Raw genomic sequence first — 52,749 nt, forward strand, 5'->3', positions numbered from 1 at the left:
TTTTTTTCATCTCATTATCTCAAACACTTATCTTTTCTTCTTCTTTTTGTAGTAAAAAAAAGTAATCCTGCTATGCGTTTTCTCATCTGGAATGACAGTTTTTTACTAAGGCGGAAAAATACCACATATGTTTCTAATGGCTTTAAAAAATAAATGTTGGTAAATATATTTCAAAATCTTGAAGCACCACTATTGCTTATTATTATTTTTTTGACAAATATTAATTATATTAATTGTTAGTTTTGTCAATAAAATTGAACTTACAATCTTTTTCACTCTCTGTTTCAAAAAATAATTTTATATCTTCTAAATATTAGTGAGGAAGTTAAAAATATAACATTTCTCATTCTTTTTCAACTTTCATCACTAAATCATTCTTATAGTTTTATGACTACTCTTAATAGTGAGATTATTCATTTAATTACAAACATTTTGTGTAAAAAATTAAAATTAACTACGGTTCATTCTCAAATAATAGTAAAGTGATATACATTTACCTTCATTTAACACATATACTATAAGATAAAATCATTATAAAAGTAAATTTGTATATTTAAAAATAAAATAAAATATAAAAAAATAATATCAAATAAATGTAAAAAATTGACCTGTCAAAATATCTTTCTATTTTTGCCCTGAAACTGGTAACTGGTACCACTTCCAATTCAACTAATCTGCAGAATATGGTCAGTTTAATAAGAATAATTAAGTTTTCTGATATATCTCCTTCAGCCCATAATGCTTCTTGCCAAAAACAATTAATGTGAATTATGGTCTCTCCTCTTAATTAGAATTGACAGAAGCAAACTACAAACAATGCATTGTATTTTTCTAATTAGAATTGACAGCATCAAACTACAAACAATGCATCCTTTCCGAGTTAAGATCATGAGAGTAAGAAACTAGAAGGGGTATTCATCAAAGCTGTCGCACAATTCCAACCTATTTCATGAGATGCTTCCTGCCACAAAACTGTCAATTCTTTTAAAGGTCGGTAAGTAATATTAGAGCCGAAAGTCCGATTTAGTAATTTCGGACGAGTACAAACATTGGTCTCTGTAAAAGTCTTTCTGAATGAATGTTGTGTACTAGTAACTTGTGGTTTGAAATGTTTCTAGTCAAGTGTATAAGCAAGATATTTCTGTTTGAGGAGATTCTTCAATATAAAAAGACACATGAAAACGACTCATTTAAGGATAATTTACATATAAGTTTAAATCTAAAGATAAGAATAATGAACATCATATAAAAGAAAAACTAATAATTTTATTATTTTAATATTTTGGATTGGATGTGATAATAAATTTTTACTTGTTTTTTATTATCGAGTCTTTTTTGAGATGATTATTAAATAGTACAACATTAATAAAAAGATGAATTTAACTTACATATAAAACATTGATAATATTTTCAATTTAAAACCTTAAAATAATAAATTATGAGTTGTCTTTACATGATACTTTATTTATTTATTTTATTTAATAAGGGACTTAAATTCATAATTGTCTCTTTACTAATTTCATTCGTTAATCAAAGATGAAAATGCAAATGCTATATTATATCTGTTATTGTTGATTATTATAAGAAACATTAATATTGAATGGCCCGTTTCTTGAAAGGAGTAATTTTTACTGTCCTGTGGATGTCATTAAACAAAATCCTTTTGAGTAATTAAAATTAGAAGGATTTATGAGAAGCATTGTGTTTCACTGTACGTCGTCCTCATTGGTAGTATAATGAAAAAAAGGTTTGAAAGGTGGTGCTTCTTGAAGTACGAACGTTCATTTCATAGATTGTTTGAAAACTGGGCATTCCGAATAAATTGAAATTATTGGTGTGACACTACTGTATGCGTGATATCCTAAAGTCTCTTCAGATGTGAAAGATGCCAAAAGAACTACGTACTAATTCTACGGCATTGCTCATTTTCCCAAGAGGTCTACAAAGGAGTTTGCTTACATTATTTGTAATATAATACTGAATCACGTGAAGAATATATTCTCCAATTATTCTTTTCAAAAATATATTCTATTCAATAATATTTTTACTGGTTCAAATTTATAAAATTTAATGGCTTTCAGAACTTATTTAGTGATCTCTATACAAATTTCATATTTTTTTTATAAATTTTAAATAAAGTAATATTTTTATCATACCTCATCCTTCTTTCTAGTAATGACATAATATATTATGGGATGAACAAGTCAACGTGCAATGATTTTGAGTTATAGTATTGCGGGGGTTTCGATCAGTCGAAAATTTGGGTTCGGGTTTTTACTTTGAGTGAGGACAAAATTGGGATTTTATAATTTGTTGGGCTGCAGGAAGAAATCCCTTAAGTGGCTTTAGTTTAAATGGATCAGAGTTGGCCCATTATGGTTTTACTGACAGGCCTACTACTAAGCAACTTGGATCCAACTAATTTGTTTTTGTTAGCGCAACAAGGTTTATTTATGAATTAATTAAATTATCAAGGGATTTGATTTTGGCGTGTAATTGGCAGTAAATTTTATATACAAACTAAGCAGTAACTACACTTTCAGGATACTTTTTCAGAGGCACTTTTTTATCATCTGTCAACACATGATAAAACTCTTAAAATATATGATTAGAAATAAAATATTTTTCGCACTAATTAAATAAAGCCTACTGTTTTACAAAATAATATATTGTTAAAAGAGACAGTTTTTTATGCTATTTTACATTGAGGACATGCCTACTTCACTGATTTTGGTTGAAGACACTCACATAAGAACTATAATTATCTCTAAAGGTCTTAATCATGTTCACCAAACCTAAACACGAAATCAACGATGGATCCAGCTGTTCCCCTCTAATTTTGTACAAATAATTCGGAAAGCAAAGAAGACGGATCACATAACCTTTTTAGATTTTACAGATGGCAACACATTCATTTAACCATCAAATTCAATACTGGGTTTCTTGTAAATGAAATTACTACATTACTAATGATAGGAACTAAGTTAATGAAGTTTAATTTCATATATATTTTAGCAATTTTAATAACTCGTCGGTCAGCAACCACAATTCAGAGAAATTTGCCTCTCGTATAAGGAAAACTTTCACAAAGACAAAATATAAACAAAATTGAGGGTTGGTTTTATAATTATAACTTTGTTTATTTTCATTTATAAGTAAATTAAATCTGTATCCAAGTCTTGCTGCATGATTGAGTCCATTTGCATAATATCTTATTCATTGCTAAACTACGTAGTGTTGGATTCCAGGGATTACAAAGAAGTAATTGAAAAAGAAATGAACAGTTTATTGACTTTTGGCTAACAAGCAAGACCTATGCCTATACATGCTACAATTAATTTCAAAGATTAGTTCACATGTCACTTTCCCCGACAAAACATACATGCGTCTAAATATGGCAATATCCTATAGTTTTTATCACTATGGAATAAAGTATTAAACAAAATAACGGATCTAAATTTTTATGTTTATTAAAATGAACTTTAAACTCAAATAAAAAACTAATTCCTTCTGGAATGAAATACATTATTAAAGGGAATATAATATAATATTTCACTAAACTCTTTTTTCGTAAGAAATGAATATATTTAATAACACATTTTTATATTACTTAATTTTTTGTGTAACAACAGAAATTCCAGCCGAATGTGATTTGTTGTGTAAAGAAGCACTGATAAGTTTATTAGAGTGCATTGAATTATTATAATTTTTAATACATATTAATTTTTACATGTAAAATATTAGTTGTGATTTTTTAAATTGTCAATTACGTGTAGGGTGATAAATAAAAATAATAGGTTAAATTTTACGTATTAATTCAGATACAAAAAATCACTAAAGTATTTAGATTCATTTAAAAGTTGAATTTACTTTGATCCATTAAGTATTAATAAGGAATCATTAAAATTAAAACAAAATAATGAATCTGTAGCTATGAAGTAATAACTTTCCTTTAATTTATTTTTTATATTTTAATTATATATATATATATTTATAAATAGATAACAGAGGAATAAAATATTTTGTCACCCTTAATTGGATTGAAGTAAAAATTCCTTTCACAACCTATTACCAGACTACTTAAATAAAAACTTTTTGGTGGTACAAGTGACAAAATTTTAGGTAGGCACCTATAATTTGAACAAGTGGCGGTGGAACTCGCTCTTCATGTGTCTCATAAACTTTTTAACAACCGTGGAAGTAAATAGCGTTTTTTTAGAAAATAATATATAACAACTTAATTATGGATTAAAATTAATTATTACTATATTCTAATAATTTTGTAATTTATATATATAATATTTTAATTTTAACACGGAAGAAGAAGAAGAAAAATATCGTGTTTGCATTTATGTACCTATATATATTTCAAAATTTATTATATTTTTTTGAAAGAAATATTGTGCTACTAAATTAGTTAATTTATATTTTACTAATAGATAATAATATATAAGTTATTTTTTAATGTTTTATCTTCGTATATTTATTTAGATATTTTTTATAATATTTATAGTTTATATATATATATATATATATATATATATATATATCATGTATAAATTTTATTATAAATTTAATATAGTCTTCATATTTTATATTATTTTATTTTTTTAATAATTTTTTATGTAATAAAAAATAATTATTAGACTTAGATGCCATTATATATAATGTCTAATATTCTTTTATATGGACTATTAATTTCTAGTTAATAATTATATTTGTATATTTTGTTAAATTATGTTCATTTCAAAGGAGCAAAAGTATTTTATAGTTTGCTTAAAATTTTAAACGGGAGCTTATCTAGCTTATCGAAAATAAAATATAAAATATTTTTTAGTGCTGTCAAAATAAGTCGTAATTTGCGAGTCAACTACAGAGTTTGAGTCCGGTTGAGTTTGAAAAAAAAATGTAATTTTTTCTCAATAATATTTCTCTTTCTCTCTCCATATTAATAGAGCATTCACATAGTTCAGATCTAAACTTGTGATATATTGTAAAATTTTATTTACATTTTTCCTTAAATAAGCTTGATTCAATCTTATTTTCACTGTTCAATATATTTTTTTTTCTACAAATCACTTAATAAATGATAAAAATTTATTCTAAATTTTTAGAAAAATGTTTATATATGTGTTTTTTTACATTTAATATATATAATTTTTAACATTATATTATGTTTTAACTTACCGACATGTTTGACTCAAATAACTTGAATAAAGTATTTAATTTATTAGATAAATAATATAAAAATATTATTAAATACTTAAAATATAAAAGAAAAGTTATTTGTTAAAGATTTGATATTTATTTAGTTCTTTCGTCGTTATAAAGTTAGTATATAATAATAATAATAATATATTATTTACTATTATGTTTATTATTTTGTATTTGCATCTAACCTTTAAGTTTATAAAATAGAATGGGCTAGTTTTCAACTCAACTTACTTAGAACCCAGTTCACCGGGTTGAACCCAGCTGGATTGACTCACCAACCCACCTAATTTAATTTAATTATTTATTATTTTGTATTTCAATATTATTAATTAGCATATTTTTTATTATATTGTAGATGGTGATAAAAAAGAAAATGTTTCAAAAGAAAAAATATTATAAATTTATCTATTCAAGGCTCTAATATTATAAACGGACAAGTGATACAAAAATTATCAATATTAAAAACTTATTTGTTCACCTTTTGTATATGTTTTTGGATTAGGCTTGGGTTGTATGATCTTTTTATTTATTTATTTTGAATTGTTTTTGGAATTTAACGTCATTTTAATGTGAAATTTATTTATATTTGAATTAAAAAAATTGTAATTTTTTTTATTTAAAATTTATAATTAAATGAGTCAGTGAGTCAACTTCTTTAACCTACCAATCTGTGGTGGGTCGGGCCGGGTTCAAATTTTTTCAGCTTGCTAATAAGTGAGGCGGGTTGAGTTGGCTCACTAAGTGACCAACCCGTGGGGTGCCGGGCTGAGCCGGATTTCCTATTTTGACAACTCTATCATTTCTTCACTAAATATTTTTGAAGAATTTTCTGAAAGGTAGAATATATATTAAACGAATGCGTGTAGCCCCTATTTTTAGAAGGAAAAATTTCAGCATTAAAATATTTTCTTTGCATTAAATATTATTAAAATAGGAAAAATATAAGAATATCTCAGGAAAGGTAAATCTGGAAGGTAAAGTTCAAAGGAAAAAAAAAATTGTTGACACGACTTAAGAAATTAGTCCTAGGTATTGAATTAAATAAAAAGAATAATTTAAAAGCTATTCCAATTTAATTTAACCTCAATTTTTTAAAATTGGAATTTTGAATGAATTGGATTGATTGATAAACAACCACCGTAATACGTAATACTAATGTAAAGATGAGTAAGAGCATGTTGTGGTGTATGATTGGAGTGAATACGGGTGGTCATGATTTCATCAGCTTCTCGTGACTCCTTTTACACAACCATCCTTTCTTCAATTTTCAACTTTCACCATACAATATGTTTAACATATAATCCTCATAATTTTTTCTCATCCACAACTTCTGCCCTGTTACTCACGCCTCCACCACCCCACGTTAACTCATTTTATAAACAATAATGCTACTCAAATTTACCAAGCTTATAATTTATTAGACATCCAAAATATATACGCGGCAAATTTAAGACAACTTGTGCAAATTATAGGATCCTTATCTATGTGCTGCTCTAGATCCATCTTTCATATCAGCCTATCAGTTTAGACAAACTATTTATAGTTCACAGTCACTGCTTCAATTTCTGCACTGAAAACTCAGAATCATGTTGTTCCCAGGAGACTCCATTAAACCTGAATGGGTGGAAAATCCATTCCGGGGTACTGAATATCAAAATCACAAATTATACCTGCCACACTTTTGACTTAAATTCTGATTTAAATATTATTTTGCATATAGATAATAATAAAATAACAAAAGTTTTATGATCTTGATAGAAAAATTTCTCGGATCTCTCCCTATAAATACTTTTTCTTTGGTACCAGTTTCCACCACAAAATGTTCCACATGACTTCTTTACACTCACTCATGTTGCTCCTTCTTGGAGTGGCGCTTCTTACTACCCCAGTCGTGGCTAATTTCAACATACCCATTTATGAGCCTCCCCCAATTGGCATACCACCCATAACTGAACCTCCACCCATCTATCAACCTCCTCCAATTGAAAAACCACCCCCATTATATAACCATCCGTTCCTTCCTCCACCGTTCTTCCATCCTCCGTATGAGAAGCCACCATACCAACCTCCTCATGAAAAACCACCACCAGAGTACCAACCACCACATGAGAAGCCTCCACGAGAATCCACCACCAGTGTATCAGCCTCCTTTCGTGAAACCACCTCCAGTGTATGAACCTCCTCAAGTTAAGCCACCACCAGTGTATCAACCCCCTTATGTAAAGCCACCTCCAGTGTGTGAGCCTCCTCACGTAAAGCCACCAGTGTATCAACCTCCTTATGTAAAGCCACCACCAGTGTATAAACCTCCTCACGAAAAGCCACCACCGGTGTATCAACCTCCTCACGAGAAGCCACCGCCAGTGTATCAGCCTCCTCACGAGAAGCCACCGCCAGTGTATCAGCCTCCTTACCAAAAGCCACCACCGGTGTATCAACCTCCCTACGTGAAGCCACCTCCAGTGTATGAACCTCCTCATGTGAAACCACCAATATATCAACCTCCCTACGTGAAGCCACCACCGGTGTATCAACCTCCTCACAAAAAGCCACCACCGGTGTATCAACCTCCTCACAAAAAGCCACCACCGGTGTATCAACCTCCTCACAAAAAGCCACCACCGGTGTATCAACCTCCTTACGTAAAGCCACCACCGGTGTATCAACCTCCCTACGTGAAGCCACCACCAGTATATGAACCTCCTCACGAGAAACCACCGCCAGTATATCCACCTCCTTACGAGAAGCCACCACCAGTGTATCAACCCCCATATGAAAAACCACCACCATTGTTTGAACCTCCATATGAGAAGCCGCCACCGCTATTTCCTCCCCCTTATGCGAAACCACCACCAGTGTTGGAACCTCCATACAAGCCACCGGGTTGCAGTCCCCCACCTTATGGTCACTTTCCACCATCAAAGAAAACCTAATAACAAGTGGCGGCTGTGACGTGCTTTAGAGGGGTCTTTTGTCAGATAAAGTTTTGTTTTGTTTGGGTACTACTTTTAAGATTACAACTTCACTCCACTCCTCTGCATGCAATTGTTCTTAAAAATAAAGGCTGTATCTGCACAATAACTTCAATTTCCCTCTCAACAAACATGTTGTAAAGTCTTTTATTAGTGACTTCGTCTATGGCTCCAATTAGCTTTTCTTTCTGCTGTTAAATCGTCTGCCTTGCTTCAAAAAACTTAAACATAATTCTGTATATGAACTTCATATTCACCGCGGTCAATAATAAATATTGAAGGAACTCACATCAAGATATTCTTTACTTTTCATTTTCTTTTAATTTTATTTCATTCAAAACTACTTATACGTGATTTTTTGGATTAAAAATAAGTAGATGAATAGTTCAGAGAAAGAAAGAAAAAATTAAAGAAATTTGTTCCTCTGTGTGTATATTTATTAATAGGAAAAATTTTAATCTACACCTCTTAATTTTTATACCCATTTCCAATACTTGATAAAAAAATATTTCTTTTTCACTTTCTTAGTTAATTCATTTTAAATTATGTTATATTTTAAAATAAAATTATTATTTTATTGATGTTGAATAAATTTTGAATAGAAAATGATAAATTTATTTATCTCGTCACCCTTGTTAATAATAAGTACTCTTGTATATCTTTCACTATATAATTAATATCAAATATTTATAAATTTTACTAAAAGCTAATGTTTATTAAAGATATTATATATTATTTGATGCAATGTGATAATATGTTAGTTTTTTTATTCCTGCACAACCAGTTTGATATGGGTGGGTCATGGAAATCTATTTGATTTGAGTGTATTATTGACACGATGACTTGGCACGTGCAACTTCATCAAATGAAGTAAAGGTTCTTTTGCAAGCATGAAGGTTTTTCATCCAATTAACTATACCTCACAAACTTGGAGGAAAATTTATAAAAGTAATGTAATTTTTTTCAGTTTTATTAATCATCTTTGAAGTTGTGTTTAAATCACAGAACTTTATTTTAGAAAGGAATTACATTTAGATAACACGATTTTGGAACTTTTTTAAGTGAAGTCGCATTTCATCTGTTGTTAGAAAAATTACTACCCTAAACATAATTTTATTTGATTATTTTTATTTATAATAAAGTTGTGTATGATTTCAATTTAACAGATATTAATCTGAATTTCTATTTGACGATCACGAGTTTAACGATTTAAACAAAATCATGATCTACATACAAGATTTTAATTTAACATAATTCTGCATACATTTGGTATAAATAAAATTATGTTTGTTCAATACGATTTTTTTAAATAACATTAAAATTGTGTTGGTTGATTATAATTTGACTTAAAAGGTCTCAGTCATATTACCTAAATATAATTTCTTTAAAATAAAATCATATCAGGAAAATACAACTTATTCATATCAATAATTTTTGAAACGAATATTGATTTCGATAATTTTTTTTTTAAAAAAAGTACAAATTCTAAACATATCCTTGGAAGCATGTTGAAAGCTGGAACACAAACTATGTGCCCTGCTATCATGGCCTTATTTTTTTCACGTATATTAGGGATTTGCAAATCAAAGCTACTACATGCACGGTTTTCTTCCATGCTTTTCTCTTTTATTTTGTAAATCATGTATTCTATTAATTTTTGTCATAACTTTTCATTGCTTCTACCCATAAAAGTGCTAAAATAAATGTCTGACCCAGTTTAGGTGATTTCAACTTTTTATTACGAGACAAGTGGAAGGAGGTGTCTTCCTTAAGTTAATTTTTGGCCATAATTATTCACCATGATTGTTGAATCTCGCATTCAATTCTTTGCTTTATTTTTCGTAATTCACTTTCTATTTTGGTCTTATTTGGTAACAAAAATGAGGTGAGATGTGGGCTGTGTTTCTTTTCCGGAAGCAGTATGGTTTTGGTTTAGTATAATGTACATATCAAACTTTACAGCATCCAGTCTCATATAATGAGATCATGGGTGACATTTTTGGTTCAGTCATATATAAAAGGTCACGTGCACATCGGGAACATATTTTTTTTTTTGTTAGTTACATGTCCATGGGCTCATTTGCACTTCATGCATTCAAGTTTAGTTTTGGATAATTTTATTATGAAACATCAATTTCAAGCCATTTTGCCATAAATAAGGATGTGGGGTCCATGTTCATATTCATATTCATGCTTTTGGAATGTTTATCCCATGGTAGTGCATTCCGGCGTAGCTTCAAGGTATAATTGATGATGCGGTCCAGCCCATTCTATATCCATAAAATTGTAACATGCTTATATATCATTTTATTGCTTCTATGATCATGCACGCAGGGTTTACAAAATTCTTATAACCTTGAACTGTTTGGATAGCCAATATTAAAATATTTCCTTAAAAATATTTTTTTAATAAACATATAATTATTATAAATTTTAAGTTTCTTTTATATAATTTTGAAACTTATAATATTTTTAAATTAATGATATTTTCATCATAAAATATTAATTTTAAAAAATTATTAATTATCATATGGGAATCACTTTATAATTAAAGTTTTTGTAATAATTTTGAAGATTACTGGTTGTAATTATTTGTTTGATAATTAAAATTTTTATTTAAATAGAATCTTAATATTAAAACTTGAAAATTAGAAAATATCAATCAATTAGAAGTTTTCTTAATTATCATATATTATAATGTTTATGGTCTCGGTTGACATAATTTCAAAAGAATATTTTATAGATCATCGACGCTCTTCAACATTAAAACTAAAAAATCTTTTGGCGCGTTCCATTGAGTTCCAACTACATGAGACATTCGGTCATGGTTTTTTTTATTTATAAATGCATGAGTAAATATTTGATGAGATTTTAGTTGTGAGACTCCCACTGTTTTTGTTGTCACAATAGCTCTCCTGTCAAAATTCCGATGTAAAACATTAATTGTCAATTTTACAAAACTAATTAGTTAATTAATAACTTGGTAAGCATGTATATATAATGATTCTAGTGGTTCTCTGGTAAAAGTTTTCCAGAACGGTGTTCATCTTTAATATTATTTGTTTTCTCCCAATAATTTTCATTGATAGACCATCTCGTTTATCTTATAACCTAAAGATTATCAAGATGATACAAATAATCCATCCGGAGTACTTGTGAGCGTTAGGAGGTAAGTTGTTCAAATTTTTTGATAAATTATTTGATTGAAATCATAATTGATAAATAAGTATATTTTAATAAACTAACACTATAATAAGATTTGTTAAAATATTCTACAAGAATATTTTACCTAGTGGATTTTACTTTTAATTTGTTTAAATAGCTTGTTAATCAAGATTTGATATATGATCAATATTTCATATGTTAAAACTATTTTTAAACATGTTAAAATGTTCTAAGCTTATAGGATATATACTATTAACAATTTAATCGACTAAAATATTTGTTAAACAACTAGTTTCATGAATTAAGTAAAATTAACCGATTGTTTAATATTTTTAATGGATTAAATTTATCAAAAATTTTGTCTATAAAACAACACTCTTCTCACGTGAACAAACACGCTTTTGAAAGTAAGTTTTGTAAAATTTGTTTGAGCTGGAATGAGTGTTGTGTCATGTGAAGCGAAAAAGATCAAACTACTATCGAACAAATCTTGATAACATTTATGGATATTGAGTTCGGTAAAAATTTATTTAATAGATCTAGCAAATAAGTTTTCAGGTTTAGTTATTCTTTAACATTTTCTTGGTAGTTCTTGTTAATTCGATACAGGTGTGCAATAGAGTTTTACACGTTTGTGCAGACTTCTCATAGGTTCAATAAAATTGATTGTGATATATGATTTTGTTTAAATAACTTTGTAATATCTTGATTTAATGGAATACTTTCCTCAGGCTGCAAAGTAGAATTGGATGAAGCTCTTAAAGAGTAGTGAACAAGTATAAATCTCGTTTTTGTTGTTATTTTTTTTTTAAGTTCACATAATTTAAAACTTTGTAAAATTTAGTATATTTGGTCTTTATTTTCATGTTAACAACTTTCTTAAAATCTTAATTTGAAATTAACATGTTTTTGTATGAAACTGAATTGTCCTACAATATGGTATGCCTTTTCTCCTTTACCCTAGATATTCCCGGCTTTATTGTTTAAATTATTTCTTACTCTTTAGTTGAACCAGTTGGAAGGTTGGTATTTGTAAGTACTTGAAAGTTGAAGATATTGCATGTAATGTTAGTTCTAAGTGGGCATTCTATTCTTCTATTTTACTCGTTATCGGACCGTTATCGGACCATCCAATTTTTACTATCACACACGAGATGTTTATACCTCGGCATGAAGAGGGTGTGTTGGAAGTTCCACATCGACTAGAGATAAGGTCAAATTATAATATATAAGTGAGGTGCAAGCCTCAGCTTACAAGCTGGTTTTCTGGGGTTGAGTTAGGCTTTAAACCTACTTTCTAATATGGTATCATAGTCATGGTTAGAGCCTATTCTAGTGAGTGAGTATTCTATTCTTACGGGAATGAGCTATCTTTATATATCTTAATATATAAGTGAGGTTTCTTATTGATTACTTTTAGTAACATATGTTAATGTATTTTCAATGTTATAGTATGATCTTTACTCGCACAAGACCTCATGTAGCCCTTGAGATGTTTGGGTTGTATAATCTTTGGTTGAGATGTTCTTATCATATGATCGTTGGCCTCACATATTGAACTTCACCAAGATGATCAACTTGATCGAGATTTTCTCTGTCTACGTAACAATTAATAACTTTAGTAAGAATGTTAACATGATCTATTTATTATATTAGTTTTACTTAGTTTGATATATTGTTCAAATTATTAATTAGGTAAAACGAATTTTAATTGATTGAATAAATATATGTTTACATTTAATCTCATATACTTTGTAAATATGAAAGCAATAAAAATTATTTTTGAAAATTCCTTTTAAGAAATAAAAAGTTTTTGAGTTCAATTAAACCCTTTGGTCATATGTTGTTTGCCATAGAAATAGTCTATTCTACAAATAGTTCCCATCAGAAATATCATGATCACATCTTGATCCTCATTAAGTGTTGTTCAGATTTTCATAAATATAAAACTATTATTAATTATAAATAAGTAATAAGAATGTAACATATCTCAACTATTTCGAAATAGCTAAATTAAAAAAAAAAACTTACGGAGCATGAAATATTTTAAAACCTATTTTAGATTTTCACATGTGCACATACAATAGTGATAAGTTTAAAAGAAAAGTATAATAATGACATGAAAGTGTTCACATAAAAACATATTGTTTCAACACTTCGGAGTTTGTCATCATAGTGACTTGTGGAACTAAGACCCTATATATGACATCAATACCTTTAAAAGCATATGCCTCAACTATCATAACATTCATAGCTATTTTTTTATCAAAATACTTTGCAAAGCCGCTATATAAGGATAAATGATCTTACTTAAATTTACAGAGTAAGTTGTACCAAAGAGCTCCTTTCATACTTAAAAATTAAATAATAAATTCTATTTACAATGATATAATTCTCACATGTTTTCGTAACTAACAGATTCAACAAAAAAGGCCCTACATGACTAAAAGAATGCATTAAACAATACAACTGTTTATTTTATATGTTATGGATGGGCCTGTTGGATTAATGGATAAAAATTGGAGGGTGCAGAAAGCAACTACCTTATTGGATTTTATTTACAATGTAAGGATTGAATAAAATAAAATGTTACCTTGTATTTTGAGATAAGCATTCTAAAATGTATTTTTTGAATGTATTATGGAGTGTACTTTCTGGATTAAATTTGAAATATATTTCATAATGTATATTCCGAATTATTTTAAATACTCTCAATTTCACAAACCAAGATGTACTTTTTAATATGTTCTGAAATGTATATTTTGAAACGTATTTTTGGATAAAAAAATATTTTACAAATTACACACTCTAAAATACATTATAAAATGGACGTGCAAAGGTAATTTTTATCATTTTATATAATTTTAATGAACGTTAATTTGGGGTTTGAGTTTTATGGAGTGCATGAAGAAAAAAGGAACGTCTAGGAAGAAATAGCAAACAGCCTGAAAACTAAGGTTTGAGTTGGGTCTCTTTCCTTCCTCTTAGAGAAAAGGAAACACTGTATAATGGGTTAAACTCGGGAGGGTGATTTACAGAGGATCTTCAAAAATATCTTAAACGAAAAGAAAAATTAGGTTTTTCTACAAGAATCTTCAACATTGTAAACTGATAAAAAAAATATATATTTAAAATTTTTCCTATTACAAAAGAAAATCACTCGTACATCGATAAATATCTTTTAAAATCTCAGAGTGAAATATACAATTATAGTAAAAAATAAATAAAATTTTGAGATATCTCGTATTCTAAAATATATAAAAATTCCTACTAAAAACAGAGTCAGATTTTAAAATAAAATACTACGTTAAAAATATCTAACATATATATTTGAAGTAGAAAACAAGTATAGGATTTATTTATTTTAATTTTGTCCTGTTTAAAAGATTTAATTTTTTTACCGCATTAAATTATCCGACTTGAATACACATGATATTTATTATGCTACGGCTATAGCGTTAAAAAACTAACAACGATCAAATTGATATATGGAATGGAACACTGTAAAATAAAGTAAATGATTAAGAAGATGTATTTTAGATTAATCTTTTTTGAGTCGAAAGTGTAAAGTCAGGTTTTAAGTTTGGTGGATGGTGAAGGATAAGCTTGCAACTTCCGTAATTTGGACCCGAACGAAGTTTATAACGAAGGAAAAAGCTTTTTCTACAAAAACTACGACAAAATGTGTGGTCACATTTTGCTGAACTAATACGGGATCTCATGGTGTTTTATTTTCTTCAACACAAACGACAATTTTCATTTGACCTACCTAAAAGTTTGGTTGGGATTTAAGACCAAGAAGATAAGGTAATCATGATTGATGAAACAATTAACACTTGATTAGGAGTGAAAAATATGTATTTTATTATTGTGTAATGGGTTGTAAAACTTCACCCAAAGTCCGTATGTATTCGTGAAAGTTTCCTTGGTCGTTCAACAGGTTATAATGAGAATCATATGGGTATTTGTGTTTGTCTTTTAAACTGGTCAATTGGTGACCAGGTTCAGTTAACCCACGTCATATCAAAGTAAAATCATTTACTTTCCACTGAATTATTATATATCTAAAGCAATCCCAAACACATTACCTTCTTATTTGGACTTATTATATATACATATATTTGTAGAACTTCATAATTGACCATCAAACTTACTGGCTGTTGTCATTCATCACGTGACAATATCTTAGGTATTCATCAGTTAATGGAACTACTCTAACTACACCAACTAGTCAAATACAAATATTAATTACTAAATTTATTCAGTATCAACTTATTTTCACTCACACCTTAATAATAAATAATATCATTTGAATTATAAACATAAGCGTGATTAAACTTAAACTAACTGTTTACTTTGTAAATGATCTGTTGTCATGGATCACTCATTCATTTTGGGTAGGTGTATAAAAATTTCAACGTACCTTGTTTAGTAGTAAGATTGTGTGTAAATTCGTTAAAAATAAAATAAATAATTTTTTAATGAAATGCATTACAAGAAACACACTAATAATAATGGTTTGGCAAGTTGATTAACATGATGGATAATTTGAGATGATTTGGAAATCTTTGAAGGGATGTTAATTGCTTTCGGTAGTACTTTTTGACATATAATCCAAGTATAGTTAACAGTTAAGAAATCTAATGACGGGACCACCTATTAATTCTCTCAGTGTTGGTGGATTTTGAGGGTGAATTTTTCTAATTACGAAGATTAGACTACCAATGCAGTGCTGCTTTGATATTAATCACAATTCAGGAAGCTTGTCTTAGCAAAAATAGAAAATAAAGAAAATCCTATTTCAGATCATAGCTTCTAAAAACGAAAGTGTGGTGAAAGGAGAATACGATAATTATGTTAGCTCTGAAAGTTCTTAATTGATGTGGCTTGTTGTGTTTGGTTCACTGGATTTCCTTTCTTATATGAAGTCAATCCTCCTGTTCATGTGAATTACGAGACAAGATAAATGAAAATGTAATGATTTCATAAGATTTAATATCTCTTTATTTCCTAAACCTATTTTTTAATTTTATTTTCACTCTCTGAATAAAACTGGTTTCTCTTACTCACTGATTTTACATTTGGTAAATTTTGTTTTCAGTTATTGATATTTGTTTAGAAAAAAACAAAATTCATGTTTTTTACTTATATTTGTATTTGGTTAAATATGTTTATCTTAATAAATTTAATTAGATATAAAATACGAATTTATATATGATTCAAATTTGTATATGTTTTGATTCTTATACTTTAAAATGAATTGATATGATTTTTATATTCTTTCTATATTTTAATTAGAAAGTGTTAAATGTTGTAACTAAGTTAAAATACTAACTTAAAATATTGTCTCTCACATAAATTTTTTTAATCACAGTTGAGTTAAGGAAAATTATATCGATTTTTTTTTTAATTTAAAGATCAAGCTATATTCCGAATTTAGGACTATGAATAAATTTCAATTATACATGAAAAATATACAAATTAATAACGTATTTAACACTTTATATAATTAATTTTAAACGTCGATTACATTATATATGATATAGTGAATTTAAAACATTTTTAAACACAAATTTTTATCAATGAAAATGATTAAACTAAAATTGTTCATACCATATCAAATAGGTTTGTTTAAAAATCGAAGCCAAAAACAGTTTAAAAACTCTTCTCCTTCCACTTTTCGAAGCATCTTTTAAAGAAAAAAGTCATGATAGAGCATAAGCTCCAAAGGAGAAAATAAGTTGATGAGTGGTGATTGACCCTATCAATATCATTTGACAGATTTGGGATTGGAACATTGACATCTACAATGTTATCAATAACAAGGTTTTAAGACGAACCATAATTCTCTTAAATGGAGATGAATGGTCGTTTACTTTAGACCTCGACTATGGAATTTATGTTCTTATCACCACCAATAATCGCATCTCTTATGAGTGAAGGTCAAAGGTAGTTTAAATACTTCTCCCACTTCCGAGGTATCATTTAAACACAAAATCGCGATGAAGTACATGCTTTAAAGCAGACAATACCTTGGATGAGAGATGATTGATCCAAACAAAATCACTAAGTAGACTTGGGATTAGAACCTTAGCACCACCGTATGGTTGATAACAAGATTTTAAGATGACAGTTGCTTTTAAACTATAAAACAATGTTTTGATCCCAAATCCGCTAAGTAATATTGTTAAAATCAATCATCTATCACATGAAGTATTATCCACTTTGAAATTTGTATTCTATAATTTTGTCTTAAAGGTGTTTCGGAAAATAGAATGAAAACAAATTATTTAAACTGATTTAGATATTAACTCCTAAATTATGTAATTGTAAGAACAAAAACTTTAAAATTTGAAAAAGAAAAAAATAAGCAACTAAACGCATAAACAAACAAGTCTCTTACATAAATCAATAATTTTAAGGATTTAGCTTAGTATTATTTTATTATATTTGTGGTATCTATATAATGATAGTGTAAGATAAAAATGATTTTAGAATGAGAGTAGATACAAAAGAGTGGGTAGTTGAATGGCGTTCAGGTGGGCTTTTTGTTGAAAACTTAAAGTGTGGGATGAGGGTGTATATGAAACCTAGAGTAAAAATAGAACAGTATAAAAAGAAAACTGTCTTCTTTACCAAAAACAGAACCTTATCTTTGGCAGGAAGTAATTTCTTTTTTCCCTCCTTCCTCCTTTTCCAGCTACCTAATAAGAAGAAAACTCAACTATTTTCTACCTCTAAATAATTGCTTCTCAATCGTAAAAGTGGAACAAGGACAAGTCATCTTCAACTTCCTTCCTTTGAATACCAAATTTCCCTCGTCAAAAGGAAACATGCAAAATGATCAATGAAGATTAAGTTACATATGTTTCTTCCTGTCCAAATTCAAATTGTAATATCGGGTATATATATTTTCTCCTATTACATGTTGATGATTTGTCTCAGTAATTCATTCTTCAACCTTTGAATTCTTATATATTTAAATCACTTCCGGAAAGGGGTTAGATTTATCTTTTTAAATTTAAGTTTTCTAGGTTGAAGGATTATTTGGATTGACTTTGGGAAATTATGAATTTGAGATTAAATATATAAAATTTAGGTTTTTGGAAAATTTAGGAATTGACTATTTTGGGTTGGTTTGACAACTTGGAAAAATACTCATGTAGCATGGTTTTCGTTTGTGTATGTTTGTTTTGATCAATTTATTATATTATATGATATGGAATGGATGATTTAAAAGTAAAATGAGATTATATATAGATAGATAGATAACGAGTATTCATTTGAATTTGAGAAATAGAATTTAGAGATTTTTTATTTGGGATGGTAGAAAAGTTACACAGGATGGATTATTGTAAAAATATAAGTTATAATTGAATGTAAGGTATAGTTAACATTTGCTGGGCTTTTTGGAATGGTTTTTCTATTCTCTTAACACAGTTTTGAATTGTGAAATTTATGCATAATATACTTAATTGACCTTAACGCGGAGTGGATTTGAGACAAGATTTTCGTAGAGATTTTATCTGATTAAACAAAATTTCTCTATGGCAGATAAAAAATATTTGCAGTTGCCGAATTGGGTATTGAAAAATTGCTTTTTACTTGTCAAATTGTACTTAAGAAATTTTAATTTCACTGATCCGAGTATTAAAAGAATTAATATTTTATTGTTTGTCTATACTTTTTTAAGTGACTTTGAATTTTTAGTTTGAAATTGATTAAAAAAATATGAGTACATTTTGAATATTTTATTTAGTGTTTGTAATTGGATATTTTGGTGAAAGTTTATTTTTTTAATACTCGTATTCATTATTAGAATTTTTGTAATTATTAATAAATTTTATTAATGAAAATAAATTCCTCAATAAATTTAAATTTATTAATATTTGTTATTGATAAATTTTAAAATTTAAATTAATAACGATATTTTAGTCGATAAATTAGAATTAATGTTATTGATGAATATTTTTGTCTATAAATTTAGTATAAAACTTATAATTCTAATAACCAATGAAATTCATTGATAAATTAGGCTTGTAAATTTTTGCCAAGTTATATGGATATTTTATATATCAAGAGAAGGTGAATTAGAAGAAAAAAAAATAGAAAAGAAAAAATTAGAAGAAAGGATGAGGAGGTCGAAGCCAATGACAACAATACATTAGAATGTGACAACGAGAAGAAGGGGTTGAGGAGAGATGCAAAACAAAAAAAATGAAAAAGAAGAGAAATAAAATAAGAAAAAAAACTCAATCACAATTTTATGATAAATTTTATTGATAATTAAATTTATCGGTAATTACTGGGAAATATTTCTGAACAAATTTGTTATTATTGATAACGTCAGATTTTCCAATTTCAAAAATAATTTTATAAATAAAAGATTTAGATAGTCAATAATTTGTTGATAAATTCAAATTATTAATGATTTGTTTATTATCAACATTAAATAATAAATTTAAAACTAAAATAAAAATATTAGCAATGACTAATTTCATTGTAGGTTATTATCATTTTTAAATTTATAATAAAAAATATATAACAGCCTATTTTAACTTAATCATATATTTTCTTATTTAATAATCATCCTTTAACGAATTTTAACACTACATTTTTTTCAGTGTATTTTATTATTATTTTTTTTCTTAAACAGTCACACTCCTGTATTGGAACAATAAAAGAGTAAATGATGTTCTTTTTTTCATTTTGTTATTTTTTTCTAAATGACTTTTTCTTCTTCATACATCTTAAACATCTAGCATGTTGGTAGAATACACAAAAATTATTGGTAAACTTATTTTAAAAAATAAAGATGGTAAAATTAGTTAAGTAAGGATAATCGAGTGATAAAATATTTAACACTGTAAGGAAGAAAATATTTAAATAAAGTGTTTAATCAATTCAATACTAATTTTTGTTGTTGCAAGATAAAAATTTGACGGTGCATCCAAAAAACTATATAGTTATGCCAATTTTTTCAACCTTTTAATTTCTTTTATATAAGAGCATTTACAAAATTAAAAAAACATGCTCTCCAAACGAGGAATAAACTTTTGTTGTTCGACTTTAGAACATATTATAAAATGTTTAATTCTTATTTTGGTCTTTCTTTTAGATGTTCATAGTTGTCTCATATTTTATAAAAACAGTTCAAGTTAATTATTTTTGTTTAAGACGTTAAAAAAACTAACTATGTTATTGTCTCTTGGCCAATGTTGAGTGATGTTGAGTGACCTGTGCAGTCTTGCAATACGTGGAAATAATAAGTCCAATTGACATGACAAGGTTAAAAGTTAAAGTTAAATTTAAGCTGAGCAGGGTTAGGGTTTTGAGTTTCCAATGCTTTTCACGATGAAGAACGAAATTGTCTGGAGGTGTAGGAGACAACATGGTGGAGTGATGGTGCGATTTGGATTTTTTCATATTAGGGGTTTTCTAATTTGGGATTTTAGAGTTTTTTGATTTGGGATTTTAGGGTAGTGCTATTGTGGCTCGGTTGTTGTTCGTGAGAAAAAGATGATTGCGATTAGGGTTTCGTGTTCTCAAATTGGGGTTTTTTGGTAGTTTCTTGTAGGTTGAATCGTGCCATGAAGGTTTCTCTTGTTCTCGCAAATCTTGAGGAGAAGAGAATTCATGATGGTAGTTCCGGAACAAGGTTATTGGTGGTTGTGATTTGAGTATGGTTTGTTGTTTCAGATTCATGGTTGCACGAGAGAAAGGAACGAGGAAGCTTTCACATTGGCCGACATGGTGGTGACCCATGGGAGATGGTGGTTGTTGTATTGGTGGTGGTCCGAAGAAAGAAGAAGATGAGAATCTATTAAGAATAAATTAAAATAAAATAAAAAAATATAAAAAGTGAAATAATAACTTATAACATTGTTACGTCAGGTGACCACACAATCAATAACTGGACATATGATTCACTTTTGGTCAGAAAGACAACTACACCGTTAGTGTTTTTAACGCCGTAAGCAAAATGTATCAACTTAAACCGTTTTTACAAAATATAGAATATTATGAACATAAAAAAAAAAGTAAAATCATTTTAAACACTTTGACCAAACCAAGATCAAAATAGGTGTTAAAACTATTATAAAACATCTTCCTTTGAATATGGAATATAAAGGGTGACTTTCTTAGCGTGTAAATAATAGTTTAAGATACTAAGATATATTTAGGAGTAGAAAGAAAATTGTATAAAGCAAAGCAATGGGACGTGATTATAATAATATTGAGAGAAGTCATAAGATTGAAGAAGTTGGTCTAAGTGTCCAACCAGTTCTGTTAGACCACAATTGGAAGAAGCTTCTTTTGCTTCAAAGTTGGACTCAAACAGTTGGAGAGAAAAAAAAAACTGTTTTGCGGTTCTCTTCTCTCCAACAGATTTGACAAATTTCTAGAAACCCCCACCAACTCACACCCTATTTCCTTGCTTCTTCCTTTAGCATAAAATATTGCCTCTAAGTGCTAATCCATTTTATCTTCTTATATTTTATTCCTTTTGGAACAACAAAAGTTTTGTATTTCATCTCCACCTTAGCTATCGATGTGCTGTCTCAAAGTCTGTTTCGTAGATGCGGTTGTGGTCACAGGACAAAATTAGCCTAACCTGCTGCCAAACTAGCCTTGCCACATGTTTTCAACACAATCAAATACGAAACTTTGAAAACTAATGCATCATCTTTTCATTTACAAAAAACAACTCTCGCCCGTCTCATGCACCACGTTAATAATCCCATGTCACCTTAATGAGACTAGATCTACCTTCATTTTTCAACAGTACTTTTAAATCATTTTTCTATTATAACGTTCTATATTCTGAAAATTAGATTTTCACCCTGATAAACCCCTTTTTCTCTTGTGATGCTATTAATTATGTGACAATATATGTTTGGCAAAACTGAGAAAATTTTAAAACACACTGCAAGACAAAAGGGAAGAGGTTGGCAAAATGGATAAGAAACCGATTGTAATTTGTTTGTGTATGAGGTGCGCCCACACGTGCCGCCTTCCCCGCGCTAAACTCGACCATGCATGTTGACTTATAGTCCGATAAAGCTAAAACAACAGTCCCAGTCACCTCAATAAATATCGACAATCTGACATAAATGGTGCCCCACATAGATTAATGCATTCCTTATCGTCTAAACTTTACAAAAAAACAAGAAACTTCTCCATTTCTAGGAAAACAAAAACTAAAAAAAACCATGAAGAGAGAAAAAGATACAGATTCAGAAGATGTTGAAATCTGTCATCCAAACATGACACAGGCATCTCGGCCACACAAGAACCAAAGAACAGAGAAGAAAAAGGAATTAACGAACATAAAAAGCCTAAGTAGAAACTATGCATCATGGATATTTATAAGGTTTTAAAAAAACGTTGCGGAATTGTTGCTTGAGCCGCAGCGTGAAGGCTTTTGAGGTTTGGATTGCAGTTGAGGAAGGAATGAATCAGGAGGAGGAGGGAATACGATCAGAGGACATCAACAACTGTTCCAAGTAGTCAGGACCAAGGTCTTCAAACACGACCGCATTGTCTACGCTACTCTGTTTGTTGTTTTTCTTCACACCAATTTTCCTCCGCAACGAGTGTTTCCTCTTGAGAGCGACAACAGGGGAGCATCCTTCTTCATTGCTGTCCACCGTGTAGTTCATCTCTCTGAGCGATTCTCTAACGATATCAACGGGGAAGTTCAGAATCGCGGCGGGGCCACGCATGGAAAACGCTGCTTGGTCGTAAGCCAAAGCCGCCGCTTCCGCGCTGTCGAATGTCCCAAGCCACACCCTCATCCCGTGCCGTGTGGAGTCTCTAATCTCCGCCGCAAACTTCCCCCACGGGCGCCGCCGCACTCCGCGGTAGGACTTCTCCTTCTGCACCGCCTCACTCTCCTCAGAGCCCGCTCGGTCGGCGGCGCGCTCGACTGTGGTGGCGCCGGCGATCATGCCGTAGAGGAGCATCTCCTCCGGGTCGTTCTCGTTGAAGGGGAGGTAGCCCTCCCAGGAGAAGGCCTCCGGAGAGGAAGATTCGGAGGAGAAATCGGAAGAGGATGAATTGAAGAAGGAGGTGGAATCCATATCTATGTTCAGAAAACAAACAAGAGTGAAGAGTGAAAAGAAGAAGTAAGGTGTTGAGTTGCTCTGTTTTTCTCGTCTCTTCTGCTCCTACCACCTCATTTTATACCCGGTTTTGCCCATGGTAAAATGGTAAAAGACGCCGCTAAAGCGAATCGGACAATCAAACACTGGGTGAAAAAGGGGAAAAACGCAAAACCATGCCAAATTCATACATAATAATAGTCTCTTTAACAAGACAACTTTGTTTTCTCTCTGTTTCACGTACCTTCAATAACAATTACATGTCCTTTCCTCTTAATAAATAACACTCAGGTACCATTATTATATTTTTAAATATTACTAATTATATTATTAATGAACCACTACATCAGCCAATAAATTTCTTTAACTGATATACAGTTATAATAATCATTCATTCATTGTTATCTTCACATCTTAATGATTAATCTATGGAGTCATTTACATTCATAATACATGCTTATTGGACTCTAATGTACTTAATTAATCATTCAAATTATTTTATTCAACTGGACACATTACAAAATTAAATTTATCTTGATGTTAATATTTAACTTTTTTTATTATACTTCTTTTTTCTAGTTTATTATCGATAGTTAATTCTGTTAAATATTTTTAATTTGATAATTCAACATTTTATTTTGGTTTATGAGATATTTCAATGCACTTGTTTGACAGAATTTTCTACGGAAATCCTTTTGCAGGTATGCTAATCAATATTTGGTATGTACGGAGCTATAATTTTAATTTTAAATTACGTAAAATTAAATATTATAGTTAAGCTGTATTATACAAAAATACAAAAAAGTATGTTTATATAGTGTTGCTTTCATACGATAAAAAAAAATGAGTGGACCAACCTCGTCAAAGGACCAGGACACCTCGGTAATCTCCGGATGATGGATTCTTCGTTTATACGTATGCCACTGACAAATTAAGTAATTATAATAAATAAAAATAACCCGTTTACACTTTTGAATCTATCAAAATCCATCACTCAACTAATTAAAAAAATGTGGTATTCGCATGTAATAAAAGTGAATAACTTTATAAGGATAAAATTAGAAATCCTATAAAATGAAAAAAAAATCATTTTAAGTAATTTTAATTTTATTATGACTAATGTTTTTATGTTAAAGATTCGATCACTACATCAACTTATTTTAAAAAAAGTTGTAATTAAATAAAAATTCATACAGTTTTCTAAGTAGAAACAAGAGTGGTATGATTTAATAAAGATTGTTTAATTATGAAAAATGGTTTAATGTTATGTTAAAAATAATTTAATTGATATTTATGAGCAGAACATAAAGTTTTTGCGATGCAGCATTGTCTTTATGAAAAAAAAGTAAAAAAATGACGTAGTGGGGATGGTATAGTGTGCGAAGTGGGACCCACAGAGGGGGATTGATAAGCACACGTGGGTCAATTAAGTGGATGTGGATGGCGGCCAGTCAGAAATGCATTCTCGTGGTCGTGGCTGACCTCATATTATGACGCCATTTTCTCTATAAATAATTTATCAAACATTTTAACAATAATTATAGAATACTATTATTGTTTTGTATGCATATAATAGATTACGTTGAACGTAGACCTGTGTATTTTTTTCGCAAAAATCTAACGGTGGGAAAGTCTAACATTTAGTATTGTTTTGTTTTGTGTCAATCTTTTTTTCGCTATTCTTAAATACATGTTAGTAAACAGGAAATCACAAAGAAACATAAGTGAGAATTAAATGAGAAAAAATTAAAATCAATGAAAAAACTATTCGAATGAATAATAAAAAAATATAGATATGAAAAAAATTCAAAATAAATTAGAGAAAACGTAAGAAAATTAACGAGAAATGAAAAAGGTATTTTATATACAAAACATAAAGGATGGTTAGGAAAATATTCTATATAAATGAGTGGGGATGAATGTAAATAACGAAAATAAATTAAAGAAAACGTTCAAATATTTAACAAAAACAGTTTAAATAGATATGAACAATTTATTTAAATAAATGATGGAAAACATATGAAAAATAATGATATTTAAGAAAAAAAAATCTATGATTAAAAGAAAAGATTATCAGAACAATATTTTAAACCAGTGGAGAAGAAAATCATGTAAATAAGATAAAAGTATAAGGCACGTATTTGAATGAGCCACAGAAAACTATGGGAATCAGATGAAAATTCGTAGAAAAAATGTAAATATATGAAAAGGTTGATAAAAAAAATTACTATTAATTTTGAACAGTAAAAATGAACTTATTTATGATATCTCACTATTTTTAAAAAAATAAAATAAAAAATACCAGCAGCCAACAGACAATAAATATAGTGTTACGTTCCCATGTGGGACAATTGAATTTTTGGGCGCGGAGAATGAGAAAGCAGACATCAAATTTTTAATATACGTTTTTAAATTATTTAATTTTTAAATTAATGTAATATCTATTTACAATTATTTTATTGTAATGATGTTTGACAAGTTGATAGATTGATAAAATTATATGGATGAGAATTTTTAAAATAATTCATATAACAGTAGGATCCAAACTTCAATAATTTTGAGACTTTTCAAATTTTTAAAACACACTTATGCCGGTTGATTCTCACATTAATATATTTGTCATGAATATATAACATCTTCAATAAATACATTAGATGAAATGTAAAGTATACTCCTAAAACTTAATTATAATGTATTATCTCTTGTCGCTATAGCTATAATTTTATACTTGACAATTTGGATTTTCATCTCTTTCAATATATTTTTTTTCAGTATTTGAAGAAATTATAATGAATTTCTTTAACCTCGTTTCTGTTTTCATTTATTAAAAAAGGTAATGCTTAGGATTTCTTAATTCCTTTAAGAACTTTTTGACAATGATTTCAATGCTGTGTGTTATTATTTGGGTATATAAAGTGAAAATACTTTTAAACTATAAATAACTTGTGTCTTTAAATTGTTTTTCATAGCGTATTGTAATTCTCTAATGCTTAAGTTTAACTATGTAAGGTTTTATGATAGTAATTTTTAAACTTGTTTTTATTTTATGCATGGCTTAATTTTAATTTTGAAAAATAACTCTTCAGAATAACTTATATGTTATGGATAAATTTGTCAATAGATTCGATTAGGCATTAGAACATATATTGTAGAGATCTTTATACTTTAGTGAATGTTTAAATCATATAAATTAAAGTATTTACTAGTGAGAAGTGGAGAAAAAATTGATTGCATATTCAAAACACATGTCAAATTTTTTTACACTTCACATGTGTATATATATATATTTAAGAATGATTAAGAGTAAGAAATGAATTATATTTATGAAAGATATTCAATATTTTTTTTTTCATTTATAATATTATCTTTAATTTTGATAAATTACCTTTTTTTTTTCTGTTGTTATTTGTGTATATGACATGTTTTAGTTGTCGTCAATATATGAATATATATTTGTTTGAGTCTAAAAGCTAAATCTTGAAACGAGATAACAAGATGTGTGTGTGTGTGTGTGTGAAGGTATATATAACTCTACTTTTTTTAATATTTAAACAGTTTCTCTACATAAACGTTAGAGAACATAGTGTATAATTATTTATTTTTGTGTTATTCCAATTTTATATTTTCTGAAAATTTTAAATTATGTATAAAATAAATGTTTGATAGTCTACACTAGAATATAGTTTTGTTTAAGTGGTCTGATAAAAATTTAACGAACGACGTGGTGCATTATTATTTAATATAACTGATGATATATAATAGTTTTTGGAATAATTTATAGTCTACGATCTTTCTAAAACTCTCCATATTGTTTTAGCATTTGCACATTTTAAAAAAATGTACATTATTAAATGATGTTTATTAATTTAATTTCCCCAAAAAATAACATTTATTATATATAATAATTTATGCATAGATGATAATGCAAATGTTTTTTGTTTTATCATTTACTGTTGTTTGATAATGTGAAGTGTAAACAATTTTAAGAGTACACATCTCTGGTCAGTTTACTTCATCATGTTGAAAAATCGTCCTAAAAGAAGACAATGACCAATATTCATGCAACTTATGTTCACAGTGCCAGTGTTTGAAATGTAAACACGCTGAAAATAAAGAGTAAACTCTTATTTCACGAGATTAATCTCTCCTTTTATTTTTAACTATCAGTTTTTTAAAAATCCATTTAAATATCATTTTCAAATATTAAAATAAGCTTAATCAGTTTTTTTTAATAATTATATTTTTCATTTTCACTAAACTGTTAATTATTTTTCATATATATTTTTTATATTTAAATTTACCAGAAAAAGAAAACATTTTTGCTGTTATTTGAATAGATGGAAATGAAATTTAGATGAAACAAAAAGGTATTTAACCTGGTTGTTGTATTGATATAGAAGATGAGTCTGAGTGAATTTTATGTTATTGTCCTATTTATAGTGATGAATGAATTTTCTTGGGGAAAATCGATTTGTCATGAGAAGTCACCATCTGTTTTGCACACAAAGGTTTCAATCACGGTTAGAAATGGGTGCATTGAATGGTCCAGATGCATGCCCCCTTTGAACTTGTTTCCAAGTCACCAAAACTAAGATTTTGGCCAAATGTGTTGAAAATCCTAAAAAAAATTGACATTATTATTTCGATTATGACTTTTCCTTTCGGCATTATAGCACACCATTACGCATCTTTGAAATTAAAGACTTTTTCATATTTACATGCAGCTTCTACGAAAGCCCCATTTTGGGCTTAACTATTAGTTACTGTCCTTTTCACCAAGCAGAACAAACCATTTTTTTGCTACAAAATTTCCTTTCAATTTTATATGTGGTTGAAAATAAGTGTACTTAATCTCTTAATTAATTTGAGTCGACCTATAATTATATAATCTGTTTTATTTTTAATTATGTATTAATATGATGTAGAGCTAAGGGTAGAATAATAGATCTGCTTGTGATTAGAATTCAAATATCCCATGCATGGGGACAGGGATGCAGATCTCCTTGCGATTACAATTCAAAACGACAAATAATTATGGCTTTGACTTTTCTCTCTTTTTTACTCACACATGCGGACAGCATTCATAGATGAAATTAGCTGACATGGTCTATGAAAAATCTACGCTTTATGTTTTCTAACAAGTTTATTAGTTTTGGTAAACTGACTCGTTATATAATAATATTATTCCTTATATATATATATATATATTTTATTTATAATATATATGTATAGTGTAAGGGCATGTAAAATTAATAAAGGGGTCTTTGAATCTTATGTGGGGGTAGCGAGACCCATCAGATCAAAGGCACATGATCTTAGCAGAGGTCTTTCTCCTAAGTCAGCTTTCCTCTGTCAATTTTTCCTTCTTTCTCTAAAAACTCATCTTTTAAATATTGCTCTGTCTTCTCTCTAAAATATCACCATGTTGAATAGTTAAATTTTTGAATAGGTGGTGCTCAAACGTTCACTGCGTCAAGGGCTCCGTAACGGACCGAACGGGTTCTTGTTCCAACCGGTAACTCACTTTCTCCTTTGCTCCACCGTTTCTAACACCTAGGGCATTGCTATTTTACTGAATGCATGCCACTAGAAGTGTTCTACTTCAAATTTATGGTAATTTATAGCCTAAAAAGCTAATTCTATCACCATTGGGTGATTTATAGGGTGTCTTTGAATTCTGCTGTGAGGAACACTATTTAGATCATCCTGTCAAGTAAACTGTGAAGTTTTCCAAAGGGAGCTAATTATTTTTGTATAAATTTATTTTATACAAATATATGCAGGTTGAATGTTGAACTGGTGTGTTCTTGTGAAGCTGTTCTACGATGTTAAATTTTTATTGGATAATTATAACTGAGACTGTGGAATTGTGCTTAAATAATTTATGCTTTGGTGATGAACTGGTACATGTGGCAATTATGTTTGTAAGTATTTCTGTTGAAATTAACCTATTTTGGTTGAAATTGTTCTGGTTGGAGGGTTTGGAGTAAGGGCTCTCTGATAGCATGTATATGGAAAGGGTGATATATATATATATATATATATATATATATATATATATATATATATATATATATATATATATATATATATATATATATATATATATATATATATATATATATATGAACGTAAACTGGTGCATGGAGGGGATCTCACTCATTTTTCTTCTTTGTTTGGATTGATTGATGTTGTTTGACTGCCAGGATGTATGTATGGTGTTGTTGAGTGGTTGTAAAGCATATGAATGTGAACTACAATGATGTAATTGAGTATGAAGTGGACATCTTAAGGTGAGATGATTGAAAGTGATGTGTGAGGTGTTGTTGTTGTTCTGTATAACTGTATGGAGCTTTGAACTGGTATGTCTATCCCTACACTCGAAGCACTGTTCATGCTTAAATAGAGGAGAGCAGTGTAAGCAGTGAGAGTAGAGGGAGGTTCTCGTCTATAGTCTTAGAGTTTAGACATAGACAGATGAGGGATTTACCTTGCATAGTGTTGGGGTGCCAGCTGAACTACGCAAGTGCAAAGACGACCAATAGTTCGACAATTATACTAATCCGGATGAGTCGTATGAGTGTTTGAGTCATGGTTTAAAGTGGTATGCCTTGATTGTTCTTTATATGTAGCTAAGCACGATGATATTTATTGATTGAACTATATGATTACTGCTTGGTTATCTAGTTCACCCTTGCTTTCTTTGTTGTGTGCTGCTTGTGTATGTTTTCCTTTGCGATGATCATCCACTTGGATGAGAGTAGATGTTGTTGAGGAGGTTCCCTTGGAGCAAGAGTTGGAGGATGCTGATGATGCAGTATAGTATTTTTAGGATTTCTAAATTTAAGTTGGTGTTATTTTGAAGTACTCTAAACTGTTTAAGTTTTAAGTTCTGTCATTTTGTGAATGACTGTAATATCAGCTATTGAACTACTATTGAACTCCTATTCTACTCTGATTGTTCTCTTTATTGGAATGTGAACGCCTAAGTTATATGATTGTGATTATTATCTATTTGGGATGCCATTAGTGTGATTACTAGTATATTATACAATATATTATACAATATATTATGTCTCTATGCTTATAGTAACACAAAAAGTTATTGGTTTATTTAATACGAAATCTAGTTCTTATATTAATTTTACAAACGTTAATGAAAGAAAGAAAAAAATTGATAAAGTTAAAAAATATATTTAAAAATTATAAAATATAATCAAAGTTTAAAAATATTTTAAATGTTTCTTTACTTTTTTTTTATAAATTCCAATTAAATTTCTATTTGTATATACTAATAAAAATTATAATAGACCACTTGAACAAGATAAAAAACATATCAAACTAATAATAATTTTAAAAAATTATCTTTTAAACTTTAATTTATTAGATGGTGTTAAACAAAATTAATTAATGAAAATAACATTAAAATTATTATATTATTGTAAATAAAATACTTTATTAAATTGTGGTGATAAAATCATATTTAGATAATAAGTTAAAAAATAAAAACAATTATATAAAAATAAACAACAAATAAAAAAAAAAGTAAAAATTATCAAATGTGTATTATATACATCATTCAACAAAATCCAACAAAAATAAATAAATGTATAAAAAAGGCACAATAAGAAGAAAAATACATTAAAGATTTGGAAAAAAATTAAGTATCAAACTAGTGGAAGAGTTGAAAGATAATAAAAATTAATTTATTAAAATAAAAGTTCTTCAAATGAAAAAAAAAATCTAAAAAGGTAAAGAAGATAATTTTTTTATATTATCTGTGAAGATTTTATGTGATTAAACACTCAAAATTGATAGTCAAACATTTTTATATTAAAAAAATACAATAAATAAAAATATTAAAATTAAGTAGAAAAATTCAAATTGAATATAACTCCATATAAGTTACGATAAAGAACAAAATATCTTGGAGATAAATTCTGTGGTTTAGAAAAGTTAAAAAATTAAAAATTAAAAAAAAATGTAGTGAAAAAAGAGAATAGTTGTACAACTAAATATTAGCATAATAATAATTATATATATATATATATATATATATATATATATATATATATATATATATATATATATATATATATATATATATATATATATATATATATATATATATATATATATATATATATATATATATATATATATATATATATAAGAAAACGAATATTACTCAAACTCATTTCTAAATTAGTCAATATGAAATTTATGTAAAAATGAGGAATATTCGAACAATATTATAAAAAAACAAATCTATTTGTCCTTTCTATTTATCATTTGGACATATATCTTATTTTATCTTTGTTATTTTTACATTTCTTGCCACCTAAAAAAGTGTTAAAATTTCAAGTAGTTTAGCTTTCTTAGCCTATCTGCTTGTGCATGTATAATTCAGTAATATATTGTATTTTCATTTTTTTGTAAAAAAAATTTCCAACGAAAAGTGCTATAAACTACTTTCTATGGAAAATATTCATGGAAGATATATTTATTATTTTATTTTTTTTTCTAAATAAAATTGTTCAAAAGTCTCCATTTTATTAATTTTAAGAGTCTCCGATTTTATTCTTTCTCCATTTTGCTTTACAGTGCATTTGTAGTCTTAAAAGGTATATAGTTTCAGCTTCCGACTTTTTTTTTTATCTATTTTACTCTTACATGGATAACGGCGATTGGTTTTCAATAATATTTCACTTTATTTATATCTATTAAAATTAATGGAGAAGAATTCCTTATTATTTTTATCATCTTGGAAAAATGTAAGGATATTATGATTTGTCATTTTTTTAATAATAATGATAATTCCAATACAATTAAAAGAATAAATGACATATGAATAATAAATAATTAAATTCAACTCATATTTTATATGCGAGACAGGTTTATAGGTAATAACTTGTATTTATAATATTTTGTAATGATATTAAATTAAGTTTAACGTAAAAGTTTTGTTATATTTTTTTTAGTTTCTTTTCAATTTTTTAAAATGTTAAATTTCAATCCATAATTATATACTGTCAACTAAATGACTATCATAAAATTAGATTTAAATTCAATCCAAATATTGTCATGTTTCAATTTTTAATTTTATTTTTATTTTAATAATTCTTCTCACTTTCATAACTTAAATATTTAACTTGGAAGGTAGAGCTCTAATTATAAATAATTTTCAAACTATTATAATCAATTTTCACATTACTATTTATTGATTTCTAATCCATCCACAAGTTCTTTATTACTTTCACTTTAAGTATGTTCTATTCATGCTAAAAAGGTTCTTTATTTTTCAAAAGATTTTTTTTATTTCTTGTTTTTTGAATTCATGTTTATGACATTCAAAGTGTGTATATGTTGATCTTAATTATTGTTATGGTCTCTTAAGGTTATTGTTGTATTGAAGAGACTTGTTTCTTTTGTTATTCCTTAAGAACCTTGAAAATTCTTCACCAACACGTTTTAGATTTTCGCAACCTCACTTTTGTGATTCTTTTTTCGTTTTTGTTGAGTCTACTTTCACTATTTCAAACTTGAAAACTACTGTTTTATTCTTTTAATTTTCTTCCTTTTCACCGTTTTTTCAATCTTTCACGTTCCACATCATATTTGCTTAACGATTTAAACAATGTTATATTCTATTCAAACTCTTCAAGAATTTTATGTTCAACTCTCCTCTCACAAAACTTCTTGTTCAATACAAAAAATATTTACAATACTAGTGAATCTTTTATGGACTTACATGTTTTATTTTGAAAATTCATATTTTTATGCCAGAGTTTTTTTTTTCACTTTTGACCTTTACAATTTATTCATATATCATTTCAAATCACACATCTTTTACACACTTGCAAAAGTATAAACAACATATAAAATGCCAATTATAAAAGATGAAGACATAACATTTTTGCTTTTTATATAATAGTATTCATTATTATTCAGATGCAATTCAGGAAATAATATCTTTAAATATTTATGCTTTTTTTTCTAGAACTTTCATAAGAAGAAATGGGTTATTAACTGCTATATCTCAAACATCCTTATCACCTAATTGAATAAGAAATATTCTCATTCTAATTTTTCAAAAAAAAAAATTATAAAAATTGAGATTTATCAATTGAAACACTCTCAAGAGAAGTTTGGGAATGTCCATTTTGAATCTAAAAAAATTGAAAAACACAAAAATAAGAGAAAAGACAGAGAGAAAAATAACAACAAAGAAATCAAAGTTTAATTCTTCGAGGATCTTTATTCTCTTGAAATTCATAAAACAAATATACATCACATATGGAAAAATGTGATCACTTTTGGTATCCAGCCTTTTCAAAATAATGCTAACCACACATGTAGAAATAGTCAAGTCTAATTAATTTTAAACCATCGTCACTTTTCAAATTTCTAGATCTTCTTACAATTATGTTCTAAAATACCGTTTGAATTCTTTTGAACAAATTTAAACTTTAATCAATAATTATCTATGCGTACAGTGGAGTAACCTTTAACTAATACATCACAACATTCAAAGATGAAGAAAAAAAATAACACTTTATAATTATTTAATATACATGAGACATCAGCATATTATTCTAAAAAATCTTTAAAAAAAACTTAATATATACATTTTATATCAATAATATTGTAATTTAAGTCATCAATATTTACATATTAAGTTCTAATAATTAATTATAACAGAGTAATTTAATATATAAAAGTAATACTTATTTTACTTCATTTGATTAGAGAAGTAATTAATCAATTAAACACTTACAAAATATTGATATGATTAAATATCCTTTTAAAAAATACATATGAATAAACAATAAATTTTAAAAATGTAAAACTTAAAAGAATCAGAAAAAAAATTGAAAGATTGAATTGTTAGCTTGTCATTCCCACGTACCAAAATAGTAAGAATTTACAGTATTAACCGGTCTATCCTATATTTGATCCACAAAAAACAAACTGAAATTTTTTTCTGACTTACTATGGTAGATTTGAGTCGATCCTCATAAAGAATACTTTGTTTTGTAAATTTTTTTTTCTAATTATATCATGTAAAGTATAAAAGTGTAAAATTTTAATACCCTTGTTTTTATTTATTTTAATTAATAAAAATAAAAAATTCTATATTTTTTTAAAAATAGTTAATATTCATAATTTTTAATTTTAAGTATCTGTTAAAAATTTCATGTATATAATTAAAATTTGATAATAAAAAAAGTAGTTATAGGTGAAGCTACCTCGATGAATAGGACAAGAAGGAAATTAGGAGAGAAAAAGTGGAAAATAAATGACGTGAGAGAAGAGAAGGAGAGAAGTTATGACCCCACGAGAACATTTGAATAGGTGGTTTTAGGCAAAGAAGATGTTACAGATTCATGGAACATAGTCCATCCCTTCCCTTTACCCACCAAACTTTCCTTTCCATCTCTTATCATAATCACTCTCCCGTGCCCTTCTCACCAACCTCATCACCCTTCCTTTATCTTCATCGTCACGTGTCGCTTATCTGTTACAACTCTTTTCTTTGTTATGCTAAATGTGTTTCACAATGTTCCTCTACCATCAAAATTTAAACAACAGTTTAATCCATCCACAAGTACGATGTTTTTTTTGTCATCATAAAGCACTACATCGTAAACTTCAAACCCACAAAACTATTCCAACTCCATCTCTATACACACATACATACTGTTTTACAATTCTAATTAGCTCCCTTATGGGGGATTAGTATCAGTAGACCAGTAAAGTCGTAAAAAGCACTATACGCCTCTAACTTTAAATTATAATGCCACTTAATTTTTTTTAAAGTTATCATGTGGTAAAATGCTCATTGAATAAATAACTACCTCATTTAGAGGAATATATTGACACCAGACTCTGGAACATAATTTTTTAACGGCTTTTAAGAGATTATAAAACAAAGTCAATTTTAAGGTAAACTTTTTATTAGAAAAATAAATGTATCTCATTGTTTTAGTCATCGTGCTATTAGTTTAAGGTATTTATAGTTCTGTATCTTTCTCGCTTGGAAATTTTTTTCTTTCTTTCTGTATTTTTATATTTCTTAAAGTATATTGTAAAGAAACTTCAAGGCAAGAGAGATTCCTTTTGTTGCAAGACTTGCGTTAACTAGAGATAAGAGCAATTTATAATATATAAGTGGGTGTAAACATCATTTTATAAGTCGATTTTGTGGGATTGAGTTAGACTTAAAGTTTACTTTTTAACATGTATCAGAGTTATTGTTAAAGTCTATCTTAGCAGTATTTGTTGTTGGGCAGGTTGTTCCATCAACTATTGAACCATCCATTAATGTCTAGTCTCACGCTCAAAATGTTGTCTATACCTAGTGGGGTGTGTTCGAAGTCTCACATCAACTAAAGATAAGACCTATTTATAATATATAAGTGGGTGTAAACCTAATCTTACAAGTTGATTTTGTAGGGTTGACTTAGCTTAAAGTGTTTTGCCTGAAATTTCAATTTAAATTACTAATAAATTAACGAATAAAGAAATGGATTAATTTTTTTATAACAACAAAATATAATAAAATTATTATTATTATTATTATAATTATAAAAGAAAATTTAAATATTTTTTATAATTTTTGTTTTGGGTAGTTTTTATTTATTTTGTAAGTAATATTTTATTATAGATAGTTAGTTTAATAAATTATTAAATTTTAAAAAATGATAAAATTTTAAAAAATGGTTAAATTAAAAAAAAACGGAATTAGTAAATAGATATAAAAATATCAAATCGGAAAAAGAGAGTTAAATATAAAGAAATAGTCACGTCAATATAAAAGATAAAACTGAAAAATAAATATGGATATGAAATAAAAAAATCTTTTTAATATATAGATATAGATATCCTGTTTTAGATTTTGTTAAAGAGTGTTTGTATGTAAAACTAAGATAATTAATTGGTATTTTTATTTAAATTCATTGATTCTAATATATTTTGTTTTAATTGTTGAATTAGGATACTACTTTTATTTTTACTAAGCCGAGTCTTTTATAATCTAGATTTAAGTTTAAAATACGTTACAATATTTTAGCTGAAAATTATTACTACAATAAACATAAATTTAGGTTTTAAATATTAGCATGAGTTTAATTACAATGTTATTATTATCATCTTAACTGAAAACATAAAATTATTTTTAAATTTTTTATTAAATAAATATTTATTTAACATTGATTAACAAACACTAACATTATTTATTTTTAATATTTATATTTATTTAAATTAATAATAACTAAACAGATGTTAACTTAAAAAAATTAAAATAAATAAAATTAATGTTGATTAAACGTACATTAACTAGATAAGCTAAACTATATAAACAAAAACTCAAATAAATAAGGTTAATAATTGGTTTAGTATATACTATCATAGTTAACTTTAGTTAGTTTTAATATTTTCTTTATTTAATTTAGTATTGATTAAACCGACACTAAATATAAAAAAACTAAAATAAATAGAAAAAAACTAAAATAAATAAGATCATTGCTGTTAAAATGGGTAACCCAGCCCAACCCGGTTTGACTTATCATGGGTTGACCACTTACTTAGTAAGTCAATCCAACCCGACTCATTTATTACCGAGCTGAAAAAATTTGAACCTCCGCCTGATCCACCACGAGTTGGTGGGTTAAACGGATTGCCTCACTTAATTACAAGTTTTTTTAATAAAAAAAAATTACAATTTTTTCGTAATTCAAAATTAAATAATTTCACTCTAAAATGATGTTAAACTCCTAAGACAATTCAAAATAAAAAAATTAACACACAACTCAAATGTAATCCAAAAGTAAACCCAAAAAGCGAATAAATAAGTTTACAATATTGATAATTTTTGTGTCACTTATCCATTTATAAGATTAGAGTGTTCAATGAATAAATTTATAATATTTTGCTCTCTTGAAATATTTTTTTCTTTATTCTCATTTACAATACAATAAAAAAATGTTAACTAATAATATTGAAACACAAAATAATAAATAATTAATTAAACTAAGTGGGTTGGTGAGCTAACTCGGCTCATCATGAGTTTAACCCGGGTGAGCCGAATTCTAAATGAGTCGTGGTGGGCCAGGTTAGCTCGTGGGTTCTAACCCATTTTGACAGCACTAATCAATAGTGTGGATAAGGTTCCGATAGTACAAACAATGCTTATTATCATCGATGTTAGGGGGGTGAAGGTCTCTTCCAATATCTTGGCCCGTGGAATATTGCGGGCAATGTAGTTGCTAAAGTGGGGGCTTTTCTGTCTCTCATTCACCTTAAACGAGTTCTTATCCCCCACCTTTTTCCATGTGTTGGATGACTCTGCACGCATCTGTTTGCAGAAGTCCATCATGCCTTCTACTTACATGAATCGGGCGACTCTCTGCCACAACTTGTCCATGCTTTCAATCGGCTTCATGCACAAGTTGTTGACAAACGACCCCCGTCGTAGCGTTGTTATCAAGTGGTGCATGGCCACTTTTGGAGTGAGGTTTCATATGCGTAGGGACACCTTCTCAAACCTTTCGATGAATGACCGAAGATATTCGTCCTTCTCTTGCCTGACGTTGACAACATCAACCGATATTAATTGATGTGGTTAGCTCATTAGAAATTGAGTTCCAAAGTTCACCTAGATGGTTGCGAAATAGTACATAAAGTTGCGCGACAACGTGGAAAACTAGGTGAAGGCTTCTCCCTTCAGCGAGGTGGAGAAAACTCGACACCATATGACATCATCATGGTATATAACACCATCTGGTTCATGAAGATCTGGATGTGCTCATTTGGATCTGTAGACCTATCATATTTGTTGAACACCAACGTTGTCCAATTAGTGGGTAGAGGGGCTTCTGTGATTCCTTGGTTGCAACAAAGTTGCTAGCTTGGATGGAATGACGGTGGTCCTTGGTCGTTGTGAACCTACTAGCTTGGACTATTCGGTCCGACTCCTCCCAAGGTTGCTTAACTAGTCATGGGAGGGTCAGGTTGGATGGCACATGACCTTTGTCATCCTTCTAATCTCATTCTTGACTCTCAACGTCCTTATTTCTTCCTTTTACTTTCTTTGCGTCTTGTCCATTTGCCACTATATTCTTCTCATCATCTTGATCGGGTCCATGTGATTGTTGATGGTCTCCTCTTGTGTTTAGTTGCTCACCATATTCCTTGTGGTCACCATGTAAACTTAAAAGATTCTATTCGACTTCATAGTGGATATTAAAATGTTTTGGATATGGGATCGAGTGTTCACTTAAGGACAATCTTCTTCACTTCTAAACTTTTTTCTTTGTTGTTTGTGTTCTCTAGTTGATTTGGTGTATATGCTAAAGTTACTCTAATACTTACGTTTGTTTGGTATCTAAACAAATTAATAATTAATATTATAATAAATACGTTATAAAAGTTTCAATAATTATATTTTTAATTTATATTTATAACTTTGATTTGTGAACTTATTATTAGGGTGAGAGTCATTCTCATCTTATCTCAATTATGCAAAATCTTATTATTAACTTGTTTAGTATAATTGGATGACATTTTTGTGAAGTTTAGATTATTGATCTGATGTAATTTAGTGTGTATGTATTTTGAAAGATGCAAAATTCTTTCAGGACAAGAAAAGAATCTTTAGTTATGTAGCATTCGCAGTGCCAATTAGGTTGAAGCAAATCCGATAATGGATTAACTGAAAAATAAATGCTAGTAATTATAGGATATGATTAGACAGTGTTATGTACCACTCCTATTGAATGAAAAATTCAATTAACCTTCTTTATGTTACTGGTTCATGAATCTGTGCAACGCACGAAATTAAGATTATCCCATATATAAAAAATATATACAAGCAAATGGACAAAAGTTAAAGTTGCTCGTTTGTAGACTAATATCAAATCCTGTTTTATTTTATACACAGTTACGTCAAACAATAATTAAGTTTGATGAGAAGTGGGGCATTTTGATTTATCTATAGTATGAATATTCCAAGAATTTCTTTGTGTTGATTATTTTCTTTAACGAAAATAGTGTAATTTTTTTGTCATCATTAAAATAAGAAAATTTCTGAAAAATAACGGATTTGGATAAATTACATATTACAATGAATGGCACGATAAGGTTTGCATTCACATTATAAATGTGAGTAGAAGCATATGTATATAATGGGACAAAGACATTGCTCAATCAATCATATATCTGGTTTGAACTATTTGAATAGTATGGCTAGGCTCATTGCATCTACGCATAGACAATTATTGGGGCTCATATTTCTATACCAAGTGTGTTCACATTACTACACATATTTATGCTCTGTTAGTTTCTGTAGATGGTATTATTCACCGTTATTAGCAAAGACAGAATTGCGAATTAATTTATGTTTGTTTGAAGTGATTTGCAAGCGAATCAGAGCGAGGATTTGGGAGATAGGTGGGATTTTGAATCCTCACACTTTGTTCGGATTTGCAAAGATTTAGAAGGAAATGTCCAAATAGTCCTTGAGCTGGAATCGTTTCTAAGAACTATGTATATTCGGTTTCTGGAGTAGCTGTACTCGGTTCCTATGTATAAAAGGTTCCTTCCTCATTTCTTCCACCTTTTCAGGTGAGTCCAAACGGTATATTGAAAAAGTTATTTTACTTTTTTTTTAATTGGCTTTCATGATGACCCAGAAATGCATGACAGTATATTTTGTTACCTTGTAATAATGCAAAAGATGAACCACCAAATTCACATAATAATAATAATAATAATAATAATAATAATAATAATAATAATTATTATTATTATTATTATTATTATTATTATTATTATTATTATTATTATTATTTCAATTTACTAAATTATTAAAAAAATGAAAATTAAAAATAAATTTATTTTACTAAAATAAAATTTTTTTACAATATTAAAATTAATTTTAATAATTAATGTTAATTTTTTACTCTTTATAAAAAAATTTACAATTAAATATAACATTAACCATTATCATTTTATATTACTTTAATAATTATGGGCATTTTGGTAATCTTCAACTTTTAACAATTAAATAAAAAAATTTTATCCTTCGCATCAATCAAATCCTACACTAATTTTCATAAACTTTACTTTCAAATTCACTCTCATTTACCTCCAAATCCACTCAAATAAACAACAATTAATTCACACTCAAATCCCTTCAAATTCATTCACTCACTCTCCTCTCCAATTCCTCTCTCCCAAGTGAACACACTCTTAGAGCTGATCCATGCATCAGTCTTAGCTTTTCTTTAAATAAATTTTCTTTTACGAGGCTTTTAAATGAAGTCGAGAAAAAAAAAACTCAATCTCCAAAACGTTTCTAAATAAGTTAGATGAGATTAAGGTAAACTTAATATCACTGCAACATTTTAATTAATCTTTTATCACTACAACATTTTAATTAATCTTTAAAAACACACTTTCGACCTAGGTCAAAGTTCAGCCAAGCCATTACAAATTATTTATGCAAATATCAAAACTAAACTTATACTATAAATTTTAATATCTGTTTGAAACTTTTTAGATTATGCATCTTTAGTAAGGAATATGAACATAAACAGATTCATAAATAATCATTGATAGTTTAACTTTGCAAGAGATAGGAGATTATGTATCGTGACCCTCGCATATTTAAAAAGCAATTCACTATGTCTCCTTTAAATCTGAATTACAACTATTTTTCTTCATATTATATATACTGCTAATCAATTCAATCATACAAAATTTTCTATTTAATTTCTTACTAATAAATTAAATATTAAACCTTTTTTTATTGTGTATTTTAAACAAAATAATGTTAGATAATATTATAAATTATTGACATTTCATCAAATATTAATATTTCAAAACTCATCAATCATTTTTTCATCATATAAAAAATATTATTAAAATATAAAATAAAAGAGTACAAAACATATAAAACTATATCAGATTCATAATAAAAATTACACTTTAAAAAACATAAATAAACTATCTTTATTATCAAAATTTTCTTCGGCTTTCAAAGCAAATTTTTTTTATTAATATTGAATCAACAAAAACTTTTTAAATAAATGATTTTACAATGAAAACCAAATATATTAAAAGAAATCAAAGTATAATTTCCAATTCATATGATCCCATATGTCTCATTAGCCTATCTGATATATTACGCATTGTTAAAAAGATAAAACTTAGAGTAATAGTAAGGTAACATTAATGCAGATGCAGACCTAGATGATGTGTAGAGTCTTTTACTACAAAATAACAGACCCAAAACATTTAAAACTTTTCATAACACCTTTTACATTAAGGTTTATGATCAGGTATAAGGCTCAAAGTTAACTTTATTTTAATCGAATTTTATTCTAAATATATATAAATTTAATTCGATTAGGTTAGGTTGGGATTGCCCTTAACGATTTAGCAATTCAATTCAATATTGGGTTGAAGTTCATCAGAACAAGTAATTTAAAAATAAAATAATGACTTATTATGAAAAGAAAAAGTTAAAATGAATATATTTAATATTTTTTAATAATTATAAGATAACAAAAATTGTTATCGTTCATACATATAAAAACTTATTTGATAAAGGGGAAAAATATCTTCTTAGTTAAATTAGATTCCAATTTTATAAGTTTTGAATTATTTTCATCTCTAATTGTATTAATAATGTATTTAGTTTTTGTATCTAGACGATATTATAAATTTATTAATATGAAAATAATAAAATTATTCATTAATAAATTTTAAAAATGAAAATAATTGAAAGTTTCTGTAAGAGCCTGAAAATGAAATGCTATTGGGTCCTGCAGCCTGGTCCAAGAAGCTAAGGGCACTAGGACCTCAAAAGAGACATCATTTTCCAGCTCTGAGTTCTTCATCCAGTTACTATTTCTCTCTCTAAACTCAGTTTCATTTTCCTCTTCTTGCTCTGACTTCTCTCTACTATTCGATCACTTCCCACCGTTGAAATTTCAAATAAGTAGTGTGCTTTCCTTCACGGAGTTGAGAGCTTCCCTTTCATCCTATTAAAATTCTGCTTTGGACGGGTAAGTTATCTTTCTCTGTTCCTCCCTTTCCTTTAAACCTAGGGCATGCAATTTTCTAGTTGCATGAAATCAATGGATTTTCCCTCTAGATTCTCTACCTATTCTAAATCTAAGAGATGTCTCTGTACCCAATTTGACATTTTGTAGATCCTGTTGAACTTGCTTCTGTGCAAGAGTACTGGTTTGGGGTTTAAGGGGAGCTAATTATTTTTGTATGAATTTATTTTATAAAAATATATGCATAAGAATGTTGAACTGGTGTGCTCTTGTGAAACTGTTTTATGACTTTTATTACAACACCCAATTTCGTCTGGGTAAGTAAATATTTAAAATAATAAAGAATAAGAGAATAATAATTAATGGTGGGTAAAAAGGGATAAAATAATAACTTTAATACCAAACACAATATTTTTGAAATGTTAATTTAATATGGTAATAATTTGAATTAATATTATGCTAATAATTATAAACAATAATTAAAATAGTATATTAATATAATTTGTTGCATCAGATCAGTTGCTTTTAAAGAGAAAAATATGATTTTCTAACAATAATGATAATCAGTGTTTTGAATATTATTTAATTTGTTTTCTGGCAACCAAGACCATTTCTTTTCCTATTTTGTTTTATTGTCAATTAATTCACAATTAAGGCAAGATTTCCATAATATTATGATGTGTGTATATAAATACGCACTCTGTAAAAAAGAGGGAAAACGATTATTTTTGAAATAATAGAGATAACAAGAGTACTGAAGAATATAGAGAAAAGTAAGTTCTCAGGTTGGAGGAACTCTGCCAAAAGAGATTACCAAGGGAGAAATGGGGGAATACTGAATGCTAAAAAGGTATGTCGCCTCTGCACCATTCTTTTGCTTATGCAATGCTTAGACTTTAGGACGTTGGACCTGCCTTAAAAACATAAAACATGTTGTCTTTTAATCATTATTTTGGCATAAACATCTTCATGCATCATATGCATTAGCAACATTTTTATCATTTTCCTTCATTTTCTTTATACATAACAATAAATGTGTCATGTTTTTTAAAGCAAAGAACAAGAACAAAAATATCATGCTTTAATGAATAAATTAATAAGGAAAAATAAACACTTTTTAGTCAAATGAATTAATAAAACTTTCATTTTAATAGGAAGATATGTTTCTTCATAAAAAAAATTATCATTCTTTCTAACCTATTTTGAGTCTTAAAAATAAAAATAAAAATGTTTTTTGAACAAGTCAGGTTGACAACATGTTATTTAAGAAATAATTGTTTTTTGAAAAAAATCAAAATTTCAAAACACAAGGAAAAAATGAAAATGGAAAACTTAATTTTCATTTCACTGTAACAAGAACTTTTTTTTAAGCCCATTGGGCCCAATTGATAGTTTTCTTCAAATTCAATTTCTTGAAAAAAAACAAACGGATGTGATAAGAGGAAAATAAAAAAAATATTTCTCAAAAGGTTTTATCATTTTCATTTCGCCAAAAAAAACATAGAAAGGGAAATCATTACATTTTGAGTAATTTATACGTTTTTTGTGACCAAATATTTTAAATAAACAATAGCATTTTCTGTTGAGAAATGTGTGTGTGCATTGCATGAAAACACTCATTTTCCAGCCTTCCCCAAAAGAAAAGAGATTGACTCTAACAATTAATAACGCTACCATATACTAGAGCATATTTGTCTTGCTAAAGTTATTCTCGCTTGTGTTATTTGAGAACTCCCTAACTAGCCATGCAAAAGAAAATCAAACCATTTGGGGCAATCCTTTCTATACCCGTTCCCTATCATGAGCAAAACCCATGCCTAAAAACTGGGGCAACTTTGACATTCATGGATACATATCTCCATACTTATTCACATATTACACGCCAACGTGGCTATCCAGTGTCCTTTAAATCCTTACCACTTTCAACTTTTCTGTGATTTCCGTTTATTTTTAGCATGCATCATTTCTGCATTTTCGCATAATTTGTTTTCATCTAATCCAAGTTAATAAAAACAGTATTAAAGTTTAAGAAAAAAAAACAACGGCGAAACTTCCACGACATCCTTTTAAGACTCGAGCAAACGCCAAAGCTATGGAAGATTGGGAAGAGGAACGTGAAACTGTAAAGGTCGATATTAGTCAGCTAAAGGATCAAGTCGGTCAAATTTTAGAAGCGTTGAAAGCCATGAAAACTGCTGGAGAGACTTCGTTTGCAAAGGCTGATCATAATGCTCACACTCCAGTACATGACGTTGTGGGCACACAATTCACATTTCCAATGTATGGTTTACCACCAGGTTACACACCGCCTATTAGAGATCATTCAGAGGCAGAGCATACTTCTTTGGCTTTTCCCGTAACTAGCAATGTACTTCCCATTAGTACCCAGGGGCCTATCCACACAACTGAGGCAAAACTGAATGAAACGTCCAAGCTTCCCCACACAATTGTCACACAAGATGTTACTTTGCATGCGAGCGCAGAAGGAGCGAAGGATAAACTTGAGTGTGTATATAAGTACGCACTCTGTAAAAAAGAGGGAAAAGGAATATTTTTGAAATAATAGAGATATCAAGAGTATTGAAGAATATAGAGAAAAGTAAGTTCTCAGGTTGGAGGAACTCTGCCAAAAGAGATTACCAAGGAAGAAATGGGGGAATACTGAACGCTAAAAAGGTATGTCGCCTCTGCACCATTCTTTTGCTTTTTTATTGTACTCTGAAGTTTTTTTTTTCTAAAGGTTTTTTTTTCTACACGCAAATAATGTTTTTTTAATCATAATTTTTTTTATAAGTATGGGTCGGCTTACAGCCAGTTTCTTTCTTTTTCCCACCATTCTTGAATAAATAAAAAAAAATACAAAATCTTCAAAAACCAAAAAAGATGTTAGTCTTGTTAAACCAAATCTTGTAGGGATTCACTTTTTTTTCAAAGATTTAAATCAATCAATAATATTTTTTTAACAAACTCACACCTTTTTCTAGATAAAGAACTACGTGATCCCTGATTGTCCATTATAAATGGATGTACATAACCAAGGTCAATTCTTGTCGGGTTCATAAAACAAAAAAATATTTTTTTTTGTCTCTTAATAGTTTCTTTATATTATTCTTTTTAGGGAAAATTAAACATTAAAAAAAAAACCACATCAACCTTTTCACATTTAATTAAAGGTACTACCTTTGGGCAGACGCGATAGGGTGCTAACACCTTCCTTACGCGTAACCGATTCCCGAACCTAAAAATCTACTTTTCGCATACCATGTCTTATTTTTTGGTTTTCCATAGTTTTTCCATAATAAATTATGGTGGCGACTCCACAAATCTTTTTCTCAAACCCGTTTGTTTTTCGGGTCGCCGTCCCGTCGCGATCCTGGTTGCGACATGTGTTATAACTGAAACTGTGAAATTGTGCATGTTGTGATGTGATGAATTTAATCTGTTTGGAATGAGTTTGTTGGCTGAAATTGATCTTGTTGGAAGGTCTGGAGTAAGGGTTCTGTAATAGCATGTATATGGATATTAAATAGATGTACATGTACTGTTTGAGGTTGTTGTGGGAGGAAGTGAAAATATTAAAATTAGGCATTTCAGATTTAGAGCATAAGAGAACACGGTAGATAATTTAAATAAATTAATTGTTAATTGTTGAGAGCCCTTCTTTGTTGGTAGGATAGAGGAACCTTAAAAACCTGAGTTGGCACATCCCTCATCATAGAGCAGCCCTGGCCTGGTCCAGTCAGTTGTGACTAGTCATATGTGCTGGCGTCGAAGGTGAGTTTGATGCGTTCAGACATCTGGGTCCTCTCCGGTGACCAATTGGGGTAAAGAAAGATCTCTACTAGGATGAAAATAAAATAAAACAAGTTGATTGTAGATGCATAAAGTTATCATGTGTTAATTTCTAGTCAATTATAGTTTTAGGAAATCAGTCACTGTGTTTAGAATTTAAAGTAAGGATCCATATATATATATATATATATATATATATATATATATATATATATATATATATATATATATATATATATTAGTTTAATGGTGCGTTGTATTTCCAAACAATAACTCCAATATCCATTTTGCACTTTATGATTTACAGGGTGGGCAGTTAGTTATGATTAATTTAGATTCAATTGTGAAGATGTTATTTTTATAATTTGTGAGTGGTGAGTAATGTATATTGTTGAGATTGTGTATATGTTGATTGTGGTAGAAAGTATATGATTACAAAGTGATGAAAGTATGATCTAAGTTGTAAATCAAGTTCCATTTGTGTAGGATCTCTCGGTGAGATCCTTAGTGTTTTAGAATGAAAGTAGGAGCTCAGTCTTGGGGGTCATTCTGAAACTCCAATGGTTAATCATACTCAAGTAGAGGGATTAATTCATGTGGTGAGGAGTAGCAGGAGGTCTTAGTCTTGGGGGCTTCCAGTATGCCTCAAGGCCCGGAACAAGCTAACCTCGTGAGTGTGACAGGGTGGGGAACCCAAGTTTCATAAGTCACCACGAGTGCAGGACCCTTCATAGCTTGCCTATCATTCTAAGTCCGGACGAGTCAAGTCTAGTTTATGACATGTTCCTTTGTATGGTTTAACTTGCTTGGCTTAAAGTATTTATTTGATGAATTGTTTACTTTAATATAGTATGTTTGCTTGTGAAACTAGCTCACCCTTGCTTGTGTGTTCGTGCTTTGTTTGGGAATGTTTCCTGTTGCAATGATCATCCTAAATTGGATGTGAGCAGATGAAGAGGAGGTGTCTGTGGAGCAAGCGCTAGAAGAAGGTGATGTTGCAGTTTAGTATGTCTAGCATCTTGATTAGTAGTATTATTCTGATGATAATTCACAGTGGTCCTTTATGTTTAAGAGACCAACTCTGATTTTATTTTGGATGAATGTAACCAATATAGTTTGTTATATGTCTCTAATTGCTTTCTAATATTATAACCGGATGACGTCTTTATTATATATGCATGTCGTATATTATAGGGATATCACAGTTTTAAATATAAACAAAATTCAAATTCAGATTAAAATTAAAGAATTAAAAACATGTTTAACTTTCTAGTAAATTATAAAATTATTTGTTATAATAAAATTGTTGAACCAATAGTCTTTTTATTATATATTTCTTATATAACCAGATCGGGTGGGTTCAATATATTTACATCTGTCATCCGACGCAAATATATATATATATATATATATATATATATATATATATATATATAATTAAGTTCAGTGGAGTTAGATTATGCTAATGTTAGGTTTTGTATAACAAGTTTAGACTTTAATACAAGTTTCCCTTTTTATTAATTACTGCTAGCATTTTAATAAAGGGCCCATCAGAGTACGTGCTGGCCCCAATATAAATGTGCTTCAACTGGGCTTCTCAGTTTTTTTCCTTTTATCCATGTCTCTTTCTTTCTGCATCTCCGTTTGTCTTCCTGCAGCCCCCTAAATTAACATATGCTGGACAGAGGTCTGCTTGTATAATATTGTCCAATTAGCCAGAGAAGCTACAACTTTATGGTGTATTCTTGGTTACCCTTTTCTTAAAAATCAGTTAATATATTACTTTCCATCAGGATGGTAATTAAGTCCTCAAACCAAACGGTGATTGTGGAGATTCTTTTCTACCGGTATCTTTTAATGGTTTATCTTTTTTCTTGCATATAACCCATGAAACCCCAACATCTACACCTACAACCACTTATCAATCCATTTTGTTTAAGCTTTCCAAAGAGCACCAACATCTCATTTCACTAAATGAACCTAAGATGTAATCAACCTATGTTATTGTTGACAAAACTTAGCGAAGAAGAAGAACAAGAAGGAGGGAGAATGAAGATGAAGTGCAGTGCAGTCATGAAGGAAGAAGAGGAAAAAAAAAAATGTTTTCTTCTTTTAATATTATCTTATTTGAACAATACTTTATATCTACAGACTTTTCGGTTCAGGAATAAAATATTTTTAAAATATTTAAAATAAATGAGAAATATCAGTGTTTTCTTAATATTTATTATTCAATCAATTATTATCATATATATACACACACAAATATATTTGAATTATACTATTGCACTTTATTTAATTAGCTTACATCCAATTGAACTGATTCTTTTATTGTTATGTATATCTCTCCATATATCTCATATGCTATAGTCCATCAATTAATGCTTTTACATCTGAAAATATTAGTTGTTAACATTGTTAACTTTTTCCCCTTTCTTTCATTTTCTTATTATTACCAAACTTGACCTTATAACTCCTGTAAATTTCAATTAATTAATATAATACTATTTCAGAATAAGTCAGGCAGTTCTTTTAGTTGGTTTCAATCATGGTTACTTTTTCCTAAATAGTATCTATCATTATTTAATAAAAAAGAGAAATACTAATAATATATCATCCTCTATTTTTTTATTAATTATTAATCGTATTTAACTATTTTTTAAGAATACTTAATGAAAATATACTTTTCTTTTATTTTAATTAACGAACTTATACTGTATAGTTGATTATAAATTATTTTATAAAGAAATAAATTATAATTGTAACATCAGATCTGTAAAATATAAATAATTTAGTATTTTCTATTTTATATTAATTATATTTAATTTTTTTATATTTAAATATGTTTTTACAGGTACATTGAAAACTATGAAAAAAAGATATTGAAAAAAAATTAAATGATGATTTTGAGGTGTTAACTAGTTCTTATTTCTAGGTATAAAAAATAATTGGATTAAGCTACAATTTTTACAAAGTATTATTGAAATATAATTTTTTTACTATAACCTTGTGATTTACAGAATTTGAGGAGTTAGATCTCCATATATTATTTAATTCGTAATTGTCTTAGTAAATATTTTATTTCTACTTTTTTAACCATTGAATCAGGATGAAATTTTTATTCTAAATTCATAAGATAGTACTTCATTTTAATAGTTGACATTTCCATTTAGAGGCCTGCCATTAGATAATTAGTTTTCGTAGTTTGAATTAGGTTAACTATTTTCTATTTAAGTTTGTCACGTCTCATTAATTCGGTGATGATTCATCACTGTGCTTCCATAAATGCACACATGTTCCACGTGCATGCCATTAAAACGCACTCACATTCCCTGACCCCTCTCTGCCATGTGTCAAATTGGAAGGTTCTGAACTCGAGTCAGGAAGTCAGGTGTCAGCGCATGATGGAACGTCCGTTTGACTTGGGAAGAGAATTAAAATTTTTCTGAAAACACTCTTCCCCTTCTCTGTGTGCACTTTCATCTTCCTCAGAAATTCAGAACCTCCATTTTCTCCTCCTTCTCTCTAGAACCCCCTTCTTCTCTCTTCGGTAACTTACCACCCTTTTACTCCGTTCACGTTTCAGCACCGTAGAAACGTCCCCTGCACCGTGAGCTCCATATTGGACCGAACAACTTCCGGTTCTGGTAAGTTTACACTTGGACGCTCTTTTCTGGAATTTTGCAATCAGTTCCGTCTGCATGCATAGGTTTAAACCGAGCTCTTTATGTTTCTTTTAGTTCTAGTAGAAGAGTTCAAGAGAAAAGTTGATAGAACCATTTTGGACAAGCCAAGATCACTCGTTTTAGAACGATCACTACTGATCCGGGTAAGGGAAGCCTATTAGATTTAATTCATGTGATTTTCCTGTACTACTTGTGCGTTTATGTAATGTTTGAAGTGATTTATGATAAGTGGATTTTAGTGTATGAATATGATATTGAATTGATTGTATGGAAATGATGATATGTTCTATGGTTGGATTAAACTGAAATGTGAGTTGTATGATGAGATGATGCATGAACAATATAGATTTTGGCTATTATATGCTTAATTTAATGTATGAAAGAATACTGAAAAATATGATTACTGTATTTTGAATTTGAACATGAAAATCTTATGAAAATGAACGTTCGTTATCGAAACGGTATTTGACCGTTCGGTATTCTCAGTAAATTCTTAAAATAGCTGAACCCTTTCATTTGGAAAGGATTATTCTTGCGGACGAACGCCCTCTTATATATAGTTTACGTTTGAGCGTTCGGCCAGACGTAAGCATCATGAGTGTTGTATGAGAATCTGAGAAGCCTGAAAATATCCCTTTGAACTATTAGTCAAATTATTAAAACATAAACTTTAAGTATCTCATCTTATATAAATCCCCATTTTCTATGATTTTGAATCAGCGAATAGACTCGACCTAAAAGCGTACGTCCTAAGTGGCGCTCGGTCTTATACCGAACGCTCGTCCCAAAGCGTAAGCATAAGTAATGTTCGGTCTTGTACTGAACGTTCGCTCCTTCCGGTATTTTTAACGAACATAAATAGCGTTCGTCCTAATTTTCATAACGTTCGTCCATAAACTTAAACAATGTTCGTCCTAAATTTCAGTAAAATTGTGTACCGCGTTCGGTCATTTACTGACAATCACTTATTCCAACTAAATTGTACTTAGTACATTTAGTACTCGTATTTTATCTTCATTCAACTGAATTGAATATGAAATCTTGTCAAGTGAATTATTCTAAGTATAATTTGAATTGTTCTAGGATCAGTTCGTTTAACTGATTCAAACTTTTAATAACGTTCGTCATGAAAGAAGAGTCAGCTGTATTCCTTCAGAGAAGAAGTCCTTTCGGTCTCGCTCTTGACGTTCGTCCTCGTTTTGAAGAGGATTGAACGTTCGTCTTTTTATGCAAGTGGAACATAGAATGAAAATGTATTTAAGAGGAAGAATTTAGATGTGCGAACACTATAAGAGTTGAAATTGTGATTGTGGTTTTTGAACGAGCGTTCCAGGGTGGAACGACTCTTGAATGGAAATTGAGAATTGTAAGTATGAACGTGGTAAGCTTAGATGGTGGTTCATCCTGATATTCCGTGAGTGCTCGTTCTCAAGTAGAGAGGAGTAGGTCATGCGTGGGAATGGCAAGAGGTCTAGTCCATAACTGTAACTTGGACAGAACAGACTAACCTCAGGTGGCTACTGATGAGCATTCCAGTTACCCCACCTGAGTGCATGGACGCCTTAGCTACACAGGATTCATACAGTCCGGACGGTCGGTCTAGTATCAGGATTTGAATGGAATTAATGTATGAATTGAATGTATATGTTGTGAATTTACTTGCTGAATTTGATAAGTATGAAATATATGTTTGACTTGAATTAAATTCAATAAGCTTACCCTTGCATTTCCATTGTGTTGTCTGTATATGTATATCCGTCATGTCCTTGCAATGATCATCCGTGTGGATGTGAGCAGAGGGAGATGCTTCTCTGGAGCAAGCGCTTGAAGAAGAAACCATAACTGAAGAAAATCTCGTAAACGTGGAAGTGAAGGCCGAACAGTAGGTCGTTCGGTTTTTAGTTAGTGTATTTTAGGATAGCGGGCCGCTTGTGAGCGAGCGCCCTTTTACTTGATGTAAATACTTGGACGTTCGGTATCTTATTTTGTAAACCGTTCGTCCTCATTGTTTTGTAAACGCTCGTAGCTTATGAATGCATTTAAGGCCGTTCGGCTATTCTCGAATTTAATCCTTGTTATTTTAAAACTGCTTTATCATATTAATACATGTTAATATTCTATTATATAGTTGCTGACTGTATAATTTTGGGATGTTACAAAGTTACTTAAATAACAGTTCAATTATAACTTTGTTAATAGTTGAATAAGCTTAAAATTTTATAGGATGTTATTTAGATAATATTTTTCAATTTTTGACCGTTCATATTTATATTTATAGCATGTTCTTTATTATTTATATTTATCTTATTTAGTGAGTTGACATCTTTGAGGTGTTTAGCCTTATTGTTATTTATATTTATTTTTTTATTTATTTTATTTAATGACGATTTTTAATTTTATTTTTTATTTACTTTTCTTTATTATTTATATTTATTTTATTTAGTGAGGTGTTTATAATATTTTATTTGCATTTATTTGTCTATTTATATTTATTTTATTTGGTGAGGTGTTTTTAACCTAATTTTTTTTATTTACTTGTCTTTATTATTTATGTTCATTTATTTATTTAGTGAAGTATTTATAATCTATTTTTTTTATTTATATTTATTTGTTTACTTTATTGAGCGAGGTCCTTTTAATTTTATTTTTTCTGTCTTTATTATTTATATTTATTTTAATTGGCGGATTCTTATAACCTTATTTTTTATTGATATTTATATTATTTTTTTCAGTGTGCATATGTTCATTT

General features: G+C 28.7%; 1 protein-coding gene and 1 pseudogene across 1 annotated transcript; one reads left to right on the forward strand and one right to left on the reverse strand.

Moving 5' to 3' along the window:
• Positions 1 to 7,259: 7,259 nt before the first annotated feature.
• On the forward strand, positions 7,260 to 8,339 carry LOC124829662 (uncharacterized). The gene has a single exon (XM_047303217.2). The coding sequence runs from the start codon at positions 7,260 to 7,262 to the stop codon at positions 8,145 to 8,147; it is 888 nt and encodes a 295-aa protein (XP_047159173.2). The 3' UTR covers positions 8,148 to 8,339.
• A 14,118-nt stretch (positions 8,340 to 22,457) lies between these two features.
• On the reverse strand, positions 22,458 to 23,665 carry LOC124829663 (ethylene-response factor C3 pseudogene; annotated as a pseudogene).
• Between the last annotated feature and the right edge of the window lie 29,084 nt (positions 23,666 to 52,749).

Source organism: Vigna umbellata, chromosome 8, assembly GCF_029865625.1.
Source record: "Vigna umbellata cultivar VRB3 chromosome 8, Vumbellata_1.0, whole genome shotgun sequence".
In the NCBI taxonomy this organism is placed as follows: Eukaryota; Viridiplantae; Streptophyta; class Magnoliopsida; order Fabales; family Fabaceae; genus Vigna; species Vigna umbellata.

Excerpts from the sequence above, each read along its gene's own strand:
- LOC124829662 (XM_047303217.2), top strand. The coding sequence starts at position 7,260 with ATGAGAAGCCACCATACCAACCTCCTCATGAAAAACCACCACCAGAGT.